This window comes from Tachypleus tridentatus, chromosome 10 (assembly GCF_004210375.1).
Source record: "Tachypleus tridentatus isolate NWPU-2018 chromosome 10, ASM421037v1, whole genome shotgun sequence".
NCBI lineage: Eukaryota > Metazoa > Arthropoda > Merostomata > Xiphosura > Limulidae > Tachypleus > Tachypleus tridentatus.
In genome coordinates this window covers 178,574,747-178,646,835 of record NC_134834.1, presented here as the reverse complement: position 1 = coordinate 178,646,835, position 72,089 = coordinate 178,574,747, and the positions used below count along the sequence as shown (strand labels likewise).

Below are 72,089 nucleotides of genomic sequence, written 5' to 3'. Positions count from 1 at the left end.
AAAAATGGTTACAAAAACACGTTATGTATGCTATGAAATAGTAAGTCTGCTCGAAAACCTGAAAAAAGACAATGAATTGAATAGAAAAAATCAAATTTATCATTAAAAATCGTATAGACAGCCTATTAAATGACACATTGTTCCATATTCACTAGCGTTCTTATCACTTAAAATAACTCGTTGGTTGTATTTTTTTAGAAATTTGGTGCGAAAAAAAATCCACTAATTCTAAAACAGTTATTCAACGTTAATATTTTATTGCAAATTATTTTAAGCAAAACATAAAACGGGGCAAGTAAAATAGCATAACTCTTAATATAGTGGAGTGATAACAGTTGAGTATTACGATTTCAGGTTAATTATTTATTTTCTATAGCTATATCTAATTGTATTTGGTTTCCCTTAAATTATAATAACAACATGTAAGTAAATTCACCCAGTAACCCGTGGTGGACAGAGTACAGATAGCCCATTGTGCAGCTTTAAATTTAAACTACAAACAAATAATTACCGAGTTACACACTAACTTATATCTTGTAATATGATGTAGCATACGACGAAATTCTTATTTATTTCAGGTTTTTACTTACGATCTATCGCATGTTAGCACTAAGAAAAACGCTTTACTGTGCTAGGCATATGTTAGTTATAAATTTAATAATAAATTCCAGCACACTAACCACTAGTCCATGCCCAGCCCTTAGGAATGTAGATAACTTCCCGTTTCTTTGGAACGTTTGGATAATCAGCTACCATCAATTCAAAATGATGTGTGATCAAACAACACCGTAATATTATAGCTACATAAGTAATGTAAAATAATATAATGAAAAATTATTGGAGTGGGTAACATCACACTCTTATAAGACGTGCGAGTTACTAGTAGTTTAGTACATGTAGATGATTGTTTGAAAATATTAAACATGATATTTAATTACCTTGTGGAAAGTAACTTTGTTACGTAAACAAAATATTCGAAAATTTTGTTATATATATATATATGTGTGTATGTGTGTGTGTGTGTATTGTGTTAGAATATATACTTTTCAATATACACCTGTGTGTGTTTAAATTAGTATCAAATATGGTCTTAAAAGGTATGATGTGTTTTATTATTTCCAATAAAATTTACTTCAATGGAAAATTAACGTGTTTTAAATTCCAATATAAGACAACTTTATGTAATTTGTTAATTTTCACGACACTCTAATTATTAATAATAATATCTTTATCGACTATTAAATACAGTTATTAAACTAAAGCCTATTTTATCCTATTTATATATAGGAAGCAAATCTTGAACACAGGTTGAAAAAACTTAACCACACTTTATCAGAACAAAATAAGGAGCTTCGCCACAGCCACGTAACAACAAGCATTCATAAAGAAAAAATAAACGAACAGCACCGCTGCATTACAAACTTGTATAACACTTGCATGCAATTGCAAAATGACATCTCAAATCTCTCAGAATTAAACAAAAGTATGCTTCGTAAGATACTTTTACTCAGAAACCTGTTGAACTTATTAACAAGCTGTATGTCAAAGAAAGTCCAACAACTACGAAGTGTCACAGTCAATAGAAATAACTTAGCCAACGATATTCAAACTTTGAAAGATGAAAATAGTTGCTTATCTCGGGCTCTTGCAAAAGAACGAACTAAGTTACTAAACTATCGACAAAAGTATGGGAAAGGAATTGAAACAAAAGATGTCAATTCCGAGTCACAAGAAGATTTGATATTAAAACGTTTATGTTTTGATGTAGATTTTCAGAAACAAGGCTTCATTACTTCACATGAGAAAAGTTTGTATTCCTATCCTAACTCGCCAACAGCTATTGAAAATAATAACATTCAAAATTTTACTGCAACGATACCCAAACCACTCCCACTTCCAGCAGACTTAAGGTATATTCAAAATGACACGGGCTTTATCAGGAAGAACAGAAAGAAAGATGATATTAATCTGCTACGTAGAAATAGAAATAAAAGCCTTGAGTCCCACAAAATGAACGATTTGTTTGATATTGTGCCCAAGAAGATGCACGTGAATGTTCTTCGAAACAATGCTCAAAATAGTCAGTTTTCAAATAAGAGCTTTTCAGAGCATTCTCAGTTAAACGAATTATTTGGCAAAATTTCTAATTATTCTGCTTCATCAGAAGAAACTGATATTTTGATAAAAGCGACTAAAATTGTAAAAGAGGTTGATGAAGAAAGAATTGATGACACAAGTTGTTTAAAAGAAGAGAAAGAACCGATTTCAGTGGACCAACTTCGACATCTCAATGCATCTACATCTTCAGGAGTTGAAGCAAAAGCTGATATTTACATGAACTGTGGTGACCAAGATAAACAAGGAAACAAAATAGTGTTCTTCTTTGAGAATTATATTGGAAACGGAACTTGTTTAAAATCAAGAAAAGAAAGTATTTCAGATTTCGACAAGAACGAAAATCGCGAGAGTTGTACTTTTAGCGTTCGAGAGGTTACTGATGAAAAAACGCTTGTAAAACATATTCGTAGCATAACTGACAACCTTAATTTGCAGGAAAGTACGACTCTTCCTGGTAATGCCTCTTGTTTACGGTGGAACAACGATAGAACGTCTTTTTTCAGCTTAGTAACTAAGACTACTTTCTGCAACCTATCCATGGATTCATCTCCTGGAGTAATTGGAATACCAGTTCACCGCTATTCAGCTAAATGCTATAAACAATATCGTGATTTCGATGTGGATTATCAGAACAAATTATGTAACGTTTCAAGAATGTCGACGATTCCAGACAAAAATCAAGAAAAAAATTTTCTACCAGTCACCGTTGAACACAATACAACACGTTTCGACATCGAAGAAGGAGTGACAAATGTGTGGGATAGTGACAATATGGCTCAAGATTGGCTAGAAAAGGACATACATAGATGCACCACCGACGACCTGATAACGTACATTCATAAACTAAGAATTGCTTACATAGATGTCCACACCAACAATTTTTATCTCCAGTCTCAACTCGGGCTTCGGAACAAACAACGTAAGTGGGTTCATGGGACCGTTCTGATCCCAGTAGTTATATTTTCAGTCTTAATGGGGATTTTACTTCCTGTTTTGTGGTGGTAGATAATTTTGTCCAGACATTTGAAGGACTTAACTGACAAATTAAAATAGTATGCACCTTCAAATGTATATAAATGTTCTTGTTTTTATTATAAAATTGGTGTTTTAGTTTCAAGAAAGTAAGTGATTCAATGCACAAACATTCCCGTCTAAACATTTCTAGACCATTATTAAAAATATTAACAAACTGCTGGTTATATACTCGTATCTTTGTTTTATGATTTTTGAGATATAATAGGTTCCTGCAACTATATATATATATGTATAAACGTATCATTAAAATTTCCTACTTGGCTACAGGTGCAAATGTTTGTCTATGTATATTATCAAATGATCATAGAGGTCCAGTGGTTTGTTTGTTTTGTTTGTTTTTGAATTTCGCACAAAGCTACTCGAGGGCTATCTGTGCTAGCCGTCCCTAATTTAGCAGTGTAAGACTAGAGGGAAGGCAGCTAGTCATCACCACCCACCGCCAACTCTTGGGCTACTCTTTTACCAACGAATAGTTGGATTCACCGTAACATTATAACGCCCCCACGGCTGAAAGGGGGAGCATGTTTGGCGTGACGGGGATGCGAACCTGCGACCCTCAGATTACGAGTCGCACGCTTTAACACGCTTGGCCATGCCGGGCCAAGGTCCAGTGGTGGCATCAAAATGTTAGCGTATATAAATTCATGCAAGAGAATATTTTTAAATTTTAATCCAAGACTGCATTTAATGTCAGAGATATATTTGCATTATTAGGGAACACAGAAGACTTATATTTGTTCCTACCAGGATATTCCCCCTATCGTCACTTTAACAAACATTTTATTTGATATTCCTTCAGTGAAATACGTTGCCGGTCGAAATTTCATTATGTAACAAAATAAAACAACCAGCTGTCATGAACCATAGTTTCCAAACATATGAAATCAGAAAGTAGGAACTTGCACTTTTTTCTTAATTATCAGTGTTTTTCCTTTACTATTTTATATCAAACAAACTTTATTTTCATTTCTTACTTTACTAAAATTAATAAAACTTTACCACACGTTAAAAATACTGTAAATCGTTGCATGAATAGTTTTATCTTTCAGGATGTAATGATGTGAAAAAATGCGTAAAACTCGATAGAAATCAGAAAATTTGACTTTTTGCTATAAAAGTAAATATAGCTGTACGTGACTGGGCAGGGCTAAACCACAACTAAACAACCCTAGTTCTACTGTTTCAATCTGATATTTGTGATAATATACAGAATAGTATATGAACTAATAAACTATACCTAAACACCACCCAATGGACACGTTATCTTACAAAATTGAAAAATGACTTCTCACGGAATTATTCTGTAATATTTATAATACAAAAGTAATTTAATATTCAAAGCTCAAATTTTTGTTTTCTTCCCAACTGGATCCTTAAGATTACCATTAAAAACAACAGTAAAATTGGTGTTAAAATTTATCTGTTGAATACACTGTTTTCAATTTAACCACTCTTCAAACCTTCCAATGAGAATGAGTCATTCTATTCGATTTTGTACACTATCACAGAAAATCAAACAAAGAACATAGTACATAGTGAAGAAAAGCCATGGACTTGTACTAAATTTAGCTGAAAAAATAATTATGCTGTGCATATATACATATATGTACAGTGGGAAAAATAATTGCAGTACCCAATTTTGTCATTCTTTTTTTAGTTCCTGTACACTTTTACAAGATCATGCATTATGGAAGTGTCAAAAGTAGTCTAGAACTGTTATAGATACTGTGTTGTGTAAGCTGACTCATATTTCAGTCATCGAAATTCATGTACAGCATGTTGATCAACGGATACTTGGCAAATATGAAACTATTCTCTGAGTAAGAAAACCAGATTTAAAGGTAACGCCACTAATGTAATTGACAAAAAAAAGGTTAGTGAACATATCTCTTATTTTAATATTTGGTTATGTATTCTCTTGCCCAGATAACTGCTTGAAATCGCCGTGGCATAAGCTTTAAGGGGATTAACCGTTGGCAAGCGTGAGTTCATGATGCCACACACGGATTAGAGCGTCCTACTATTCCAAGATACTTTTTAGGTTCTTCTCTTTCACTTTGTTACTCTTTATCTTCTGGCAGTTTCCAGTAGATGCACCACCGAAGAATTGATAACATGAAAAAAACAACAACTGAGACTTAGTTATAAAGACGTCGACACTAACAATTTAGTCACATTGATCTAAAATACTGAAAAAAAATTGAAATTATATAAAATAAACATTTTCCTAAAATTTGAAGCTACAGATGCAAACATTTGTGTATGTATTTTATAAAATGATCATAGAACTTAATTGGTGTCATTAAAACGTCGTTAACCTATATGTATTACATATATTACAGAAAATTTCTCTTTGATAAAAGAAACAATAGTACTTTTTCCCATGGAGTTAACTCCCAATCCTTGGACATGGTAATGTCAAAGACACATTGTAGTAATGTTTTATCCTCTTCCTTTGAAGACAGTCCGTCACCTGAAGCAATCAATTAAAACTTAAGAAGTGTAGAGCGCAATGTGTTTTTTTTTATTTTACACCTACTGCATAGAGTATATGAATATTACCAACCTTTTTATCTTTGTGACACAGAGTAGAGTCATCTCGAAATGTTCACTGGTCAGTTCCACCAAAGTAATCCCGAATTGTTGGCTTTAACCAAGACCACATGAAGATATCCTTGTACTTGTCGGCATTGACAGTGCCTTTCACAAAATATAGGCGTTCCACACCTCAGCCAGAGATGCACCCTATATCACCTGACCCTGCAGATGCTTGGCATTAGTATTCAGACACGCTCGATGAAATGCTTTGCCGCATCAGTGTCATACAAAGTGCTCCCTTTCAGACAAGTACAGGTTGATATTTGATTTATTCGAGAGGATCACTTGCTCCACATGACTTCAGTCCAGTCAATATAGTGTTTGGCCTAACTAAGCCCCATCCTCCTTATCTTGTTGGTGAGTACGGAGTTCTTCCTTAACCAACTTGCTAGGAGACTAGCTGAACATAGGTAAGACCAGCCTGTAAACCAGTAATCCCTGAAATTTCCTTCATGTTCACGCGTTTTAGAACACGGTTGTTAGTAACTGTGGAAGCTTGTTTCTTACCCTTTCCCTCCCGTCATACCACACAGCCAACTTCTTTATATAATATAATAGTTAAATTTAATCATTCTAGCAATCTGCCTTGTCCAAAACTTCTCTTTGCATAAAAAGACAATAACTAATTTTCTCCGTGGGGTTAACTCACAACCCTTGGTTATGGTAGTATCACAGGCACATTATAGCAGACGGACTTCTAAACTGACACTCAGTAAGAACCTCTGTTTATATCAAAAAACGAAAAATAAAAGACTGATGCAGTACTCAGATAGTCTATAAAGCTGTAAATGCGGTTATTAGAGAGTATTGTATCATCCTTGAAACATATTTGCACCTACATGCATTAGAGTCTAAAAATTTGACGAAAGAGAAGATAACGGAAGGACCAAAAAAAAAAAAAGAAAGAAGAATGCATATTTCAAAATGTGATCTGAAAATAATTCTGTATAGTTCAGATGATAGTACCCGATAATGCTAGTTGACTCATATGATCACAAGAGGATTAGAATCCTTTCTCTAGACATGCTTCCTATATTTTTGCTAACAACAAACTCTCCCACACAAAGTTGTCCCTGCATTGTTGCGATTTCATCGTGAGACCCAGGAGGGTCAGGTGCATATTGGACCTCTTTCTTTCTTCATGCCGCAGATATTAAAGTTTGAGGCTTGTTTAATGAAGTCGATAGCTTCTTCCATACTCTATAGTCGAGGTTACTGTTTGTTACGGGCCCGGCATGGCCAAGCGTGTTAAGGCGTGCGACTCGTAATCTGAGGGTCGTGGGTTTGCATCCCCGTCGCGCCAAACATACTCGCCCTTTCAGCCGTGGGGGCATTATAATGTGACGGTCAATCCCACTATTCGTTGGTAAAAGAGTAGCCCAAGAGTTGGCGGTGGGTGGTGATGACTAGCTGCCTTCCCTCTAGTCTTACACTGCTAAATTAGGGACGGCTAGCACAGATAGCCCTCGAGTAGCTTTGTTCGAAATTCCAAAACAAACAAACAAACTGTTAGTTATAAAAATTCAGTTCCTAAGCATGCAGCTCCTGCATGCGTGCTACAGATTTGCATAGATTACCACACACGTAAATGGTCCCTCCCCGGCCATGTCCATGAATGTAAAATAAAATTATTCGTTTTCATGATCAGCTATATCACTTTCATTTTTTGTGTTCGAACACAAAGCCTTATTTTCACAAGCAGGTTAATAATTGTACATAAATTTTATTTTGTACAGAAAACCTTTTTTTAAAAAAAATAAAACTAATAGTATACTTAACTGTTCGTTTGTTTAGTGTAAGTGGCCACTCGTATGAAGAACATACAATAACTAATGGTGAGACGTACTTAGTACGTTCATCATGTACAGTAAAGTTTTCCAGCGTGCTTAACAATTTACGTTCGTTTAACATTTTGTTGAAATAATCTATTAATCTGTATGATAGTCTTTCTAAAAACTTCTTTCACACAGAGAACTTCTATTTCCACCAGAAAAATGCTCCAAATGATATCTAATTAGCTGAGAACGATATCATTGAACAGTTGATCTTCTCCTACGTCATCACATCTTTACACCAACAGGATGTCTCCTCTTCCACAGAAAAACATCGAACATATTGGAAGAGACTTATAGAAAGAAGAAGGGAAGCTTGACTATTAGATGTTTCATCTTGGTATATTATCATTGTTAGTGTACGATCAGAGAAAACATGTTCCAATATTACATCCCAAGAACCGTTACATACTTTAATAATAAAGCATCACAACTTTAAACTCTAATGAGTCAATGGCAGAATTGTTACTCTTATTATAGTCCGTTCTATAGGATCGAGTTAATGAAACGTTCCATTCTGTCCGTTGAGATCATTCAAAAAGTTTAAATTTATATGCAAAAACGGCTCGTTTGGGCTGAGAAAACACTTTACATAGAAGAGCGAACAACGTTTCGACCTTCTTCGGTCATCGTCAGGTTCACTGACGTTGTTCGCTCTTCTATGTAAAGTGTTTTCTCAGCCCAAACGAGCCGTTTTTGCATATAAATTTCTCAACAAGTGGGTTTCTCGTCATCACTGAAAAAGTTTAAATTCTTCAGTGAACGATACAAACGAAAGTTCTCAAAGGACAAAACAGATACTGACGTCACAGTATCAGGAAATTGAATATTATGTACCGAACAACCACTATACTATGTCTGACATATCCGTTGCCGACAATATCCTTTGCATAATACCAAAACTTGTGTAAACAGCGTTACGCTCACTGCTGTGTTTGTTGTATCTAAAGTGGCCAAATATTTGCTATTGAACGAAACACACCGTGGACAATGGACGTGGTGGACATAGTATGGGTAAATACCATTACACATACACTCCTTTTCTTGGAAACTCCCAAAGAGACAGAATAAAGAATGTAATTTTTAAAGATGTAATAAACGCGATACAATTGTTTTATGAGGAATATTATTGATTTAAAATCATAATCATTTATACAAAATTTGAAGTATTTAATGTATATTTTTACCCGAAAAAAATATAATCTACATTCAGGTGATACATCTTAATTCAGCTTGTGGTTGAACGTAATCGCACGAATAACGCGTTGATTTATAGTTAAAATTGTCTGCTTACCTGTCTGTATATTAACTCTGAAACAGTTTTTCCGGTTACTAATTTCGCTATTCAGAACTATTTATACCATTTAAATAATCATGAATAACAATGTGTAAAAATAGAGAGGAGGCAGGTAGTTATCATCACCCACCGCTAACTTTTGGGCTACACTTTTACTAACAAATAGTGAGATTGGTCGTGATATTATAACGCCCTCCCGGCTGAAAGGGTAAGCATGTTTGGTGTGAAGAGGATTCAAACCTGCGACCCTCAGATTGCGGGTCGAGCGCCCTGACAACCAGCCCATGCCCAGCATGGCCGGGTGGGTTAAGGCGTTCGACTTGTAATCCGAGGGTTGCGGGTTCGAATCCCGGTCGCACCAAACATGCTCGCTCTTTCAGCCGTGGGAGCATTATAATGCGACTGTTAATCCAACTATTTGTTGGTAAAAAAAGTAGCCAAAGAATTAGCGGTGGGTGGTGATGACTAGCTGCCTTCCCTGCTGCAAAATTAGGGACGGCTAACGCAAATAGCCCTTGAGTAGGTTTGTGCGAAATTCAAAAAAACAAAAACAAACAAACATTGGTTGATAAGAGAACCTAATTTTCTGATGTCCTCCCCCCTGACGAGAATGAAATTAAAAAAATATATTAAAAAACATTCTTAAAAATATATCGACTTCTCAAAACTTTTAGAGTTTGTCGAAAGGGAGAAGCGGAAATCACGCCCAGTGAAGAACCACAATTTTTACCTTTTACTTAAAAACGTTTTTCATATCTTCAAGTTCTTTATGCAAAAAAATATATATACTGATTATTTTGTAATATGGATTAATTCGAATTTTCAACAGGAGCTTAAATATTAGTTAGTACACATATATCAAAAGTAAAATATAAAGACGTACACTAGGGGCAAGTAACGACTCTTGGCTCTTTCAACAACCCTATTCAACCAGACTCTGTAATTTTAGTGAGTACAATACTGTTTCATTCTATGCACATTATGTATATATACGTGTATTTATAAGGTTTCTATCTATCTGTCTATATATTGCGGGTCTTGTTTAACGTGTCCCTTCCCCACATTTGGTAGCAGTCAAATTTAAGTTATATAGCAGGGCATATGCTCAAGGTGTATTCGGGCAGTGGTCTTGTGATTTACAACGCTATCTTCGGGTTTCGATTCCTCGTGGTGAACACAGCAGGTATCTCAATGTGGATTTACTTCTCCAACAAACACATACATGATGTTCAAGTTTCATTTTTTTTAAATGCCTTGCCTTCAACTTTGTTAGTTGTGGTATGGATTCACGTATCAAGAAATGAAAGTTGATGTTCAACTGCAAGTTTGTTGTTAGTCAGTTGATTGTTGAGACAGTTAATAACACTGTTCACGCAATAAGCATTATTAAAACTATTTAAAATATTATCAACATACTGTCTATAATATACCGTTTGAATGAAGAGGATTTAGTATTTATAGTTTAATATAAAAACAGTGAGCATCAATGTATAGTCTCATCTAATGGAATTTTAATATTAAACCAAAGACAACAGACCTTATTATCAATGTTCAAATATTGTATTTCTTAGGAAAAACAAAGTTATCATTTTTAGAATACTCCTTACCAGTAACGGTCCCCAAAACATGTGGCTTTATAGTCACAGCTCTCGTCTCGCAATCATTCGTGGGGGCATAATAATGTGATGGTCAATCCCACTATTCGTTGTTAAGACCAGGGTTTGCGGGGGATTATGATGACTAACTGTCTACTCTCTGGTCTATCACTATTAAATAAGGGACGACTAGCGCAGATAGCCCTCATGTCGCTTTGTACGAAATTCAAAACGAATCAGATCTAGAAGCATAACTATTGTTTCAACAAGTTTGTGTTTATATGCTAATATTAGACACAATTGGTCTGTCCGACTGACCATTATCACGCACCTCAAGAACCTCGTATAAGTTACATTTGTGTATTCATCCTTGCTTCTTATAAAATTTTGTATTAATATCTTTTGTATCAAAGTCGTAATTATTGACTATTGCACTGTTAAAATCGCTTATTAAATGTTTAATGGACAGAACTTCAAGGGCTTATTAGGGTGCTTGCCTTGTCATCTGAGGATTACGGGTTCGAATCCTTGTCACACTAAACATGCTTGCCCTTTCTGGTGTAGGAGCGTTATAATGTGATGGTTAATCCCATTATTTATTGATAAAAGAGTAACCCTAAAGTTGGCGGCAGGTGATAATGACTAACTGCCTTTCCCCTTTACACTGCTAAATCAGGAACGGTTAGTGCAGATAGCTCTCATGTTGCTTTGCACGAAATTCAAAACAATCTTCCAAATTGCCTATACGTTTTGCCACTTGTTTTAAAAACGTCCCCACCACGGGTTTATACTACTGAAAACGGGTTTCGATACCCGTGGTGGGCAGAGTACAGATAGTCCTTTGTGAGTTTTATGGTTAATAACAAATAACAACATCCTTTAAAAACATTTTCCCGATGGCTCAGTCTTGGTTCTTCTGACTCAGTTATGAAAGATTTTTGTCTAAATAAAATTATGTAAGCAGAAAAGCCCAAATTTAAAAATAAGAAAAAAGTTGTTTCCTTGATTTCGCGCGCGCTAGTCGTCCCTAATTTGAAGTGACAGACTAGAGGAAAGACAGCTAGTGAACGCTACCGATTATTAACATTCACGTTACTAGCGTAGATGGTGGGGTTTAACTGTTCCTGTTATAACTTTAAAGTACAAAGTGCCCCACCCCCCATTTGTTGAACGCGAACCGCTGAACCTTTCCTCCATAACTCGACATTTTAACTTTGTTGCCGCATTTGGCCACTACAAATGATGATAAAATAAGAATATACTTTGATTATAATAGTGGTTGTAATTAAAGTGATGGTGGTACAGTAGTGTGGTAGGTTTAGCTAACCTTAACTAAAGTTGAAATCACATGCACTATCCCTTTATTTTTATTCACCTTGATTGTCTACGTTGCTGTGAATTGTATTGCAAGTATACAAAAAAAGCTACACTAATAGTCTTACGCAAACTTGACCATCATGAACCACTTCTAAAATGACTGTCATATATTAATCCCAATACTAAAACGACTAAACACAACGTTCATGATAGTTGTTAATGGCTATAAGTTTGTATCTTTGAAATTGTAGTTACTTTATATATTTTTATTGCTCTATGTAATACAGTTAACAGTTAAGAATAGTTTTTGCGCTTGTATTTTTCTATGGCTATGAAGATTCAGTGTTTTATTTTGGAAGAAACATAAATATTAATAAATTTTTTTATATACGCGCATAATCTTGTTTATCGTGACCTTCAAGCTTTCGCTTTATGCCGCTAAAGGCGCTATGATCGTCAATTGGCTGACTTGTGTACCAGAGTAATAATTATGGGAGTGTGTAGGCTTGGGTCGTATGATATTTGAGTCTGACATAAGATGGCGAAGGATGATTGTTTGTTCACTTACATAACCCAAAGAGAGTATTGTGGCAATGGATCTTCTCCTTCAGCTATTCCTTTTCCGGCTCTTCGGCATCGTTTTAACCAAGCTAAAAATCTCTACAGAAAGGATCTGTTTGCTCACTACGGCTGTGTAAATGCAATTGAATTCTCTCACGATGGTGAATGGCTAGCGTCTGGTGAGTGACATTGACACTAATCACTATTTTAATTTCTACAATTCATTTGTATCCTAATAAAAGTTAATTTAAGTATGACACGACTAAACATATCCCCCATAATAAATTTTAGAGTTCCAGTTCTACTTTTATCATATTCTTGTGATTTAGGTTTACCAAACTAACAAAGCTCTTGCATCACAATTCCAGATTCCTGTGAAGTGTGAATTGTGATTTGCAAAATCAAAAGGCTGTATTACTATTACAACTAATAATAGTATGAACTAGATGTGACCCACAAAACATTTGCTATTGTTTTCCTTCCCCAAGCTTGAATTTCACTTATTCTGTAATATTCACTTTTTTTTTCGCAAATATTGTGTTAGATTGATAAAGCCTAGCCTATTTGAAAAAAAAAATCAGACAAATTCTCCTAGACTTGATTTATTTTAATAAAACTTCACATAAAGTAAATTATAAAGTAATAGCATGTTCATTTATATATAAAGTATGAAAAGGTTATGAACATTCAGTGTATGATACAGTTTTATGAGTTAAAACAAAGAAACTCACAGAAATGAAGAACAAAATCTATAGTGGAGTAAAGAAGTATTGAAAAGGAGCTTATAGCACTTTATAAAATTAACCAAATATAAATTATTGCAAAATAAATGTAAAGTTTTATGAAGCCAAACGTAGCTGAATATGCAGACATGTTTCAATGCTTGTTCATGAAGTGATAAGCAAATGGGGTTTTAAACAAACTGTACATGTGTATTTTATAAGATCATAGCAGTTGTATTTAGTGCAATTTTCCTTTTTCAGGAAATTACATGCATGTTATATGCTGTTTGTGTGAAGTACTTTGCAAATAAAACTTAAAGCTGAAATCAAAGCTCATTGTCATGTGATGACAAAAATAGTACCATTTTGTACCATACCCATTGCATTGAAAAGTTTGACAAAGCAAAAGATGGATAAGGTTATTCTGAATTGAAACACCAGCATGCAGTGCAAACTGTTTGGATTTTGGGATTTTCAGTATTTGAATGAGAAATTTGTGAGATTTCCTTAGGTATACTCTGGATGTATAGTCTAAATATTGGTGTAAATAGGTATTACAAATTTAAATTGTTGAAAGAGTTCCTAACCTCATTCTTGGTCTTTTTCTATACAAGGCTGTGGCTCTGATACCAAGTTTATAAAATTGTAATATTTTATAGTGGTAGAGGTACAGTAATGGGATAGGCAGTGTTCACTTAAATTTTAAGTTAAAAAGTTAAACTTGTGTTAACTTAAGGTAACTGTGCTCATTATTCCCTTATTGCAATTTACTTTTATCTAGGTGGACAAGTATTGTAAGAATAGATAAAAAGGCTGTAGTATTAGTAATGTACTTACACGTAACCATTCTGTACCAATTCTGATGACTGTCATTTTTTTATGCTGGTGCTACAATGACTAAACCTGAGTGGTACAAAAGTTCTTACTGACTGTAGTTTTTATACACTATTACTGGGCCTGCATAGCAGAAGTGCACTGTTTACTATTCATGAGTTTTTTGTTTTTTTTTATAAGAAACTTGTTGCAACAGTTTGATATTTTCATTTCAGCTTAAAAAGCTGGGTCATTACTTTGAATAAAAACTAGGCATTTTTTACATGGCTTACTAAAGAAATATGTAGGAAGTTTGGATGTTACTGGGTATTTTCTGCATTTTATTTTCAGAGGATAAGAAGGAATCTTCTGGCCTATTTAATTTCTCCCATTTTATGCCACCTTCTTTCTATAATATGATAGTACAAAAAACATATAAAAAACTTATCTAACACTTTAACATTTCAGCATCTACCACACTTGAATTTAAGGCAAGCTATTTCTTAAGCAGACCATAAAAGTGCCTTAACTTGACTTTTTGAATCATGCCCGAGTTTATAATTTAAAATTGAGGTGCATAATATTACTGTCTGTTGAGATGTATTGATGAAAACTTCATCTGGATTCCTAAGATTTAATCTTAAATTTTTTTTTTTTTTTCACTGGTGGGAACCTCTGGTATGTTAAAAGTAACAGATGGAAGTGTTTTGAAATTAGATAGGCTTGTAGACTGTAACAGTTTTTTGGAGAAGGTGGGTATTGTTTTAGTATTATTGATATTTAGGGTAGTTATTTTAGTTAGGGTTTGAATCTGATTATTTAGTTGCATGGTTATACAAACATTGACAGCTATTTAGTAGAAAATGCACTTTAGCTGCCTAGCACTTTAAAATGTTATTTGTCATATGAACAGGAAATTGAGAATGGACTTTGCACTTTATGAATTTTTTACATTCAAAGTCCTACAGTCCTGTGTTTTTTGAGTGCTAGTGCCTGTATAGTACTTTCAAATAGTACAGTAAAATGGATTAAAATTATTTAATACACTGCTATTAGTACAGATTAAATTTCCACAGCATTCAAACAAGTATAACTTTTGTTAAAGCACTCTCAGGAATGAAAAGAATATCTGAAGAAACTAAAAAATCACAAATCACTACATGTAGCCCTATATACAAGTTTCGACTTTCATAGTACAAAGTTAATATGCAGTTTATTGTATAATTATCATTCCTATAAGTAGCTAGGAATGAGTCTTTACATAGCCTATCAGCTGGTTAGTTAGGGTCAGCTATCTTTTTACATGCTAAAATGCCATTGGCAGCTACTTTATCATTTTCTATTAGAAATTATTTTGAAATAGAATTAGTTATAGTGGTAGTGAAGTAAAAAACTGAACTTAATACATACAAATTTTTTCATTTCACTGAGTGAAGTCTTGGGACTTTTTAGTAACATTCGAGGGCACTTATATATAGATATGCAAGTATATTTTTCCATTTATTATCCACAGTGCACCAGAGCCCATTATAGAAAAGGAAAATGTATTCTTTAGTATTTATAACAACAAAAGAAATTTCAATAATTTTGAACAATTTAAAACATTTTGGAAAATATCAATGTTATGTTTTATTGTAAGTTTTCTTATAATGGACTTCTTTGTAAGTACTAGCTTTTTGTGGAGCGATCAAAATTAACAGGAATTTGTTTTCCTTATTTCCTGTTTTTTTTCTTATGGAAAAGTAGACTTTCTTGATATTAGTGTTCTTATGATACCAGCCATATTTATCCATATGAACATTATTATTACTCTATGGTACAGTAAAAATACTATAGAGTGGAAATTATAAATGTTGACAGTGTCTAAAGAGTATTTTTATTGTAAAGGTAAAAACAGTTTTATCCCATCATTATGTAGTAGCTTTTGAGAATTCAGTATAATAGTAAATTATCTGAGTTAACAATTAACTGTATGGCTAGAAAAGTGATGTACCCAGTAACTGCTGCACTGGTATTAGTATTTAGTAGTATTAGTTGATAGGGGATCTTTTAGTTAGATTTATCTACAGTTTTATATATATCATTATTTTACTGTGTAATAGCTTAGTTTTAGCAAAACATAAATATACATTTGAGTGGGTTTATTGGTAAATTAATGGTTAGGCTTATTAATTAATTCAAGAATAACAAATTGATTATTCTTGCCTGAAACCAATCTTTCCATTTTCACCTTTTTTTGGCATTCAAACAAATCAAAAGTTGAACTATCATTTATTTAGTGTGATAGGTATCTTCAGGTGCAACAATTAAAAGTTGTATTTTCAGTCCTAAAAGTCATAATAGATAAAAATATTTAATGTAAGTAACATAAAATAAACTTTAATGAGCTGAAAATATGATTTAATATTGTTGCTTGGAGTTTATCCTATGAATTTTCACAGGTCTGTTGAACCTCCTACTTTGTTGTCGATGTAAATTAGCATTACTTGGTGACATTGGTTATAAACCTGAAAAACAATAAATATAACATTCTTAGGATTTTTTTTGATTTTTTTTTTTAGATTTCATGAAGAATATCATTAGTTTAATGACCAGATAATTCAATACTTTGGGCATGGTTATAAATAGTTTAAGTAATAATTATAAAGGTACCATTGGAAAATAAAAAACAGCCTTTTCAATACATGGAAATGTGTGCTTTAAACAGAATTTTATTGAGGTATTTGCATTGATTTAAAACAAACATTCTATCGAAAAGTTTTTTTTTAATACAAATTTATTGCTTATGGGTGTGGAGAAAGCCTGAACAATGTTGACCATCTTGAAAAATACATGTATTTTTCTACACTTGGTCATACATATCAATTTTAAGTCTGAGCAGGTCATTTTTCCAGTTATGCTGTTCTTAGGAATAGCCACTCTTATTAAAACATTGTATCCATAATTTTTATTTTGGCTCATCAATCTAAAAAATTTTAATTGAGTTTATCAGAAATATGTCAAGTGTCAGCTCTGATTTCAGAATCTTTGCAGTGTTTGGAGCAGAAAGATATATTTGTTAAATAACTTGTATTTAATGACATTATATGCTATGGTTAAGTAGCATAGCCTTTATTTATGTTAGAATGTATGTGAATATGCATCTGTTCATATACTTTACCATTTTATGTGGAAATACAATGATTTTTTAGGTGGAGATGATAAGAGAGTTCTACTCTGGAATGTAGAGAAAGTAATGACAGGTAAAAGTAAGCCACACAGTATGAAAACTGAACATAGCAGTAATATATTCTGTTTGGGGTTTGACTCGAAGCACACCAGACTTTTTTCTGCAGGTAAGTTCATAGAAATATACGTAAAATAGTTGTAGATACTGTTGTATTGTTATACGTATATATCTGTATGCAAACATTGTATAGTGTGTTGTTTATGGAGTTTTATGTCAAACAGTACCCATGTAGGTGTAAGCCAGTTATTTTGGCACTGAATCAACTTTAAGATAGATGGCAACATTAACCTTATCAATGTACCTGGAAATCCATTGTTTTGATTATACATAGCTGAATGTCTGAGTGTGATTGAATGGTAAAGTCAAATAATGTAACCATCTTCCAAAAATGTAGACAATGAAATAAACTTTCTGTGAATATAAAAATGTGTTCTATTCATATACATGTATAATTAGTTTACTCAGTGTATAAATGAAGCTTTATTTAACAAAGCACAGAAATAAAAACAAGGGAATCCTCAATAGCCACAGCTGTTGTTAAATCTCATTTCAGTCAAGGGATGAAGCTATGAGCTAAATGTTTGTACTTGAAAAACATTCAGAACCATTTTGTGAGCTGTTATGCTGTAGCTAAAAAGGAAGTAACAGAGGTGAATGAAATGTGTTTAATATAACTTGCATGATCAGGTAGAAATGAGATGACAAAATGTTCTCCTCAAAGCTTAGTTTGAATTTTTTCTCAAAGGGCTAAAACTGCTCTATGATATGCAGCTACATTGTGTTCTTTATAACCATAAGGTTTGGGGATCCCATGAGGCTGTCATGTAGATCAAGCAGTGAAGAGCATTTTGATGCAGAAGTATTGTTCTATATGACAGCATCAAGTGCTTTCCAAACCTTGTGGTTATGAAGGACACAATGCAACTATCCTGCAACACAATAGATAAATTCCTTGACTGACAGGCCAACAATGGTAACACCTTAGGTTTAGGTTATGACCTCTAATGAATTTAGTGTGTTCCAAAATCAGAACTTAAAATGTTTAATACTTCATAAATAATATAGGTATACTTTGGGATATTAAGATATAGTATTTGTGTACTACATTGTCTGAAGAGCCCTGTTATGAAGCAAAATGCCTTGTTGGCCCTTTGTGATAGATGGGCTAGTTGATATGTTATCATACACTTTTAATTTCACTAATAAGCTCTTTATTTTTATGAACTTCTAACAAGTGAGTAAAATAGAAAGTTTTACAGGTTCCTCTGTTAAGTTTTATGTGATTCATTAGAGAGACTGACTGTTAAGCATGAACACACTATAATAAAATGGTACTGTGTGGGATTAAAGGTAATTGAATAAACACATTTGTTCAAAGTATGTTTACTTATACAGCTAAAGTGAAAATTATCATAAGCCACTCTTGAGTGAAGAATTGTAATATTCTGTTGAACCAATTCTCTAAGGACAGCTAGTTGTTCATATTATGAATACTGGTCTTAAGAACATTTTAGAATCATTGTTAATTTTGTTCATGTGTATCATGGTGCTGTTGGACAGTTGAATTCAGACCACTGTTGAAGAAGTTGGTCAGATAGGACATAATCAGATGTGTTTTGCAATATACACACATATCTAGTTGTCTTTTTTCCTCAGATAATTATCACAGCATAGCAGTTGCAGTTTCTCCAAGTTATGAGTATATTCCACTATTTGTAGATTCTGGAGGCAACTGTCTTAAATACTGCAGTTGACCAAAGGTGTGGTATTTGATGAGGCTTTTGCTGCAGACAAATGAATGAAGTTTATTTTTCCCTTCAAATTTCAATTAGATCCTTGTTCTTATTCATTATCTTATTAACTATGACAATCAAATCTTTGTATTAGAGCTGAAAGGAAAAAGGTATCTATAAATACATGTTTGTTGTCTTATAAAGTGGTCAGTTGCCATTTATTGTTTAGATGAGTACCTTCATTGAAGTTAATTTTTCTTAATGGTGTTTTTTAATTTATATTTTCTTCAAAGTGCTGTAATTTCCTTTATTGTTCATAATTTACTGAAATGTATCAAATTATTGTCATTTGTTTCAGGAAACGATGAACAAGTCATTGTGCATGATCCTAACACGTAAGTCAAATCTTTAGGATGTATGTGTCTGATTTGCTCATCCATTTTGTCTTGTATTTTAAGTCCAAAATGTTAACATTGTCATTAGTGTTTTGTACACATATACATGTCAGGTTTAAGTAGTTTGTATGAATTATTATAACTTATACTTACACAAAATTTGTACAATACCAAAATATGAACATTTTTTTGTTAGTTAATATGAAGAGAAATGTTTAGTTATAAGTAATATAAATGGGTGTTTTGTATTGTAAATCAGATTGTTTAACAAAAATTAAGGATACTTTATTAGTTCATGCTTAGTGGACAAAGAAATGGACCATGTAGTTGGAAAATTGAGTGCCATTTAAAAATTTTATAATTATGCTATAGTGTACATTTCTTTCATTTAAATAAATCTTTTTGATACACACAGTTGTTAATGTTGACATGTTTTGAAATCATCCCATATATATTGCAATAAATACATCTGGAGATTTGTCATTGTAGACATGGGGTATATACTACTTTTTCTCAAAATTGAGAGTGGATATTACCAAACATATTGTATGGCATTAGTTTATCTACATACAAAATGTGACACGACCCCAGTAAGTATCAGGTAGTTATAAACAGTAAACATTTTATGTAATCATATCTGAATGAAAATTAAGTACACTTATTGGAAATGGATCTGTATTTTGCAAATGACAATTATCAGAGTAGATGTTATATATCTACTTTACACATTTACGTACAGTGCAGAACATGTGAAAATTCTTGTTCTTATGGTATGTTTATGCTAAACTGTGAAAAGCATATTGTCTTAAATCCCTAACTACAAGTTTTGTCATTTTGACCAATCTTGCATCCACTGTGTAACTAGCAAGTAACCATGGAAATATGTATACTATAATTTTTATGTAATAAGTGTTTATTCACAAAATTTTACCACCCTTTAATAAATGGGTTTTTTAATTAATTATGAATTTGTGGAATCTGAGTGCAAGGTGATTTTTATATTAAGAATAGAGTTTTTTTTTTTGCATCTTAGTTTTCAAACTTCATTTGTAGAATGTAACAAAAGATTACAATTATTTATCTTGTAGAGTCTCAGAATAACAATGATTTGACCACTAGTAGCACATCAATATGTCTGCAGACTTGCAATGCTAGATTACCAGGTTTCGACACCTGTTTTGGCAGAGCACAGATAGCCCATTGTGGATGTGTACCTTTGTGCTTAACCTGAAACAAACGCAATTCATACCTGTGTTTATTTAATTTTATTATATTGTGCAGCAAGATGTAAAAAAAACCTGGTGAACAAGTTGCTCAAGTTAAGGTATTGAATTAAGTAACTTTGTGAGATCCTGCTGAGAATTTGTATTTAACTTTTTTCTCATTTCTTATCCAACCTAAGTTTTTAATTTTTATTTTACATTTATGACAGTGAATGAACATAAAAACAAGAAATATAGTCCTTATGTCTAGCCTTTTTTTGCTCTCATCCTCTGTCAAATCTTAATCCTATTTTATAAAGATTATAGTAGTATGTAAAATTATTTATTTATTTCAAATATGCCATTAAGAACACAATAATATGTACAGAAGCATATAATGTTCTGTAACTAATAATTTCATAGGCTTTCTAACTAAGGTATAAATGTGTTAATTCACTTACATGGTGTACATGAACTTTACAATAGTAACTGTTAACCTGTAGACCAAATAATTCAGTTGCAGTGATCAGAACAGTTAGTCTTATATAATAATTAGTAAAGCAAAATTTTCCTTCTTTTATTGGTTGTGAATAATCCAAGATCAAATGATAGAGGATATTACTGAGTTTCTGTGAAAGACAGGATTTGATTCTTAGGCATAGCAAATGTTTGACTTTCTGATTTATATCTACATAAACCAGGAAAATTGGAGGTTATAAAATTAAACTATTCCTTATTAACTCCATGTTTGCAGCACGTGTAACTCTACCTTCCATCTCATGTAAAAAAATTCTTGAATGTTTGTGGTGGGCCATTCAGAATTTTGCACACAAAATGTTCGTATCATGTGATATCAAATGCAATCACCTGTTCTAACGTCATACGATGTCAACCATAGTTTAAAGTTCAATATCAAACTAAATATGTAACTAAGGTTAAAATTGTGAGACATCATGTAGGGGTGAAGAGAAAATAAAAAATGGATTGGAGCAAATAATTCTCATGTGGTACAGAAAAGTGAACCATTCTTCACCTTTGTTCTTAGCTCTTACACTCTGGTTTTCCTTTGGAGTTTTTTTCTTAACATTCAGGATTCCAACTTGTCTGTTTTTTCAATAAGTTCTGAGAGATTTCCCATGGAGACTGCACTCATTGGGTCTGTATTTTAAAAACTATCTGGTAATTTAGTAACCTTGTCCTGGGAGGATAAATGGGACAGGACCTTTCTTCAGTGAGAATCTTATTTTGGTTAGCTGGTCATCCTTCTGAGTTCTAAACTCCCATTTAGTATCTGATTCATTTGGAAGCTTTGACTATGTTGTTGGGTGGGCTCAACCTTCTCTACATTTCTGGTTTTCAGAATTCTCATGTCTACTTTTCTTCCAATGCAAAAGTTTTGTCTTTTTTTTCCAGTAGATTGCAGCAGGTCATTGGAGTATATATACCCTGTGGTGTAGTCTTCCCTTCTTCCCTTGTTTTCACCATCTCTTTGTCTTGTTTACTTGTTTTTTTTTCAAAGGTTTCTATATGACTCTGAGTATCAGTTTTTATTTCTTCCCACCTAGACTTCTACCTGTTAATGTATTCCACATTGAATGCTAGGTGGGGGAGAAGTTATGGATACCTTCATCCTTTTGGTGTGGTCTTCTGTCATCAATATTTTTGTGAAGTGGGTATTTCAGTGGATCTGTCACCATCATTTGTTATAATTATCTGGACATCCCATTTTGATTTATTTCACTAATTGTATTTTATTTTAACATCAGCTGATAGAGGTACATGCTCTTGGAACCTCTGCTTCTTGTTATAGAGCTCCACTTTTGGGTTCATAACATTTAGTTGTTAACCTTTTTCTTGCAAACTTTGAATTTAATTACAACAAGATTAAATTCTGTAGAAAGTGTGGTCTTTAAATCTCCTGATATTTTTCTAGATGGTTCCCACTTTGGAAGCCCTTTTATCAATGCATTTGTGACTCCTTTACAATATACTTCAACTTTCTTGGTCATTGGTCCCAGGCTCCATGACCATAATGGTTTTACCTCTTTGTCTGGACTGTTATAACCTCTTTCTCTACCAATTTTACTTTATTTAATTTTTTTGGCCAACTTTTTGGTATTTCTTATCCTTCATGAGACTTGTATTTTTATTTCTCAAAGATTCCTTTTTACATATGCTTTGTTTATCCATCTTTTCTGTATTGAAGATTTTTAATCAGTTTTCCTTGTTTGTTCATGTCCTCTTCTGGTATGAACTGTTTTGTCCAAACAGCTCTCATTTGTCCTCTTTTCTAACCTTTATTCATTTCTTTTCTATGCCACCTTTCTCTTGTGATACATTTCTTCCAATTTTCAGTCACAAAGACAATGTTCAGATGTTTATATTGTGTTCCTACATTTCTCTGCATAGAGAAAAGTTGATTTTTTTTCATGACTTCTCTTATCTCACAATGTGCTCATTTGCAAGATTGGATGCTTTCCAATACATTTGCCCCCTACCCCCCACTTGTTTTCTTTGCATATTCATTCCAACCTTAGTTACCTCCTTTGTCCTTTCAGGACAGTTCTGTGTTATCTTGTGCATAGTGCTTCCTTCCAAGCCAGTTAACCTTTTTGTTTGATGTGAGTTTTCTTTGTCATGACTTGCCTCCTTCCATTATGACCTATTGGGTTAATTAACTCATCTTGTTTTGTGTAAATTGATGCTTTTCATTTTTTTGATGCCACCTTCCATTAATTTGAACATCTTATAGATTCTCTTATTTATAGCCACAAATACAACCTGGATCAAATAATGCAGGTGAAGATGTGGATAGTTTTAGACACACCTGTTTCCTATTACTTGTATCGCATTTCAGTTTCATCTGCTTGTGGGTGTTATCTTCTTTTCATCATTCTATAATATTTTCAGAGGTCTTAAGAAGGTAATTTATTGAGTTTGTTTTCAGCAACATCCATGCCACCATTATTATATCTATATATCTACATGCAAAAGGTGGTGGAATTCACCACATGGCCAGTGTTATCTCACAGAGAAATCAGTATCATGTGGGGGATAACACTAAGTGGTAAGCCCATGTGCTTCTGTTTAATGTCTGCCTCTTAAGGTGGGATTTTCCATAAGATTGTTTCAGCAGTAGTTATATATCTTACCTTCCAGGTCATGCTTCAGAAGAAAGAAAGAAAAATTACACTTGAAGGATGTATCATCCTCCTTTTGGTCAAGGACTATAGTTTAATGCTATTTGTATCACAAAATGGTTCAGTACACATTGTGTAGGAGTAGGAGTTTTCTTTAAAGGCTTTATGTATGAAAAAAACATCTTAGTAATATTGCAAAGTGATAACTATCAGCTTTACTTAGAGTTATTAACCCCAGTGGTACAGCAGTATGTCTGTGGACTTGCAATGCTAGAAACTGGGTTTTTATACCTGTAATGAGCAGAGCACAGATAGCCTTATCTGTATAATTGTGCCTAATTACAAATAACTATTGAGAGGTGTCTATCTGAAATACTTTTTCAAGTAAGGAAAATGTTAATGGATACCATCTCCTGATTGATACAAACATTTGACTTTTATGTTTGTGACAAAAACTCAAAAGAAAATTCAAAGTTGATATAATGTTATATTTAAAAAGTGTTAACTGTAATGTACATGATACTGTTATATTTTTGTTTCAATAAAAGTCATTAACTTTTATTGCAACCTGCTATATATAAATGTTCTCAAGTCTCTGTTTCTGTGTTTGAGCTTATCAGATTTAACTTCCTGAATAAATTTAATTTTTTTGTTTACAGTGGTGAAATGGTGAAAATGTTTTTACATGACGATGCTGTTTATGGAATTTCAATAGATCCAACAAATGACTGTGTATTTGCAAGTGCCTGTGATGATGGGCGTGTTCTGATATGGGACATAAGAGAGGGATCTGCTTCAGGTAGTAGTTTTCTGTCAAGTTATGTATTTTGTTTTCTTCAAAGAGGACACGACTTTTTAAACTGTTACATATATTGGTTTGTTATAAGTTAAAAAGAAGCTGAAACAAATATAAATTTAAAAAATAATAAACAAAAAATGCTGCACTAATTAAAATGATTCCAGGCTACGAGCTATAATGTTGGATGTAAAATGTTACCCTAGGTTTTGGAGGCAACTGAAAAAGTAGGGCCCACATTGAGGTGGGGATATATCATCTATCAGTCTTAACCTCCATTCACCAGTCTCACCTAAAGAAATAAAATAAAGGATTAGCAACAGATACAGAAATGAAGAGAGCAAAATGTGGGTGCTCAAGCCCACAATGTCCCACATCTTTTTTCAGTTATGAATAAGGACATTTAAAAACTTGGCACTACTTTTTGCAGATGTACACTTTGCTGCATATGAAGGGTTATAGAGTATGATAGTCACAGTAGACTCAATTAATGGGTAGTGGTTGGATGCTATACTAGTTTATTTAAATAACTGGATGGGTCTATCTAGTATAATTTGTTTACTGGACTACTAGTTAGTGCCTTTCTACTGTATTTAGGGCTGGAATGCTAACTTCAAGAGGTAAGTTTTTAACTTACCCTAAAATGGTAGTACCTTATTTTTCTTATTCGTATTTTTTTTTTTTTTTTTTTTTTACTTTGGAGAGCAGTCACCTTCCCACAACTATCTGCAGGCTATGAAGGGTGATATAGATGTGGGCTTGAGCACTGACATCTTGCTATCCTAATTACTATTTCTACATCTATTGCTACTCCTTTATTTTATTTCTTTAGCTGAGACTGGTGAATGGAGGTTAAGACTGATAGTGTATCCCCACTGCAGTGTGGGTCCTAATTATGCAGTCACCTTCAAAACCTAGGGTACATTTTATATCCCACATTATAGGTTGTACCCAATAATTAATTTTAGGATTAAAAGTACTTTCATGGATCAGAAAATTATCAGATTTTAGGAGCAAAATCTATAACCTAATCACTGAAGATAATTATGAAATGTTATTTTTGAAAAACATTTATATTTTATGTTATTTTCACTATTTTATACCTGTTTGGGTTTGGGCAATTTCACTGACCTCATAACCACCATAAGTAATTAGGAAGTAGACATAAGTTACATTTCTTTTACTGCTTGTGTCAATTCATTCTCATAACTTGTTACTCTAATTGTTTGAACTTTCACACACATGCACTATGTCAGTGTTGTTGTGAAACAATTGCAGTGATAAGTTAGTGTAAATTAAAATATCAGACAATACAAGCAAAGTAAATGTGATGTTGTAAATAGATTTTGAAATTATTTTCAGTCTTTGACTTCTTTTTTTTTACATTGTGCCATCATTAACTTATTTATATGAAACCATGATTAGTTTAATGGTTTAATGCAAAAACTAGCCAGTCATTCACTGACAGAGTTGTGTTAAGTGTATGTTAGTTGATAAATGTACATTGTTATTGTAAATAATTCAATAATTCAAACAATCATCAATATTTTCTAAAATGTAACAGTATTTAAGACTTAAATGACACGACAAATGTAGTATATTAGGGTGTGTCCTCTTTACGTAGCATTTCTTCTGAAAGTATCTTACATTTATTTTTGGCTAGCAATTATATTAATGCAAAAATTATATTTATTTGGTATGCTGGCAGCATACTGTGTGTTGCTACTCTTCTTATTTTAGTGTTCAGAAATTAAAAAAAAAATTCATTTGTTCAGATATATGTGCAGTCTTCACATAACATGCTGGTCAAGAAAGTGCGAGTTTGTTTTTCTCTAACAAGTTTATTGTTCTGTGCCATTCATCTGAGATAGTACCTTTGTTTTCTATGGGAAAGATGATGTCCAGAGGTTACATCCTCCCCTATTTACTACCCAAGTAGCACAAGTTGCCCTTGGAAAGCATGACATTATAGTTTAAGTATGTAAATGAGGTGCTTTGTTATTATGGAACAAGCTCTTGTATATTAGTCAGCTTTTAGCTTTCCAATGAAGTCAAATGTCATACTGAATAAATAAAGATAATTTTCACTGTGTGCTTTATATCTGTTCAATCTTTCTCTTACATACAGGTTCACAGAATTTGTTTACTTTGTAATATATATCTAAATCAAATCTCCTGTTATTTCCCCCTCGGTGTGGATTCCTGTATGTGGCGACCCATGAAGGGGAGGAGAGGATCCTGGTGGTTGAGGGGCCCAACCCTAACACACCACTTTGGCCTTGAATTCCTGTAGACGGGCAGCCTTTGGGTGGCTCCCCATGGGTTAATCGGCTGGTCCACTTGGGCTAGAGTCAACCAAGTACCAGTGTTGGAAGTTCTCAACAGGTGTTGTGGACATTGTGTCTGATGCTGGTGTTTGGGTATAGTGCTCATGAAACCCTGGCGTTGCTGCAATGTCCTTGCATGACATTATAGTGCATCCCTTCATAGGGCTCCAAAGTGGTTGGGGTCAGTGGGTACCGAAATTTTCCTTTTTTACCTATGGATCCTCCAACAAAAAATTTAAATAAAATAGTGAAAAAACAATCAATAGGTAAACAACCACGTCTTGAAGACTGAGCAGCAATCTTCAACATCTGTACCCCATTTTCTTATATTACATTCTCTTTCAGAAAAACCTTTACGGCAAATGTCCCCCTTTTTTATCCAGAAGGAACTTGCTGGCTCTCCAAAGTCAGTAAAGAAGCTTCGATCTGGAGACATATTGGTTGAAACATCCACATCCCAACACAGTGAACTCCTCTTGAATTCAAAGGCAATTGGGGATGTACCTATTGAGGTTACCCCTCATGCTACCTTGAATTCATCATGAGGAGTTATTGTTCAGAGGGATTTGAAGAACGTTCCTGAGTCAGAGATTCTCGCTTGTCTCTACACTCGAGGAGTTTCTGCAGTGAGGCGCATTTCCACTCGCAAAGACGGAGTTACACTGCCAACAGATATTCTCGTTTTGACATTTACATCACCACGTGCACCTGCCACCATCAAGGCAGGTTATCTGATTTGCAGGTACAGCTGTACATTCCAAACCCTCTTCGATGTTTCCAATGTCAGAGGTTTGGCCATTCAAAGCCATCCTGTCCTGGTTTCCCGACGTGCTCGTTGTGGTGACAAGGACCACGTTGTGGTGACAAGGACCACGATGCCTATGAGTGTCACACGGACCCACATTGTGCCAACTGCAATGGTTCCCACCCTTCCTACTTTCGTTCTTGCCCAAAATTGTTGGAGGAAAAAGAGGTGCAGCATTTGAAAACGACTCATAACATTAGTTATCCTGAGGCTCGGAAATTGCTGTCTGCTACTCCATCTCAGACATATGCTGCTGTGGCTCGTTCCATAACTACAGTGTGAGTGCAGACATATTTCTCTGTGCCTCCAAGAGAATCATTTTCAAAACAAATGAAAAGCCTTTTGACCTCCATGGTTAAAAAGGTTGATGAATCGACCTCTACACCTATCTATTGTTCCTCCCACACGTTCCAACAAATCTCAAGATCCACATCCTTCGGTTTCAAATTATGGCATTTCTTTTGATACATCTTTTTCTCCCACCCCCTGATGCAAAACAATCATTCGTTCACGTCCTCAGTCACTGGAATCCCCTTCCAACAACAAAGACCTGCCCAATCAACCCAGGGCAGGATCCATGGAGGTCGGTAGACCTCCTCCGAATAAGGACAGTAAGGAAAAAAGACGTGGTCATAAATAGAAGGGTTCTCCAGCCACTTCACCTACGCATCATTAAAAATGGCCACCTTGATATAATGGAACTGTCGTGGTTTATGTTCTAATCTGGATGATATCAAAACACTGATTGCTTCCTACCATCCTGTATGTCTTTCCTTACAAGAAACATTTCTAAAACCTGCTGATACAGTCACCATTCGGCAGTTTTCTTTGTACAGAAATGACAGGCTGTGTGATGGACGAGTACATGGAGGAGTGGCACTATTGGTTGATCAGCATGTGCCCACCCTGTCTTTGTCACTCAACACACCCTTGGAGGCTGTAGCCATCTGTGTTTCTTTGGGTCATACCATCACTGTTTGTTCTCTCTTTCTGTCCCCTGGAGAGACGTGTGATCAATCAGACCTTGATACTCTCATTGAACAGTTGCCATCTCCATTTCTAATCCTGGGGGACTTTAATAGACATCATCCCCTCTGGGGAAGTGCTGTTATTGATGGGAGGGGTTGCTCTGTAGAGCATATGCTCTCTGGTCACAATCTTTCCCTTTTCAATACTGGTTCTTCCACTTATTTTCACACACCTAGTCAGTCCTTTACCGCTATTGATCTCTCGGTTTGCTCCCCTTCATTATTTTCCCATTTTTCATGGAGGGTTGACAATAATCCACTAGGCAGTGACCATTTTTGTATACTTTTGAGAGAGACTGGCTGTGGTTGATGCCACCCTACCCACGTGCCCCAGTGGAAGCTGGATCAGGCAGACTGGTCCACTTTCACTGCCCTCGCAGAACTTGATCCTGCCATTGTCAGTCAGCCATCAATAGGCAACTGTGTGGCAGCTGTAACTGACTGTATTATACAAGCAGCTGCTCAGTGTATTCCTAAAACCTCGACACATTTTCCACGATATCCTCATCCGTGGTGGAATCCTGCCTGCCACATGGCACGGAAGGCTCAAAAACGGTCCTGGAATACTTTTCGTAGATATCCCACACTTTTGAACCACATTGCTTTCCAACGGGCCCATGCACATGCTTGGTGGGTATGACGTCAAAGCCAGAAGGAATCTTGGATTAAGTTCACAACTAGCATATCTTCTTCCACCAGTTCCAAGGTCATATGGGACAGGATTCGAAAGGTCAGTGGGCACTACAATTCTGTCCCCCTCTCCATCTTACTCTCTGATGGCCAATAGGTAGCTGATGTCCGGAGCATCACCGATACTCTAGGTGAAAGCTTTTGCTGGGTATCTAGCACTTCTGCTTGTTCCTCCATCTTCTTGGCCATCAAGAGCATTCACCTCTTTCCTTTCGAACTGACTGTCTTTTTGACTATAATTGTCCCTTTACACTGGTGAAACTGAAAATGACCCTTCATCGGTCTGGCAATACATCTGTTGGACCTGATGATGCACGCTATGACATGCTGCGCTATCTCTCTCCTGTTTCTCTTGATATTCTTCTAATTGTTTTTAACCGGATCTGGCAGGAGAATGTTTTTCCTGATGCCTGGCACCAGGCTATTATCTTACCTTTCTCTAAACCTTGGAAAGATCCCAAGATTCCTTCACACTACCGTCCAATTGCTTTGACGAGCTGTCTCTGTGAGACCTTAGAGAGGATGGTTAATGCTCGTCTTCTTTGGTTCCTCGAATCAAACAACCTCCTCTCGCCCACCCGGTGTGGGTTCCGACGACAGCATTCCACCACGGACCACCTAATTCGACTTGAAACATCAATCAGAGAAGCCTTTCTCAAATGCCAACACTTTGTTTCAATATTCTTTGACATTGAGAAGGCACAACATGGAGGTATGGCATTTTGTGATACCTCCATATATATGGGTTATGTGGCCATTTACCTATGTTTATTAAAAAATTTTTAATGGACAGGAGATTCCACGTTCATATGGGTTCAACACTTTCCCGTTCTTTTGTACAGGAACTTGGGGTCTCTCAGGGCTGTGTTTTGAGTGTCACACTTTTCAGTGTTCAAATTAATGCCATCACTGAACAACTCCCTCTCACTGTTGCAAACGGGCTCTATGTTGATGACTTTCACATCTCGTGTCAGTTGTTGAACATGAGGTATATTGAGCGGCAACTACAAAGTGCCCTCAATCGTGTACTGAAGTGGACTATGGCGAACAGATTTAATTTTTCTCTCTAAAACCGTTTGCATGCACTTTTGCCACCAACGGGGTATCCACCCTGATCCTGAACTCTGTATTGGTGAAATTTCGCTGCCAGTGGTCACTGAGACTAAGTTCTTGGGGCTTATCTTTGACCGTAAGCTGACCTTTATACCACACTTAAAGCAGCTACGGGTCAAATGCACAAGAGCACTGAACATCCTCCATGTCCTCTCTACCACCAGTTGGGGAGCAGATCAACGTTCTATGTTAGATATATCGTGCTCTTATTCGTTCAAAACTTGACTATGGATCAATGGTCTATGGCTCTGCCAGGCCCTCGGCCTTAAGGATGCTGGACCCCATTTATTATCAAGGACTTTGACTCTGCACTGGGGTTTTCCACACCTCCCTAGTTCAGAGCTTATACGTGGAATCTCACAAACCTTCTCTGCACCTTCGCCGTTTGCAACTGTCTTTAATGTATTCTTCGAAATTTCACTCCTTACCAAAGCACCTCACTTGGGGATGTGTTTTCCTTCCTCAGTGGGCCTTACTTTTTCAAAATAGACAATCTGCCATTGCTTCTTTTGGCCTTTGCATCCAGGCATAATTGGTAAATTGGGTCTGTCCTTGGATAACATTGCAGAATCCACTGGTCAGCCCATCTCCCCATGGCTTATTACAGCCCCCAAATGTGACCTTTCTTTAAGTCATCTGAAAAAGACAGATACTCCCGATTGGAATTACCGTCTTTTAATTATTGCACATCTTTTGAACAATCATTTCATTCCAATTTATACGGATGGTTCCAAATCAGGTAATTCTGTGGGCTCTGCTATGCTTTGTTGCGGTTCGGAGGATGCATGCAGAATCCCCTCTACAGCTTTTGTGTTCACTGCTGAACTGTAAGTAATATCTCTTGCCCTGGATCATATTGGAGCTGAGCAGTACTCCAACTGCACTATTTATACTGACTCTCTCAGTTCTCTGCTGGCCTTGGAATCACTTCATGTTGGCTCGCACCCTGTTCTCGCTGATATTCAAAACCGACTGGCCCATTTCTCATTAACATCTATTTCTGTCCAGTTTTTCTGGATACCAGACCATGTTGGTATTCACGGGAATGTGCTTGCAGACATGGCAGCTAAATCTATCTGCTCTGGCACTATCACCACTGTGCCTATTCCGTACATGGACTATGGTCCTGTATTCAACTGGCAGTCGACTTGGAGTGAGCAATGCGACAACAAGCTTTTTCAAATAAAACCCTATGTTGGGCTTTGGCCATCTAGCTTTCGTAAAGTTCGGAAGGAGGAAGTTGTTCTAACTAGACTACGCATTGGTCACAGTTTTTTAACTCATTGTTTTATCTTATCTGGAACTGATGCACCAATGTGTAGTTTGTGTAACACTCAAATCACTATCAGCCACATTTTACTTTCTTGCCATCATTACAATTCTCAACGACGGCAATATTTTAAACATGTTTTTTCCCAAGGTTTATCTGTAACATTAGACAGTGTTATTGGTGATGGTGACACTGTCCACCTTGATAAAGTTTTTAGTTTTTTAATGGCCATTAAGCTTTTTAATCTCATTCAAGTGTTTGATATTTATTCATTACACCTTTTTAATTGTGGTTCTTTTATCAGAGTTTCAATATCTCTAGTTCAGTTTGACATTAGAAAATGGCCAGAACAATAAATAACTCGACACCAGGACTGGAAAGACCAACTTCAGGTGACTAATGCTGCTGTTTGAACTACCCGTTAGTCGTCCTGGTGAGTTGTTATTACAATTTTGTTGCATGTCTTTTAACACTTTTATGACTTTACCTTTTGGTACTGGCCATAATGACACATAACCCAGAACCAGGACTGGAAAGAGCAACTTCATATGACTGACGGTGGTTCTTGTACTTACCTGTTAGTCTTCCTGGCGGGTTATGATCATTACCATTCTGCTACAGGAAGTCCTTTACAACTTTGTAGACTGAATGTCAATATTGGTTTTATGAAAGTTTCTGTTTTTAATTGTTGTTTTGTTTTTACCTTCATTTCTTTTACGAATTTTACTACATTTACTTTACTTTTACCTTTTTACAGGACATTTGGCTAATTTTTATTACCATTTTGCTACATGTCTTTTAACACTTTTCTTATTTTACCTTTTGATAATGGCTGTTATGACAACATAACCCGGAACCAGGACTGGAAAGGCCAACTTCAGGTGACTGATGGTGGTTCTTGAACTTACCTGTTTGTCTTCCTGGCAGGTTATGATCATTACCATTTTGTTAGAGAAAGTCCTTTACAACTTTTCTTACTCTGCTTTTTCTCTTAACATTGTTGACTAGATGTCAGTATTGGTTTTTTGCTTTTACTGTTTTTCAATGATGTTTTGTTTTATCTTCATTTCCTTTTATGTATTTTACTACATTTAATTTATTTTTACCTTTTTACTGGACATTTGGCACAGATAGCCTAGCTGCTTTGTGCCATAAAACACTAAATCAATCAATCAATCCTGTTATTTTGAATACCTTACTTATCCACTTTTGAGGAAAATCTGTTTTACCCGAGATTACCACACTTCCAAAAAAAGTGTCGTGCTGATACATTTAGCTCACAGTCTATAAGCTTCTGCTTGTGAAAATCAGACTAGAGGTCAAGTGCATGTTGGTTGGTCCTCTTCATAGTGATCTGTATCAATAGAGACTAAACATATGAATAGGCATATTCCACTTCATAGTACATCTGTATTATTGGAGACCAAGCACACGAATAGGCATGTAACACTTTGATTCAACAGCTTTATGTTGAGCCTGAAATGCTGGAAGACAAACACATGAATAGGTATATTTCACTTTGACTAACAACCTGTGTCTCCACAACAGGCAGTTGCTGTCCATTCTACAAAGTTCTATCATAAATACTCTGCCTAAACAATTTATCAAAGAACTTTGTGGGGTGCTTGAATCACAAGAGACCAAGCACATCAAGTGGTATGTTTTACTTTGGATTAATTTCATATTGACTTTAAATCATTGGAAGCCAAGCACATAAACAGGTGTGTTCCACTTTGATTGAAGAATTTTATGGTGAATTTGAATTACTAGAGGCTAAGCACATCAAGTGGTGTGTTTCACTTTGGAGTAACTTCATTTTAACTCTGAATCATTGGAAGCCAAGCACATGAACAGGTGTGTTTAACTTTGATCAAACAATTTAATGGTAAGTTTGAATTGCTGTAGGTCTGAATAGGCTTGTTCACTTTGACTGGTGAAGTTCTTGGTGAGTTGGAATATCCTGAAGATTAAGAATGTGAGATTTCCACATTCACGGAAGAAAAAAATGATGAAGTACTGAAGGCACAATTAAAAAATGATGGAGAATGACAGGTCTATAGAAGAAAATAAAACTATCATCAACTAATAAAAAAAAAAAATTACATTTTCTGTTCTCAAAGATAACTTTTTATGTTGGGCTAATTAATAATTTAATTTTTGTTTAAAACTTGATCCAGACAGTGTTCAACAAGTTTTCAATCGGTTTGCGTGTAATATAAATAAAAAAATCCAAGTTAATATCTTGAACCATGTTTTTATTAGAAAATGAAATGACAAAAAGCTGAAAGTGGTTATTTTAGAAAATGATGTAGTGGTATTACATGTAACTCAACATCTTACAATATTGTTATAAACATGACTTAACAGAACAAATAACTTACTTCATTTACATTTTTTTTTTAATTTATTAAATGCTCCATTGCTGGTTTAAATTAGTAATAAGTGTATACTGCTATTTAAGTATAAAACTAAGCACCTGACTACCAGTAATAATTTACTCGAAATATACTTTCAATTAATAAAGTTTTTCTCTAGTCATTGTAATGTTGAACATACAAGGTACCATTGTGGATAATATTAACATATTTGAATATTAATATCATTTTATATGCTGTTGAATAATCAGAATTGTTTTAGGATATCTTGGGTAATATGAGCAATTATTGATAAGTTCAGTGATATTTTAAAGTGATCTTTCTTTACTTATATACAAGGTGGGCAGAAAGTCTTTGGCATGGGTGCCCCCCTTTAATTAAGTCTCATGTTAACAATTTAGATTTTTTGTTTTAGTTTTGAGTGATTAAGAAACAATATGAAACAACATATACTTTTAAACAAAAATTAAGTTTTGCTAAGGTCACTTCTAATATGCTAAGGAGGTTGTCATATCGCAAATGGAGACGTATCATTATATATCACTTTTATTAATCGAGTCTTTGGTGAGTCTGTGCAAGTATGAGATGTCAATATGTGACAAGTCCTTTATTTCATATGAATTACCTTTGTTTGAAGTTGGGGTGCCTAGACTTCTTGCTCACCCTGTATGTTGTATATCTTTCTAGTGGGTGAATTTTTCATTACCTAGTAAGAGATTTATAGTTCTGAAAGATTATTTGTTGTTTTTCTTTTTTGTAGGAATACAGTAGTAAGTAATACAAGGATTGGTGTAATCATTCTCTATGATTTTATGCTGAGGAAGAAAACTTTTGTCTCTCTTGTAATTTTGTTGTTTATTCTAGAACCTTTCGTGCTTGCTAACTATACATCAGCATTCCATGCTGTTATGTACAACCCAGTGGAGCCGAGGTTACTGGCTACTGCTAATTCTAAAGAAGGAATTGGTTTGTGGGATATCAGAAAACCTCGGACGTAAGCTAGTTTAACCATTATTTCTTTATATTTTTCTTTAGGTTGTTTTTTTGTAATGTAATCATTATAAACAGTCCATATTTACTTACATTCACAAGCAAATTTGAAATTCTTTATAACACACACACACACACATTTTTCAGTATTAACTCAACTTATAATATTTGTAACATCTTGTATATTGCATGTTACTGTAGTGTGTAAAGCCAAAGCCACAGACTCGTGTTGCATTAATGCAGGGCTGTGAATCATCAAGCCAGTAGATAATTGGACTGCTATAAACAATTCACTTGTGGATTTGATTCTGTTTGAATATCTGAACATATAATATACATCTATCATTCCACAGATGTTTCATCTTATGACAGAATAGAAGTATGAGAATAACATGAATAATACGTTGTCTCTTTAAATATGAAATACTTTTTGTTTAATTTGAATAAAGTGGTCTTTCCATTGCTCATGGAGCTGGATGAAATCTGCCAATGGGCAAGGTGTAATCTGCTGGTTGCCAGAGAAACAGTTCTGCTCTGATGTAAATACTTGGTTGTAATGTGTTGCAAATATGTACAAGTTTTTAAACTTTAAAACACTAGGAAAAGCAAGTGATTTCAAGACATGAACAAGTTGAAACATGGAAGACTGAATAAATGAAATATACTGAACACTCAAGTAAAAAAGCAAAATGTGATTTTGAGGCATTACTAAATGTATTTTAATATTTGTTTTTTTTATTAGTCAATCAAAGGTGTTTAATTTGAGTAACTAACAAACTTGATAATTTTTTTAATTTTAAAAGTGGAAAGTGTTTTTGAAGTTGAGGCTTTTAAGTAAGTTTAAATGTATTTCAAGTACTAATACTTTAAAGTTCTGATTACAAAACTGTTTTCTGTTGCTGTAGTTGTACAAGAATTTGTAACTACAGAAATTTAGAAACAGAAGAAGATTAAAATGTTTAAGTCTACTTTAATGTACATTATAGTATTTATTGCAAATATATTTTTGAGAAAAAATGATTTAAATTGACTAAACCATAAATAAATATACTTGTGCTTAGGAAGTGTTATTTTTTCCTGGAAATTTATTTAACAGCTTACATCGTTAAAGTTAATTTTCTGTCAACATCTGTGTGATTGGGTTGGCCTTAAAAATATGTTTTGTTACTTTTCTAGTGTCTTACTGCGATATGGAGGGTCCTTGTCTGCACAGAGTGCTATGAGTGTTCGATTCAATTGTTCAGGGACTCGATTAGTTGCTCTGCGACGACGTCTGCCCCCTGTTATCTGTAATTTGCATTCTTCTTATCCAGTTGCTGAATTTGACCACCCAGGTTACTACAACTCCTGTACAATGAAAAGCTGTTGCTTTGGAGGTGACAATGATCAGGTGCTGTTTTCTTTATGGGTTAAAATTCTTTGTTCAGTGTTTCATTCATATTTCAGCCCTTTTTTATATTATATTTATTCATTCAACATTCTATTATATTATTCTTAATGCTTTGTTTAATGTACCTAATTATTTTTCACTCAACTGTATTAAAATTTTACCAATTCACTGACTTATTACCTTTATTTCAACCTGTTTAATATTTTTTGTTTCATATTATGTAAAACTGGAGGAATACTTGGATAGAGGTAGTGTAATGAAATACAAAAATTGAAGTTTCTTAACATTTATTTTTTGAAAAAGATTCTTTAACTGTAAAAATTGAGGTGTAAATCAACTGTATAAAAAGTTTGATAAGTCAGTTACATAATAACACTACCTGAAATGAGATCATAAATGCATGTTGGATTTTGATGTTTGTTGTAATATTGTAATATTCTGTATGTTTATATTTGATTTTAATGAAAGGTGTAATTTGCCTGTAACTGATAGGAAAAAATATAACTTACTGACATTTTTCAAATGTGATTTGTTATCCAAATTAGCTTAAGGGCCAAAAGCAGAATTAATTGAGTAAAGACAAAACTTTGGCACAGTTTGACAGTTGACTAAATTTCTGATATAGACAAATGGGGAAGTAATTATAATTTCTTTTTGATGAGATTTACAACTTTACTTGAAATTTTAGAAGATGTAGGTGTGATAAAATGAAATTTAGAACTGTTTTTGGAAAGCTAAATTAATAGGATTCAGCTATTAAATTAAAACAAAATAGCTATGTAATGATTATTTAGGTCCAAAGGTTGAACAATGGATTGATTTTTATCAGAATTGTGAGCAAAAAGGTAATAATGTTAACAGTGTCTACTGAGTATGATTTTGTTTTGAAGCTGATAAGTTGGGAACTCTAAAATTTAGTGTTAGTGTCTTAGATTAGTAATATGTATTTTATGTATTATGTATTTTCAGTTAAGAAAATATCACTGTTAGAAAAAGTATTCTACTTGTTTTATTTTGAAGGATCAGAAAGCTTGCTCATGTGATTAAAACAGGCAGGAAAAATGTCATGACTGAAATAAGTATGGGACCAAAAAATTTTATTTTCAGAAGCCTGGTTTATTTATTGGAAATTTGTGATGAATTAATGTTAACCAATGCCATCTAATTAGATTGTACCTTAAACAAAACAAAGTGTAGAATTATCAGTAAAATTAGCTATTATTATTAGATGTAGAAGTAACACACACACACACACACACACACAGATTTTTTGGTGCTTTCTAATACACAGACACAAAGTACAAAAGAAGAAGAAATGGTTTAGGATGAATGGATTAAAATTTTTGTTTTGATTTAAATATTGGAATTCCACCCATACTTAATCCCCTTCATTTATTTATAGATGATAACATTATGTAACTGTTTTGAGATATTTTCACCTGATCTTTGTATTTATTCATTAGGAGGTATTACATTCAATCTTGTACATCTTGTAAAACTTAACTGCTATGTTCTTGTTAATGATTTACATTCCTATTTAAATGCTTCATGGTTGAATTGTTTCTAGATATTTTTTGTTAATTTCATTTCTTCACATGATATAATTAAAACTGGTTGTAGTATTTAAGTGTTTTGTTCTAAGACATTTTTGGCTTTTTTTGTAATTTGTTACTCTGGGATACTTTCATTTGCATATTAAGATGTGAGAAAACTAATGTGATATGAAATTCAACACAATGGTATTTAAATATAGAACAAGAATGATCTGATTTAAAACAAATCAAATGTTAATTGCTTTTAAATATTTAAATATTAAAACTTGTAGCCAAAAAAAAAAAAGTTCAGAGTGGACACATTGCCTTATTCCTCAGAACTCTTGTTAGGATTCTTCTTGGGATATTCAAAAGCAAGTAAATATAAAGTGCACCCCTCTCCCTAATTCATTGTGCATCTTGAAGAGAATAAGATGGCATACATATATATTTCATTCAAATATATATTTGTATAGCAGAGTGTATAAGACATGAACAGACTCTAAGCAATACCCCATGCCAACCAAAATAGCTGACTACGGAAGAGAATCTGCTGACCAAAAGTATTATAACAAGGCTGAATATATCTTCATTATCATATTAAAACATGGCTTTGAAGATGTGTTCACTAGCTTATAAAACCACATCTGAAAATCAATAAATGTTTTATACAAGGAGGATAGTTGAAAAGTGGAATTACAACAATCTTATTCAACCAACTTACCTGTCAAGTTTCCAGATGTTTCAGCAGATTGTTTTTCATTTTGTCCCTGTAGGCGTGTTTTTGAAACGGTTTTCTACTATGTACAGTTAAGAGTGTGTGTGGAAGTTTGTCAGGATGTGTGGTCTAAAATTCATCTTGCTATTCTCCAAGAAGTTTTTATATATATACAAAGGAAGTTTGGGTAGTAATGGTATAGCCATGAAGTTGTATGCAATCAATGAAAGAGGAAGTAGTTTCAAGGGTACTATGGTACCTGGAATATAATTGTAGAACTTAAAATTAGGTGATTGCTTTGTAGATGAACAAAGTTTGTACTGAAGTGAAAGTTGAACAGTAACAATGAGCTGTGTATATGTACAGAGAAATAATTGATGGAATTTATTCTTCTTGCTAGAGGTAGCATTGGACATGAAAATGCAATCAAGTTGGACTTATACAACCTTACTACTTATTTGAAGTACAGCTCTAAATAATAGAATCTTTGTATCTGCTTTCTTTCAATTTACACATGAAAAATAGGAATACTGTTTAATTGTAACCAAGAAACAAGTATATAGAAAGCAGAATTAAGTTATTCTTAAGGGAAGTTACGTGAAATTGATTCAAATACAAGTTTTATAGTATTATTTTGACATGCAAGAAAAACAGATTCAAACTTGTCTTTGTATTTTCTCTAGTCGTAATCATTTGTTTGTTTCTTTGGCTGATGAACACTTTCTCCACATGAGGGTTAGCAATGTATATAGTTTGGATCCTTGCACAAGTTTTCACTGACAAAGGGAACATTTCATTTTACTTGCATATATTAAATATAGTATTCTTATTCAACCTAAAAAATACTGAGAAATTTATATTATGTGTGTATGTTTATATATTTTTCTATCAAAATATACCCTACAGTGTTTTTCAACTCCAAAAACCTGTTATTGTAGTGCTGCACAGACAACTGGTATGTATTATATGTAAGGTAGCTGAATCCAGTTGTCTAACTAAACATGGAATAAAATTAGTCTATAAACCTAGCCATTACAATGACATTGTTTAATATGTAGTTCAAGAAAGGCACAGTTGATATATTCAGTAAAAATTAAAATTCTGTAAACATGTTTACAGGAGCTTGTGTACACAGGTTAATGTAAGTGTTCATGAGATTTTCAGTTCATCAAGTATAAATGGTAATTTTTTAATGTTTTCAATACTTGTTAACCTTTAATATGCTTGTAGACTGTGGCATCATATTTATAATTTTCAATGGAAAACTATTTGAATGTTAATTTATATTATAACACTTTAGAATTCAAGATCAAATGAAGACTTATTTATGTAGTTAGAGTAAAAAACATGGTTTTCTGTGTATTATTCAGTACTGTTTTTAAAAGAGAAGGTAAATAGTAATTTAAAATTTAAATATACCATGTTTTGAAATTCAGTTTTTTAATATTCCATTTTCTTACTACAATTTTATTATGATGTTGTAGCAGGCGAAACCTTAGCTTTGATACCTTTGTTAGAAAGGTTTACTGATACTGTTATTTCTCCATAGTAGTGGTTCTGAAATTTATGGTGAACTACAGCAGTTCTTCATCCAATTTCCTGACTCCAGGCTCATTCTGTTTATTTTCTGTCTTAATGTGCTGAGGATTACACAAATATTGTTTGTTTTTTGATTCAAAAATATATTTAACTATTTGGTTGTTATTTCAATTGAAGATTAAAAGTATAATTCTTGTGTTTTTGTTTTTTTATTTTACAGTATATTCTTTCAGGATCTGATGATTTCAGGCTTTATATTTGGAAGATTCCTGATGATATAGAGCTTAAAAAGAGTAAGGCACTAGTATCATTTTGTTATCAATAGTGATTTTGTTTAAACATCAAACAGCACATAGGAGCAATTCTGATAGGGTACTTCCCTCTTCTCAAAAGATTAGGTATTTTTGTCCAGTACTATCTTATATATGCTTTTTTTTTAATGCACACCACAAGCCTTTTACTCTTTTTGAAGTGAGTGATTCCAACATATGTCTCGAGAAAATAATCATGGGTTACTTAACCATGAAGAGTGTGACATACTCTTGTGACAAGTGACTCTATATATGTACTTCTTTCAAACTATCATTTCTTGTTTGGCAGTGCTTGTGCTTGGATATGTTTCTTTTTGTTTGTTTAATATTTCATGTTTGTCTTTAGTGGTCTTCATTTATTTCACTTCTAGTTATTCTCTCACACCAATTTTGCCACCTAATCATTGTGGGATTCTAGCTAATCTTGTGAGAGGAGGGAAATACCTTATTGGAAGTAGTAATTTTCCTGTACTAAAAATGTAATTTTGATTGGTACTGCACTTGCAATTCCCACCCTTCCTCCCTACTTTTGCCAAAACTTGAATTGAAAGTTTGGTAGAGGCTTGTAGTTTGAGTCTCCTGTGTTGTCTCACATTTCTATTGGTGGAGAAGTGATGCAAGATTTAAATGAGAGTTATGTTGGAATCATTCCAATACAGGGAGCTGAGGGCTTGTGGCAAGCATTATAAAGACAAAAACATATAGAGGGCAGGACTAGATGAGAATAGCTAATTTTGATTGGAGGGAAGTACCTATTAGAAACACATTTTCAATATAGGAAAATTATAAGTTTATCTAGTGTAGTGGATCTAAATCTGTGGTCCTTGAAGGTAATACCATCTCATTAAACAAATACATTTAATTGCATGCTGAGTTATATAAGTATTTTATTTGATAGTGGAAAATGGGAAAAGAAGTTAACTATTAGTTAACAAAAACAGTTTGTTGGGTAGATGGAATCTTTCAAAAATTTGGCTTTCACAAGGAAAATATAATAAAACCATTCCTTGGTGGTGGTAAAGGTTGGGAACCATTAATCTAGTGTATTGGTGTAAAAAAATTGCAGTAATCAGAAAAATATCTTTCTCTGTGTGAATAAATGAGTTCTATAGTAGTCTAAAGCTTATATAACAATAAAAATCATTGTACAAGTAAAATTAATATTATGTAAAAACTTAGTTGTGTAGCTTAATTTTTAAAATTTTCAACAAATAATTTTCCTGGACAAGCATTAAAATTTCTTTAATGTGTCATTGAATTTAAGTAAGTGCAGTAGCAGTAATTATATTATAGATATCTTACTGTTTACTCATTTTAAAAAATAGAAGGTGTTGGCCTTAATGTAAAAAGTAAAATAACTGGGACCAGAAAGTGAGGTTCAATAGAGATGTCAAAAATAAGATTTTCTGACCATATTTTGCTAAACCTAAAATTCAAATTAAAGCTAAAATATGTTATTGGCAAGTCCTTCCTACATGTTTGTTTAATGGGGAAAAAAAATTAAAACAGCTTGCTATGCAATTTAATTTGACCATGAAGGGTTTAGCAGGATTCAACTGTTCATATCAGTTTTGTAACTTTATATAGTTGATAAACCAGATGATTAAAACAACTTTTTGCATTTTAGGATTTTTTAAAATTATAGATAGTGTTTTATTAGTAATCAATATTTTCAGCTGTAAGCTTTAAATAGTTAGAAACATATTAATTGCTGTCTGACCAAATCAACATGAAAATGCTGATATATATTTGTTCCAAGTACTAGCCTGTTGTGCTTAAATGCTTTCTTTCAGAGAAATCTTATGCAATTTTTTTTTCAACTCAGGTTTTCTACTTTTATGTAGCTAATATTATATACAAGCTAACATTTAAACAAAATGGGCTTGTTAAACTTGTTAGCCTGTAGAACTAAGATTAAAGGCAACAAGTCTATTCACATTGTTTCAACACTTGGTCGTGTAGCACGTGTAATTTTTTTTCTTATCAAATTACTAAAACACGGCTTTTACGTCATGGTTTTACTGACATCATGACAGTACAAATTGCAATGTCATTTTAGTGTTGCTGACAGATAACACACTACTATAAAGTGATGTGAGTGGTTAAAGCAGGTAACCTCTCCAGGAAGCATGATTTCAACTTATTTAGGTTTTGATTTTAGGTGTTTGGGTTAACAAAGCTCATCTGGTACTTCGTGGTCATCGTTCTATAGTAAATCAGGTACGATACAACATGCTGAGGTCTCTGATAGTTTCATCTGGAGTGGAGAAGATAATTAAGGTAAGTTCATGGATGAAACATTTAAAATTGAGATTTGCTTACAGTAATGCTGTAGAATTTTGCAGCTGATATTGGCAGACATGGTTATTATAATTTTTTGGACTTTAAGCAGTAACAAGAAATTTATTCTGTCATATTGTTTGTCTTCAATGTAAGTTCAAGAGAAATACAGTTGAAATTATAGATTTCAATAAAAATGAAGAAAGCTAAAGGTTTTCATATTTCTTTGTTCAATGGAACCAATGTAAAACTATTTCAATACTGAATGTGAATTTCATGCTGTTTTAGTATCATATGCAATTTTCAACCAAACATAGTTTAAGATGAAATCCACTTGATTTTATAATTTCATAAAGTTAACAACTAATTTATTTGCATACTAGTTTTCATTTATCATGAAGAAATTTGTTGAAAATATAGTTTCTTTACCTGAAAATTAGTATTATTATTGAAAGAAGCAAAAAATTTAGTCATAAGTTTGATAGAAATTTTAATTTAAGACAAATACCTTATATAACAGTACTTTGAACAAAGACAAATTATTACAGAATTCAGTTGTTGCTCTTCCTTTAACTGTCCATCTTACAATTTGTAGGTATAAGTATTTAGTAGAGACTGTCTAGTCATACAGAAGTTTATCTATTAACAGAGTTGCTTGTTATATGAAAAGTGGAGATTAAAGGTTTCAGCTTCTTTGTAAACCATGAATTTATCTCAAAGAAATAGTGGTGAGCTGTCAAACAAATGGAAAACAATTAATTGTGGCATGCTTTTGGAACATGGACTGCAAGTGTCTGAATGTATGGATAACAGATCATTAATATCCATAACAGGAGCAGGTGACTTGTATGACTTGGCTAGCAGCTGTTGTGCAGTACCTGCTCTGAAACTGGGTGAAGTGTTCACAGTTGCATGCAGTGTCAAATAGTTTAAAACAGACTTTCCATATTTGGTCTGTATGGTTGATTTCCAGTGTAGTGCATTTTACTCTCAATAAAGTACAAAACAGCTTGTCTGCAATATTGTCAAGACCATGTATAGTAGATAAATGACATGTGAACAGTATGTTTGTAAAGATTAGTTGAGCTGCTCCATGAAATTAAGTAACAAGTGTATACTTGTGTGGAAATGAAATTCAGAGTCAGTTTAATTTTCCCATTATACACAACACACACAAGGATGTTGGAAATATGGTACAACAAGAGTAAGCACATAAGTGGATGTTTTAAATTTTTACATCATCTTATAAAATTTTACCATTTAATTCTATACATTATAGGAACTTTATCTTACAACCCTATGCACTACCACATGCTGGTGAAATTTTCCCTGACTCAAGTCTTGTAGATGAGAATACAACTTCCATCATTGTACAAGAGAGTTTTATCAAAATGGAATGGCATATATGTTTGTCATATTTCATTCCCATCATTCCCCTAGTGGCTCAGTGGTGAGTCTGAAGGCCCATAATGTTAAAAAACAGGTTTTGTTACCCATAGATGCCACAACACGAAGGGCTCATTGTGTAGTTTTGTGCTTAACTACAGACACATTCTTTCCTATTAAGTGTGTGGGACATGTTATGGTAGAGAATCTTAAACCATGATGTATGCTATACAATAAAAATGTTTTGGAAACAGATTTTTCAGATGTGAGGATGATAGATTTTTGGTTTTTATCAACACTGATTTTAAGTATGCAACATTGGTGCCTGATCATAGGTGAATATTACCAAACATGTACAAATTGTAAATGTCTGTGTGCTAATTGGTAAACATAAAAGGTGTGTTTGAAATACTCTATTTGCTATTTATTGGAAGTATGTGGTAGTATGGCAGTAGGTTGTCTAGTTTAATTTACCTTTTTGTTTGTTTGTTTGTGTAGTAAGTGGTTCAAAACTATATTTCAGTAATAAAACTTTTACTCCTAGTTATGGAGTATGTTTTCGCTTCCGGACTGGTTAGGAAGTTTGGAAAACTATGGAGAAATATCACCTCGCAGAGTCTATTCACATGAGGAATATATTGACCTAATTCTGGAGAGTGGACAGTTCATGACACATGACTACAGTCATCAATCCGTGAAGGAGGATCCACGCATGATGGCTTTCTTTGATTCATTGGTGGGTTGTCAGTTATTTTGTTACTAAAACACTTGTATGGTTAACAAATTCATAATGGTACTCTCATTTATTTTCACTCATGTTGGTTTATAAACATTTATGAGTTAAAGTTTTATTGTAGGTTCTTTTGTTGTTCAGGAAACTGCATCATTTTGTGTAAAAGGTCTATTTTTGTATTAATTGTAGAAAAAATATTTTAGTTTAAAGACTTGTACACTGTAATTTAAATCCTTGTCTCTTAAAAAAACAAACAGTATTTATTGCAATAACTGTTTTTTTCCATTGTCTTTAGTTGTTAAAATACTAATACAATGAAAAAAGAACTAAAGAAAAGTGATATGTTAATTCTGTCAGTAATTTCAGTACTGGCTACATGACTTCCATGGGACTTTATTCTCAATAAAAATAAATGTAGTATTTGTTTTTAATTGTAAGAAGCAATTGTGGTTTTCTAATACTAATTAACAAAATAGTTGTTACAACGTCAATCAATTCTTAAGCTTACACGTAACCATAACACTGCTAGTTGCCAGACAGCATAAATTCTAAAGTGAGAACTTTGCACTAAATGTACATTTATAATTAAAGTCATATTAATTAAAAAAAAGTGTCATGGTACGTCTTGAATATATTTAAATTGTGCATTTTCAATAATTGAAAGTGTACATGTGTGTGTCTACATATATAATCATAAAAAATATAAACAGTTTTCATTATAAATAAAAATAAAAGTTGTAAAACGTTTTCCTTATAGCTAAAATTTATTTTGTCAAACTGGAAAAGTTGGGCAACTTTTTTCAGTTTTTTTTTTATGGTCAAACTCTTGAATATTTTTTACATTCAATACGTCATTTCATCACAGAATTTGAGAGGTTTTCCTTACTATCCTCAGATTTGCATCTTATGTATGAGTGACTACTGATAATTTTAAGTACAAGCATATGACAGAAATGTTAACACAGATGTATGAACTACAAATATTCAGTAACTTAACTGTTGTTACTAGTTAAAGTTTCAGAAATTTGGACTACATTTAACATTTGGAGGCTTACTTGAAATGATATTTTAATTTAGTTTGTTAATTCAAACCATTATGATGTATGCAACACGTATCAGTGTCACAGTAATTCTTAAATTACAAACTATTATATATGTTGCATGAAGATGAAAGTGTTCAGTATTTTGAATTTTTCTGTAATGCATTGATTATTTTACTATATGGAAGTTGGTCAATCACCACAGACAGTTGTATATTGGTTACAAGTGTCTGTCATTAGAATGTGGAACAATTTCCAAACTAATAATACACATGGTTGAACACCTAGACACAACAAATGATCATTTGCAATGAAAGCAGGCAACCTTTGTGGTAACTGGCTTGTAACAATTGGAGGTTACTTCCTGTAGTACAGTATATATTTGCAATGAAACTTGCACTAATTGATTACTAATACTTTGTTGTTTTTTTATAGAGTTTAACAAGAAAACACTAACTTCTGAAAGCTATCTCATCATATTTTGCTCGATTAAGAATGAAAAATAAGAACTGAACACAATATTAAACATTTTCTTTTAAACCTTCTTAGGTTCAGCGAGATATTAAAGGATACACCTCTGATTCTAGTGACCAGACCACAAATACTGAGCTCTTGGCTGCCTGTTTTGAACTTCAGTCAGATTCATCAAACTCTAAAAGTTCTATTTTGTTGTCGTCTTCCTTGTCCTCATCTTCAGATGAAGAAAAAGATGAAGGTAGTTACCACACAGATGGAAGTCTCAGTCCTCAAACCAAATTCTACCTCAGTACATTGGCTAGTAGAGCAGAAAGTACTTTAACAAACTTGAATGATGAAAATGAAGTGTGGAATGATGTTAACTCTGATAATTTCGAGAATCCAATTTCTCAACTGATAGCTCATAAAAGACATGATCATTTTCTACGGACTGCCAGAGCATCTTTAAGAAAAACAAAAAAACGCCTTAGGAACATTAGTAAAAGTACAAAGTGTTCAGGCACTCTTCCTAAAGACTCCATTACAGGTAAAACATCGAAGACTGAACAAGGCCATGCTAGAGCCCGTAAAGTTCTTGATTCAGTGCTGCAGGATGTTCAGAAAGTATTAGATAAAAAAGATAAGAGAAAGAAGCTTAGGAAGAGAAGAGCAAGAATTCTTCAAGATTTGTCAGATAGTGATTCCAGTTCAGATTCTAATAAAGAGAGTCACTCAAACATTGCTAACTTACCTGGTAGAGAATCCTGTTGCATCAACCCTACTGACAATGGCTCTTTTAGCAATGCTTTAGCAGATGTATCGAGTAACCATTTGTCAAATCTGTTGTATTCTAGTGAAGGAAATAGTGTTTTGAGTAATGTTAATTCTGCCTTAAAACTGCCTGCACCACTGTTAGACCCTTCACCACTCCATTGTTATGATAATGATTTAACATTATCACATGTTGAGACTCAACAGAGCACATCTAAGCATTGTACAGGACTCTCTTTACAAAACACTAACTCATTACTTAACTTATCTGAAGATATGCAATCATCTGAAGAACATTCTGTTTGTTTAAATGATCATACAAATACCAAGCTACAAAATGAGGAGCTTCATCAGAATTTCTCTGGTAGTATAAATGGTATAAACAAAGCTGAACATAATAGAATATCTACTGAAGAACCAAGTCATAAGTATCCCTGTTGTGTAAATGGTGTAAATATGCAGGAAGCTTCTAATTCCAGTCAACAACATTTGGTAAGTTTTAAAAGGTATGAACAGAGTATTCATTCATCCAGAAAATATCGTAAAAGATGCAGTCAGGAAGATGATAATGCAGAAGAGAATGATTTGTAGAAAATAATTAACTTTAATACAGAAATAAATGTACAATAGTTATTTTACTTTTAACAGTGTGTTTCCTTAAAATCTATTTTAATTGGTTTTCATGTACTGTATGTAGCTTTCAAGGTATATTGCTTTGTGTTTTAGGCTATTTGATGTTACACTGCATTTTGAAATCTGAGTATTGTAATTACTTCATCACATAAAATATTCAGGGTTTTATTCTGTTGTATTTTTAAAAAAAAATGATTAAACATTTTCCCCATGTTTTCTTTTTCATACGATGATAGATGTTGATTTTACGAAGTTTGTACAATTTATTTCTAAATAAGGGAGGAAATTTCCCACAATTTTGAAGGTGAAATGGAAACACTGTAATATTAAAAGTATTACTTCTTGAAACTGAAAGGATCGAAAATCATGATATCATATTTAGATAACTTTTAAGTATAATAGGTCCAAAAATGGATAAAACACTAATAAAATTTTCAACAAAGGAAATTGAAATGTGTATTTGATAAGATTGATATTTTCCTTAGAGTGGAACATGAATGTTGGATTGCTAATCATCAAAATATTACTTACTTTGTGGTGTTCTTTAACATGTGGATATAGAGTACATAGGAGTGTTCACAAAATGGTAATGATACAAGGATTAGAGACCCAGGCCCTACAACCTGTCATTCTACTATCAGTGATGCTTCCTGTGAAGAACCTGATTAGGGAATCTTGCTGTGCATTGTAACTTCCACTGAAGGATTCCTTTTATTGATATGCTGAAGTCAGTTTTTTTTTTTTTGAATATCCAACTGTGCACTGATGACAACTTATGAAGGGTTATCTGAACAACCCAAAAACATAATATGTATGGCAGTTGTCTGCAAATAATTTAATATGAATTTTGTTTTTTGTGTTGGAACTGGAATATCGTCTTGGGCATATGAGTGAATACTTTGTTTTATAGACATCCAGTTTGCACACAAATGGTATTTTCTTGTGATGTATGTAGTTTCAGCACAATATCTTGATTGTGGCGAAGCTTTTACCAAGCTCAACAGGGTTTTCTTTCCTAGCTGATTTCTCCAAGCCCATTCATTCTCTTGGCTGTGGTTTCACTAGATAATAGGTAGGAACAGTGGGAATCTTATTAATTCATTCATGAACATTACTAATTAAATGATGAGGCATTTGACTATCATTATTTTCAATTACCCAATTTTACATTAGGGTCAATTGTTACTGACAGGTGCCTGGTGCTTTATGCATGAAGTGGGGATATCTTGTTTACCATCATGTTGGCAAAGAGAAATCATACTGATAATTAGTGGGAGTGCCCAAAAATTGTGGACAAATTCTACCATTACTTAATATATCTGGACGTTGTTTTCGTTATTTGACTTTTACAGTAGGTCCAAGATGTAGAAAATGGCATGTCAGCTGAGAAGTTCATCAAAGTACTTGGACGTGATATCTAAGTCTGCCAGCACATTCATATTTTTAGGCACCCACACACCATGGGTACCTATTGGAAGACTGTGAAATACAATAGAAGATGCTCCTGTTAACTGTTGTATCTGTGAAGCTGAACTTTCATATTGAGGCACTTTAGATGCATAAGTGTCTTTCAGTGATCTATTGTGAGCTCTTAATGAACCATCATGTTAACAGCCAATGTTTTAGCATCACAATGGAAGATAAGATCAGGATGCGATGCTCACTAGTGTCAGTCTCAAGGGTTGGTTCTTGAAGAACCTTCCATCTTTTGTGACTTGCCTTCGTGATCAAATGTTCACAGATCTTGTCGTGATCCTCTATTCTCATAGGCTTCAGATTAGGGTATCGACCACATAGATGGCTTATGGTTTCCCTCATTGATGTGCAGTCCTGACATTTAGCAGAGACCTTGTTGTTTAAGAGGTTTCCTTTGCTGAAGGCATCCATGGTCATGTATACATTAGTTCTTAGTGTTAGAAACTTCACCCAGTGGTGGGCTTTCGTGCCAGTTGGTTTAGGTAAACAGTGATTGGTAGATGTTAAGCCTTTCTCATTTTTCCTTTCCATATCTCCCCATTTGGAATAATACATACCAGATTGCTGGTCAGTTATAGGGATCAGAAGTCCAGCCTTTTGAGCAATACCCTCAATGGTTCACAACAAACCATCTTCTGCCAAGTAAGATGTTACTGGGTTGGTTGAGTGTATGAGCCTTAAATAAGTTATGATCTTTAAATAATGAAGAGGCAAGAGAATTTAGTTTTTTGATTGTCAATCCTCCATCACAATGATGGGAATATAGTAGAATGTTGGTTGAGCAGGCTGGTAAGGGATGCCAACATGTGGCATCCTTTTTAATTCTCTCAATTCATTTAAATTCAGTTTGCTCTGCTTGAGTTAGTATACTAGCTTGGGCATGGCATGTTTACAAAGTATCTCAACCCTCTAATGTGGTTTGAGGGGAATGTCCGTTATTCGAGTGATTCATCTCTCCAGGATGAGTTTGGCAGGTTCACTGCTTACCCTAGTCTGCAGACAAAAGTTACCTCCTGGGTTCCTGAATGTTTGCTTAGGGCCAACCATTGGGAGTATCTCAACTTTGACTATCTGTGCCAGGCAGTTAACAGTGAAGGATATGTTAACACCAAGGTTGTTACCTGAGCAGAATTTGTCAACTATGTCCAACATTGACTGGAGGCTGGCATGGTCTTTAGCCAGGAGCACCATATCATCAGCACAAATGCTGGGGTGGAGACACAGACCTGCCTTTTACCAGACATGATTTTTTTTTCCTTACTCTTCTAGTTGACACAGAAGAGTATCCAAATCAATGCTAGAGTATAGGGTCACCTTGCTTGATGCTTTTCATTAGATTGATGGGTAAGTAAACTGTGAACCTACATGAAAGGACATCAAGCTTCCTCTATACATATCTTCCAAGATTCAAATGAACTGTGGACTGATGTGCAACCCTGACATTTGACAGAGACATTGTTGTTTGAGAGGTTTCCTATGCTGAGGACCTCCACAGTCGTATATATATATTAGTTAAGAAATCCTGACTCTCTTAAGGCAGCCAAAATGTCTCCTAATTAGTAGTGCACATCAATGGATTAACGAGATTCCCACTGGCCCTATCTAGCAAAATCCTACAGCAGAGGGATGAAGCATTCTGTTGGGGATTGATTCTCATCATCTGCTAGAGCTGTTGTGCCAATATTCTGGAATACAGCCATAACACATTAGATAAAATTGTGTTTGGTCTCCAGTTTTTGATGTTTTGAAGATCACTCTTTCCTTTTGGAATCAGCACTGAGCTATTAGTCTTCATGCATTTAGGAATGCAACCTGAAAATTATCATAGGGTGAACATGCTTGTCAAGGAAACATCAATACCACATTTTAGACATTTGAATAGGAATGGAAAAGAGATCTTATTAGGACTAGCTCCACCTTTCTACATGCCCAGAAGTGCCTGCCTCATGGCATTTTGGCTGTCAAGTATTTCCTCAGCCAGGCACTTTTGCTGGAGGTCATATATTTTCTGAAACTGTTTATAATGTTTGAGAACCCTTTTGTACAGTCTTTGTACAGGTGGTGTGCTTTCTGTCACTGGTTTTGTTGTTCTCTCACAATTCCAAAACTTTTGTGTATGAACTAGATTGATTATCCATTCTGTTGTCACTATTTCAATCTCCTACCTTTCTGGTTCTGTGAGTCTCTCTTAGTCCCTTGGCTGATTTAGGTACAAACAAATTTTATAACCAGGGTCAGGGAGATAGGGTATCCTTTCCTAGTTTAGCTCCTCAAACTGAATGATCTTTTCAACGCCACCTCTATGACTTAAGATGGTAGGTGAATCATATTTGCCAGAAGTCTGTACCTTGCAGAGATCATGGTGCTTGTCAGGGACTTCTTTGGGAGTTTTTCCTAGCAGGAGCACTCTAACAGCATCCTGACTTCTTGAGATAGGATGCATTTGGCACTTCTTGTATTAGGATGCTGATGTTGGTTATGTTGTGAAAGCCTTGATTTAATTTTAAATCTTTCATCACATAATTCACATTAGAATTCACAAAAGGCATTTAAGTAAGTGACAGGCTACTGCATGGTGGTATCATTCTTACCCCACAGTATGAGCTGCATGCCTGTGCTATTGAGTTATGAGTGTTTGCTTGATGGACTGCAAACTCAAAGCCACAAGCTCAGGTGAACACAGGTCATGTGTCGCCTTTTTGAAGGGTATAGGCATAAACACAGTTATGCCAACCTGTTCAACTCTGACCTCATTTATGCCTGATAATTGGTTAAATGCTGCCATATTTAAATTGTCTGCAATTGTAGACAAGGTTTTAGTTTGGTTACTATATGTTGTAGTCAAATACAATATTGTTTCTACTGACAAAGTGACATTGTTGGCAGATATAGTCGAGTCTAAGTTATTCTAGTTCAAACTATGGGTGTAGTTGTATCACCCACTGTTATGGTTGAATATAACTGATTTTTTGCAGACAAATGGATGCTGTCATAATGTCAGCAGATATAGTTGGACATAGTTTGAGATTAGGTTTTGACATTTTCTGAAATTACCATTCATATTTGTAGTTTGGTTTAGATGGGCCTTGCAGAGGGAGGCATTATAATGTAAGCTGTCCAATTCTATGATTCAGCTCCTACTTGCTTTAGTAGGTTATTTGTCAGTGTGCATATGTGAACTGTTGTTGGAATAGGTTTCATCATTTATCTCTATTCCAGATGTTTAGATTCTCGCATCATTTGGTCCCACATTATTGGAGAATGGCTCAAAAACTACCATCCCTGGGTGGTGCCAAGTATTTTGAGTTTGCCTGGCACCCCATGAATACCAAACCATAGCTTTTATCATTTTTTAAACTATCCATATTGAAAATGGCTTATTCTTATATAGGGTCAGCAGGCCCTCTATAAAATACAAATGCAGGATAGGGTTCCAAACTCCTACTGGGTACTTAGATAGCTGGTGAGATCAGTGAGACCTAATCATGGTTTGTAGAGCTCTTTCCCTGTTCTGGGGATAAATTCCCCTGCCTTTGAACATATAGTGGCTGGTGAGGTCATAACATGGGTTTTTAATGTTCTCCTTCATGTTATGGAGGTTTAGTTACAGGTTTTACTTGTGTACAGCCATAATGCAAGAAGGTACCTCTATAGGACAATGTGTGCAGTGTTTAATATAGTAACTCCATACTATGCTCCCAATATTATAAAATTACCCAATTTTATGTCAGGGTCGACGATACCGACAGATGCCGGAATGAGCTCATGAATGTCGTAAAATGAACGAAACGATTGTGGGTGGTAATCAATCTTATCAGGCGAGATATGCTTCGTTATTCGCCTTCCACAATACATCAAGGGTGTAGAGCACAGTGCGCTGGTATAAGAACTCTTCGAAGTACTTAGACTTAATATCCAGGTCTGCTAAGACTTCCGTGTTGATGGGAAACCATGCTCCATGGGCACCGATTGGCAGGCCGTGAAAGACAACGGAAGTGGCACCAGTTAGGTCTTTGATTTGTGGTGTGAGATCTTGATATCTGGTGACCTTGGAATTGTATGCTTCCTCTAAGGAGCTTTACATGAGTTCATATCGGACCGTCACGTCAACCACCACTGCTTTATCATCACGGTGGAAGATCAGATCCGGTCTCTGACGTTCACCATTGCATGTCTCAATGGTTGGTTATTTAATTACTTTCCACCCTTTGAATGAGGCTTTGGCTACCAAATAGTCACAGATCTTGTTGTGATGTCTTGTCCTCATAGATTTTAATTTGGGACACTGACCACTAAGGTGGCAAAGGGTCTCTCTCGGGGCCAAGCATCCCCAGCATTTGGCAGCTTCTTTGCTCTTACTCAGGTTCCCTCTACTGAGGGCTTCCCTTGTTGGGTATACATTAGCCCTTAGAGCAAGACACTTCACCCAGTGGTGGGCCTTCATTCCCACTGGTTTAGGCAAGACCTTCCCAGTGCTTCCTTTCCATATCTCTCCAATTAGAATGATATGTTCCAGAAGTCTGTTCAGGCTTAGGGGTCAGAAGTCCTGCTTTTGAGGCAATGCCCCTGATGGTTCCCAGCAAACCATCTACTTTCGCAATGTCTAATATTATGATGTCCGAAGAATGGACATGTCTTAACCCTGTCTTGATCTTAAGTGTTGGAATCAGAGATTCCAGTTTTACCAGAGCTAGACCACTTTCTCTATAACAGGAATACAATAACCCGTCGGCCGTGCAAGGTGGAAGATGACACCAGTTCTTCATGATCTTTTTGATTAGATTGTCAAGTTCATGCAGTAGTTTACCGCTCAGTTCACCCACTTCGAGCTGGTACAGGAGCCGAGGTACCGCAAATCTGTTGAAAATCTCAACACATTGGTAATATTTTAGCAGTATCTTAGAGATGTTATCTATCCAGTTCTCGAGGAGAGGAGTTACAGGCTTGCTGCACACCCAGGTCCATGGACAGACATTGGCCCCTAGATAACGGTAGGATTGTTCGGGTCCAATCTTCGGGAGCCCGTCACCGTTAATTGACCATGAAGGGCAATTATTAACAGTAAAGGTCTTATTGGACCCCCTAATCAGCATACCGGCACTCTTTGAAATGTTAAGAGAGAGGCCATTACCCGAATAGTATTCATTCACAATGTCTAACATTTCCTGGAAACTGGCATGATCTTTAGCCAGCACTGCCATATCATCGACATATGCTAGAGTAGAAACTAGATCCAGCTTCTTGTCTAGCGATACGCCTCAGCCAACCTCTTCAAGCTTAAGGATGAGAGGGTCCAGGGCAATGTTAAACAAAATAGGAGACATAGGGTCTCCTTGTTTTACACCTCGAAGGAGGCGAATAGGGTTGGTATGTTGAGTACCTACCTGGAAAGATGTACAACCATCAAGATACGACAATTTGGATGAAATGTGGATGGACATTGAATCTAGCAAGGCTGGCAAGATGTGTGCAGTGTTTGAAAAAGGGAACATAATATGGAGTTACTATATCAGAGAGTCATAGTTACTCCTGTTATTTACCTACACTTGGTTGAATTTCTTTTACATCCAGTTCACATATAAATGGTACTTCCTTGCAACTTGCATAGTTTCAGCACATTAGCTTAATTGTATGCATCTTGCTAGACTCTGTATTTCCATTTTTGAAATCTGGGATAAATAGCAGAATAATAAATTGCCTGAGAGTTTACATTATGCTTAAGTAGACTTGCACTTTGTCCAGCAAGACATTCCTTTACATTTGGAGAATACTGCTCTTTGTGTTGCTTTTGTAGGCCTAAGTTCCTGCAAATAATCTTTACAGTTCCAATGAATTCCTTACTTCACCTGCAAAGGATTCCTGTTATATGGTTACTTTTTATGACTGGCTATTTTCTTTTCTTGTAGTCACCTGATAGCCAGTCATGGAGTAGTCTGTTTTTTCTTTCTAGAATTCTGTTCTTATTTTCTGATGTAGTTTATTGTTAGAAATATCACTTTCTTTGGGACACAAATATCATATTTTATGTGATAATAGAGGAATAGGCATTGAAAAGTTTTGTAACTCAATCCTCTCAGAAGAGGTCACCTTTAGGTGTCATCCATGTTTGAAATCACAGTACTTCAACTGAATTATAGCAAGAGGTTCAGGGGTTTTAATCTATGTAGTCAAAAACCATAGCTATGCCAAGGGTAAAGGTGTTTGATATGCACATTTGTATCATTGATTATGAACTATCCTCTATACATGCATTTCTCCACATTTGCCTAAGTATGGTAAGGTACTAGTATAGTTACTTATGCATGACCACATTATGTAACACCTGAGGATCTTGTAGTCTTAACAGGAATTTTACAAACTTGTATGGACATGAAAAAGGTTTGTAATAAAGTACATACAAAAGGTTGAATTTGTAATTATTAAAGTTTGGTAATACAAACCATGAAATACTACTAATGTTTTTAGCATGTAGAGTACATGGCTAATTCTTATTGAGATTATGGTTAATAATGCATTGCTTTATCAAACTTAAAAGAAATAATAATTTAAGTAATTATATAAACTGCATGTAACAAGAAATTGAAGATCTTTAAAGGAGAAATAGACTGGAATTTGCTTCCCATTGGCTCAGCCACAAGTCTTATGGCTTATAATCCTGTAAACTGGGTTACTATATATTCATAAATGACACAGCACAGATAGCCCATAATGTAGCTTTGCACTTAACAACAAACAAATGACTGACATTTGTAAATGATATCTGAAAGTATTAATTAATCTCTGCTTAACAGAAGCTGAATAGTTACAAACTCTTATAACATATTTAATATTACAACGAGTGACAAATTCATGCAAATTTAATCAACCATTTGCTCATTTTTAATAGTACTTCTCATTTCTGAAAACTTAAAACTGGATGTATTGAACAAATTGGATTTTGATTTATATAAATCGATATAATCCTTTTTTTTTCACTGATTACAGGATTTATTAATTATTTTTATGTTGTTATGCCATATAATATAAATTAAGAGCATTTAAACCACCTCTCCCACCATGTTAAGAGTTCTTATTAGATTTTAGTATGAAAATGTACATGTAACCAAACATGCTACAACTGTTCTTGCTGTGGGAAGTAATATGTTTGTGTTGATAAACAGTTATAAATAAAAGGTTTGTCCAAAAAGTGTTTTGGCAAGCTAAACGCAAGTTCAAGTACATAGGCTAGAACAAAAAATATGAATTTGTTCAACAGTTTTTAAACTACATGTGCGGATGAATTTCAAAATTTTCTACATGTAGCTGTGGTATCATGTTTTATGTCATTTTGTGTTTAGATAACATAATAAATTTTGTTATTATATTAAAATATATCAAGTTTTAAATATTTTGTGACTTTTAGCTGCTTTTCAGACAATGTCTTGTAAACATCATATTTATATTTGTGCATGAGTATTATATGTGACAGAATAATATTAAAAGGTTGTCAAAAATGCATTGGAAAGAAAATAAACTTTTATATTAAAAATCTGATTGTAGATTTTGATAGCCGATCTCGATATTTGGTTCAAAGTTTCTTGGTAGCTGATGAAGTTAGATTGCAATCCTTCGAATCAGCAGTTATAAATTTGAAATGTCTATGACTGGACCTATGCGTTGTAAAGGTCACGATAAGGTTGAAATGCCAGAAAAGTATTCTTGGAATATTTTAACTTGAACCAAACTGTTGTTTTATTTATTATTCACAAGGGTTGAATATTCCAGAATATTTAATTTACATTGCTTGTAGAGAATAATTATCGTATTAATATAGTGTTTAACTTTATATGTACAGTTTCCCTAAGTTTAACTTGAACCAGAGTAATTCTTTCAGTTAGATGTGATTCAACAATCTGCTTAAGCTGGTAGTTTTTTCCTTTCCTAGATGACAGTAGTAGTAGTTTCTGTTGTTGGTATATTCTTAGTGAAAAAATTCGCAATAAGGCTATATGCAGTCTCTCCAACTCTTGGGACTGTTATCCCGGATTTACATGTTTTAATTTCGTAGGCTTGCCCACTAAGGGACGGATAGTAATGAAAGTGTTTAACCATGAGAATGCAGCACGGCATGGCTGGGTTGGTTAAGGCAATCGACTCCTTATGCGAGGTTCGCGGGCTCGAATCCCCGTCACACCAAACATGCTCGATTTTTCAGCCTTGGAGGCGTTATAATGCGATGGTCACCCTATTCGTTGGTAAAAGAATAGCTCATGAGTTGGCGGTGGGTGGTGATAACCAGCTGCCTACCCTCTAACCTTACACTGCTAAATTAGGGACGGTTACCGCAGATAGCCCTCGTGTAGGTTTGCGCGAAATTAACAAACAAGCAATGAGAATACTACAACATATATCGATAGTGTTTCCAACAACAACAAACAATCAATAGATGCATTGCTCTGTTTTTCATACCGTTTAGGTGGTGTCAAAGCTTAAGTCGAGTGCGATAGATAACATCTTTGAAACTCCTGTTTAAGATTAATTTATAATACTTCATAATCACTCTACTGACTAGTTAGTTCTTTGTGCCACCTGAAAAAATGTTCTTTTGTAAATAGAAGTCTTAATATTCTTAAGTGAAGTTCTGAAAATGTATTTCCTGTAAAGGATGGTGAAATTTTGGAGTTTCCTATAGGTAACTACATGAATAAAGGATTGTGCTTCTAGTAGTATCGACTGATGTGATTCAGAAGTGACAAGTGTATGATTTATGCCTAATGTTTACATAGTTTAAATATATTCTTGTATAGGAATCGAACGTGGTCCACGAGATAAGGGAAATAATGCTTAAAGCGCTTGTATATCATTGAATGTGTCAAGTTAGGGATAGCCCATTTGTGTAGCTTCGTTCTTAACTAGAGCAATCTTTCCTGGTGAGTTAACTAATTCGTGAATATGAAGTTTCTTGTCTAACTTTATGTCGTAAAAATAGTTCATTGAAAATATTGCATTGTAAATAATTGCAGAATCGTAAATATAATTGATGCCATAAGACAATGCTATAAGCAACTTGTTACTAAACAGGAAACTCGTTTATCAACTTTCTGTTGCTCCTATACTCTCGCCACCAATACAGCTATAAAATAATACTTAAGCTATCACAGTACGTTTTTTTTTTTTTTTTATCAGCGTAGCAAAAACGTGCTTTCAAGTCTTATAAAACAGAAGATATAATATTAGGGACACTTTCAACAGAAAACATCTTGAAAGTATGAGTCCGAAAAATGTTCACCACTGTTAATAACATTTACTTAGAACGTGGTCATATACGTCTAATTTAGTTTATATATACAGTTATCAATGACTTAATAATGATAACATTAATAAATCAAAATTACCTGTGGTTTTCTCTTTTTACACCTTCAATTAAGCAATCTAAAAGGTTAAAAATTACTTTGAATTATTCTTGGGCGCTTGTGTAAAATCATCAATAAGGTTAAAAACAACTTGCCTTAGTTTACACAATAAACATGTCTATTTGAGTTTGATTATTCTTAAGCACAAATCTACACAGTTGACTGTGCTTTACCCCCACGGGTATCAAAATCGTATTTTTAGCATCGTAAGCCTAAAGATTTGCCACTGGAGCGATTTTGTCAAGAACATTTTTTTTTCCACGAAGATGTCACATTTGCTTTCCAAATGCTTTAACGATAGAGAGTTTACTTAAATTTTGCGGTTATTTAGTTTTCATGTTGTAATGTTGGCAACACACGGCTCAGAAAGTCGTTAATATTACATTATTCTAGTTGTCTGGTTTCCTTGTTCTCTCTAATAGGAGAGCTCTCTTCTGCCTGAGAGGGTATTAAAGTAATATAGCGTCAGAGTTAAACCATCTGTACTTTATTATCCTTTCCTGCTCGATTATGACGTTTACTGAATAAAATAGCTGACTAATGCAGTGACGGAACACAGGTCATGAGGTAATGCTGTCGACTGGACAAAGAAAGCGAATTCACCGGCGCGTTCTCTTTAGCTGCTTATACGAGGCGTGTTGCAGAGGAAAAACTTGTTTTTAAGATAATCGTGTTTAGTTTGACAGAAATCTGTCCTGAGGAAAAGAAAGCAAGCACAGCAAAAGCAAGAGTATTTTCGCGTACGTCGTATTTTTTATTTAGTTTGTTTTATAATAGTTTTTTTTTTTCAATGTAGTTCACTTTCATTATTCTATACACACTAGAGAACTCAGTAAGTTGTCTGATCGGTATTGCTGAACTGTAGGTATTATCGGATCCGCCCCTCTTGTCTTCTCAAGAGATCACTAGTGCTTGTATGAAAATACTACAAACCACAGAAACGTAAATAAATACATCAGTAGGAGATGCAGACAAACAACTTTTGAAGATATGTATATCCTGTATTAATTTCTGTTAGTATTTTGCCCCTGTTGTATCCGTAATAAATTAATATTTTTATTTATTTCGCACATTATTTTCACATTTATTTAATTACATGTTTATCTGTCAATATCTAAAAGAATAATTTTATTAACACATTTTTTTTCGAATAAATGAATTAAAACAACTTCTCAAAGCATGTTTTCGTGACATTGTGGTAAGCTATATATATTTAATGTGATTTGTTTGTTAGCTCGAGGAAGCTGCAGGGTTTGATGATGTAATGTGGTATTAAGTTCGTATTAACCCTAAAAATGTCTAGAACAAGGGTAGATTATACAGACTACATTCCATGAAGCAAGTTAGTTAAGATTTTAAATACATAGGAAATTGGTTGGCAAAAAAAAACAAAAAAACAATTATTGAGCGATTTGTTCAAGTAAGTGGATTCGTAGCATGTTAAGCCTAGTGGCATTGTTAGAAAGACATACAAGGTCATTTGTAAACAGAAGCCTCTCAAATTTCAACAGCTTAAAATTGGTCCGAGTTTAACGGAAAGAATAAAATATTTACGTTCGATTAAGTGGATTGTACGTTTAATTATTTTAATTTGATAAGTTAAAAGAACCCGCAAAGAAAAAAGCAATTTATAAAAGCACAGTTTAGGTAAGGCGATCATTCCATAAAGTCTGTAAGGGAGTTTCAAAACTGACTAACAGGAATTGTTTTTTGCGTGCTTCAATGTAGATGATAAACGCATAAACTTAAACTTCTTTATATAAATCTAGGTTAACATATTAATATTAATGTATTACAACCTACGAGTCTAGTGTTTTAGGTAAAAATAAAACGGAAACAATGCTATCATTTTATGAATTTATAAAAATCTTTTACAGGAGTATTAGTAAAAGTCATATTTTTAAATTTTGAAATACGTCTTCTGAAAACGCTTATGTAAAGGAGCCACACGGCTGAACGATTATCTGGCACAGTTTATAGGGACTTTGTGGTAACAACTTAGGTGTTGTCTAATTACATAAAGAACAGAACATGGACATCGCTGTAAATCTGTTTATTTTTATAGTCGTTAAGCGTAAAGCCGCATAACCGACTCTTCCACAAAAACAGATTTTTAGCGTTATAAGCCCTCAGAATTACCACTAAGGTAAAGGGGTGCTTGAACTTTCTAAAGCTTTACATTTTACGTCATCACTGCCTTTCTTCTTCTTCCTGAACATCAGATTCTCTTTAAATTAAAAATAAAAAAGGATAAGATAATAATAATAATAATAATGATAAATTTATTAATTTAGAATTTTATGTTTCAGTAGACTTGCTTTGAATGAGCATATTTCATAGTTTTACTAAAACCTGAAAAATAATTTTATACTAGGCAAAACAACAGCGACCACGCACACGTAACTTTTGAGCCAAGTAAATATTAAATACAAATTATACGTTTCTTCTTTTAAAAACGGAGTGCCCTACACTGACAAAGAATAACGTAGGCAGTTTATTATGTGTACTGATGTCGAAACCCTGTGCTCTTCAAAATAACTAGACATTAATTAAGCTATCTAATCTTACACGCGTATGTGCATTGCTCTACTTTGTTTTTACAAAGGACTTTATATAGACCTTAGCGGACATTTCACATCATCATATGAAAACATTTCATTAATAACGATATTTTACGCGTATCTCTTCTCGCGCACGAATGGTTCAGATACGATTCCACGCCTCAGTGAATTACAGTTGTTAGCCACTGATAAAATAATTTGATTTATGCTACATCATTATTTCGCTTCGTGTCTATTAACTTTAAGACAAAGTACTAAAGGTTTTCCCTTGGTTATGTTTAAATATTACCTGAAATTAATTACACGTGTAGTTTCCAAAGATTGTAAAGAATGTTTACGCTTTTCCCCACCTTTACTTTGAGGTTTCATTTCTCTCGTTATTCAGGTATTATTTATTTCTACAAACCAGTGTAGGAAATTTTTGTTTGTTTGTTTAAGTAGAAATAATCGAATGAAGGAAGATTGCGCTTATTTGTTAGATTTATTACCTCGCTTTAAAGTTTTCAGATTACTTCGAAAAGACGTGGAATATTAGAGAAGAAATTGCTATGTGTCTGTTTCTTTATCTGACAGCGTACGCGCATCTGTATCTATCTACTTATCTTTTTACTTACTCGGGTAGATTCTTTTCTATACGTTCTTTATCTATACTATTTATTATTTGTTAGATACATGGCATGTTTGTTTGCTTTTATAAACCCCGTGCCAAGATCTTTTTAAACAGAAAAAGACAATACAAGTACAATTGGTCGAATTTCGCTAAAACATATGTACGTGACCAAAAGAGGATAGATATCTGCTTGGGCCCAGCATGGCCAAGCGTGTTAAGGCGTGCGACTCGTAATCTGAGGGTCGCGGGTTCGCATCCCCGTCGCGCCAAACATGCTCGCCCTTTCAGCCATGGGGGCGTTATAATGTGACGGTGAATCCCACTATTCGTTGGTAAAAGAGTAGCCCAAGAGTTGGCGGTGGGCGGTGATGACTAGCTGTCTTCCCTCTAGTCTTACATTGCTAAATTAGGGACGGCTAGCACAGATAACCCTCGAGTAGCTATGTGCGAAATTCAAAACAAACAAACAAGATATCTGCTTATATATTGTTTTCGAGATTCCTCCCATAGATGCCTTCCATGCAAGACATGGAACTGCCAGTGTGTGTGTGTGTTTCCTTATAGCAGAACCACATCGGGCAATCTGCTGTGTCCACTGAGGGAATTGAACCCCTGATTTTAGCTTTAAATCCGAAGACTTACCGCTGTCCTAGTGGGGGACGGAACTGCCTTAGAACTTTTAAGAATTGAAATTAATTAATTCTGTTATATTAGATCCTATTTAGATATTTTAAAGAAATGAAAGGGTCGTTGAAATGCCGTAACTAGAAGACCAGAAAGCAGTGTGGTGTGACACTGTATTGTAAATTTTGAATGATGTTCAGATCTTTCTTTGACAAGCATTTTGGAAGGAAACAATTTAAAAATCGACGTGTTATGATTTTATTTCTGTTATTACTAGGCGCAAAATCTGATCGACAGAGGCTCCTGTTTTAGGGGTCCACAAACTCTAAATTAAACATGTAAATATTTCATATCAAGACATAAGATAGTGTGTCCTGAAGTCTAAACAAACCGCAGGACACTGTGTTATTATCGTAAGTGATAGTTTAACATTCTTCCACTTTCTGTAACTCGGACTGTGATAATTAAAATTGTTACATATATTCAAATAGTGTGCGCTACTGGGCCCTTACTTCATTCGGTAAAAAACAATACTTTAAGAAATATACGAGATATAAAATTTCCAATTTTTATTTAATTCCTCGAAATATTTTTTCTTCGCACCGAAACTCACTTTTTTGATGAGCCCGGAATGGCCCGGTGGTTAAGGCACTCTACTCGTAATCCGAGGGTCGCGGGTTCGAATCCCCGTCACACCAAGTATGCTCGCCCTTTCAGCTATGGGGGCATTATAATATGTCGGTAAATCCCACTATTCGTTGGTAAAAGAGAAGCCCAAGAGTTGGCGGTGGGTGGTGATGACTAGCTGTCTTTCCTCTAGTCTCACACTGCTAACTTAGGGACGGCTAGCGCAGATAGCCCTTGTGTAGCTTTGCGCGAAATTCAAAAACAAACAAACTTTATTTGATAGAAAAACGTACCTTGATAGATGTGTTTTTTGTCGAATTTGTTACTTGTGTGACCTAAAGTTAATGTGCCCAGAATAGAAGTTCCAGGGTTCATGGTTCTCGATCCTTTGACACAAAAACGTGCTTTGCTCTTTGAAACCTTAGCAGTATTATAAATGTTGCAATCAACTTCCATTAATTAACAGAACAAGAGCAGCCAAAGAGTTGGCAGTGTGTACTATTCGGTAGCTACATTTCGTCCAGTTTACCATTTCAAAATTAGGGATGGCTCTGCTTAAGAAAGCCCATGTGTGGCTTTCGAGTATATTTTAAAAGAAACAAACAAACTTGTTAATTAACTTGTGCAATTAACTATATGTACTTCAACACATGATTAATTATACTTTTCTAACGAGATAAAATTAATAAGTTAATAAGATCTATTCATTATTTTTCTTGAAAGACTGGTTGAATGAAAGTGGGATTTTACCGACACTCTTATAATGCAAACAAGGCCTGCAAGTGTAAAGTATGACTTGGTTATAACAGGATAAAAACTATTGAACCTCAAATCCATAGTTTAGCATGTTAACCACTGGTTTGCAACTGTACAACATAACCCGTTTATAAATTTAATTCTACTACTTAAAAGTGGGCAATTGAAGTAAACCAAAACGTTGTCATGTGGTGCCTGTCTTATGCACAGTTCGACCAAATGTAGATGCTGAACTGAACCGCTTGGTGGAAAATAGAGTGCTGTCAACAATTGATTGTTTCTGAATTTCGCGCAAAGCTACTCGAGGGCTATCTGCGCTAGCCGTCCCTAATTTAGCAGTGTAAGACTAGAGAGAAGGCAGCTAGTCATCACCACCCACCGCCAACTCTTGGGCTACTCTTTTACCAACGAAAAGTGGGATTGACCGTCACATTATAACGCCCCCACGGCTTGGAGGGCGAACATGTTTGGCGCGACTCGGGCGCGAACCCGCGACCCTCAGATTACGAAGCGCACGCCTTAACGCGCTAGGCCATGCCAGGCCCCTTTACGTCAGGCTAGATGCTGAGCCCACCGAGGGGAATCGAACCCCTGCTTTTGCGTTGTAAATCCGAAGACATAACGCTGTACTAGCGGGGGGCGAAATAATAAATGTGATATCTCAATTAGTTGCTAAAAACACTCCCTAAACATGGGGCAGAATGATCCGTTGTTTGATCAAATCATGAGGCTATTTCCTTTTCACTTTTAGTTTAATAATTTGTCGATAACCACATTTAACAAGGTTTGTTTTGTTTTGAATTTCGCACAAAGGTACACGAGGGCTATATGCGCTAGTCGTCCTTAATTTAGAACTGACAGATTAGAGGGAATCTCATCCCACACTAACTTTTGGGGCACTTTTTTACCAATAAATAGTGGGATTGACCATCAGATTTTAACACCCTAACAGCTGAAAGGGCGAACATTTTTTATGATGGAGATTAGAACCCGCAAGCTTTAGATTGCGAGTTCAGTGTTGTTACTTCAGACCTATGTCTGTCTTTGTTACCAGTTGTATCCCATTGTTAGTTATAACCGTTATCAAGCAAAATATAATACAGTTTAATACACAAAAAGTTTATTTAGGGACGTAGGGGTTACATAAAAGATATCAGTTCATAACAGGCTGTTCCATCAAATATCATATAAATACGTTGTCGATATTTGGTTTGACAATTTCAAGTATTATTGATTATTGCACGTACTGTTGTTTGTCTCAGGGAAACCACAGCCCTAGATTAAATATGATATGTATTTATGAGGTTCTAAGTCCATTTTACTTCACCATATAGTAATAAAGATTTATTTAAGTGTGTGAATAACACTATGACATTTCGTCGAATTCATTATTCAAAATTCAGAGGGTACGGCATCTACGTCACAGATTCTCTTTTCAGTTTCACGTAGGTGAAGAAGAATATAAATCCTTACCGTAAATATACAAAATACGATTTGATAAAAAAATAAGTGAAAGATATCCATACCTTTCTATAGTTTCATGATGCCATATTGCTAAGTATACTCACCATTTCACTTGAAGTTGTCCAGTGGGGGACAAAAATGATAAAACAAACAGCATTGTTTTTTTTATAACACAGATGGACACAAACTTTTTGGAATTCAACAGATTCAACCTTCTGTATCTAAAGCAAAATAAATAATTACATCATTTCGAAACAAGTAACTGAAATAGATTGCTATAAAAACAGCAAATTAATAAAAAATCTACAAAAACATTAAAATTAAACAAGTATTGAACAAAGTACTTAACAATATATTCTCAAAGCGGTTGGTGTGGGTATTAGCACTTTAAAATAAAGTACAGAACAACGTTTCGACCTTCTTAGGTCATCTTCAGGTTAACTAAAGTACTGAATATTATTAGACACTACATGTTGTTATTGTTAGTGAAAGTTGTTTGACATGAAAGGTTTGTTTTTTTTTAATGAATAACTCCAGGTCAGTGTTGACTGTGCAAAAGATATTGAAATTTGACGAGTTATGTCCTGTTTCTTCTTTGTGTTGGCGTATAGAGGAAACAGATGGATTATTAACTTTTTGGTGCTTTCGTGGAAATTATTCCCTTATGTTCATTGGCTCTATTTAGTGGGCATTTTTATCAATGTAAGAGGTCTTATAGTTTTTACATGTGTAAACATAGATACATGTACAAGCAAAGAAGGAAGAGAAACTGGGAAAAAGTATTTCGTACGGAAAAATTCCTGTAGGTCTGATGTGGGTTTAAAAATAATCTGAAATCAACTTGGGTGTAGTAACGAGTAATTACACGTTTAATTTGACTTTTTTAAAAGTTAAGCCTTGTTTTCCAACGTGTAGAAGACAAGTATATATAATAAGTTTGGTTACAGTTGGTAGTCTGGAAAGATTAGTGAATTTCTTAGTCAGATAAGTATTATTATTTTTTGTGGTAGATGCTGTGGGTAGTCGTTATGTTTTAAAGTATCCTAATTGAAAGAAATTTCAGCGTAAATTAAAATACGTAGGTTATATACTTTATTTAATAAGCATGTTACAATATTTCGTTTGTACGTAGACTGTATAACGGTTTCAAATTGTGTACGGAGTCCAGTGAACTTCATTTTTCTGTATACTGATGTGCCAAGTCCACTAGTGTTATGGTTCATGAGGATGTCTGAAAAAACGTTTTGTTATTTTAAACCTTGCAAGTGAACTTAATAGCAGGATGTCATGAGTTTAGAGACTTGTGAAAAATAATAACAAGTGTAGTCTACATACCTTCTGTAAAGGACAGGTTTGAAGTCAAAAGGGCAAGTGTCGAGCTATTTCTGTACATGATACGAAATAAATATACTGGCTAACATTGTACCCGGTGGAGAGTCCATCGCTACGCCATCTGCTTGTTTGAATATGGTGTTCTTGAATAGGAATTGTGAGTTTTTCGTTGTGGGGTCCAACATAGTCTTATTTTCAGTTACTGACTAGCCATTCAGTGAGATATTATTGTGTAAAAGTTTCAATGTACAAATATTATTTTGAAGTATATTATTAAAGAGGGAGATGACGTCAAAACTGGCCATAAATTGGTTTTTAAAGGGAATTTCGTTGACTTACTTCAAATGCAAACTGGAAAGAATCACGAACGGTGAATTCATTGGTAGTGAGTGGTATCTCTTTGTCTTTTTTACTGTACATTGTGTTTAAAATATTTGATTTTTCACATAAAAATGGTGTAAAAAATGGAACAAAATGATATTATAGTTACATATAACATTATGAATCAATTATAAATTGTTAGGATCGTCTCTAAACAATAATTGTAACTAAAGTATTTTAGGATAATCGGTTAGTTTATAGTTTAGTACGAAGCTGCAAAATTGACTCTCTTATAACGTGCCAATCATTCGTGTCTAAACCCGGTTTCTAGCGTTATAATCCTTCAGACTTACCGCTAGGTCACTTGGGGGATGGGAAAAATACCAAAAACTATCTGCAGCAAGTTTGTGATAGAATGCTGAAAGACGGTTTTAATGGATACACAAATACTCCAAAAGAATGAATCTTTTCGGTTTCTTATGCCACAGAGTAAATCACTCGTCCAAACAAAGTTTCCTCTTAGTTAATCTTTCTACTGGATGCGAGGTATGTTTTTAGTTTTGCCAAGTTATTATAGAAGACGAGATCGATACCGAACGTGCTACAACTTTTGTTTTTCCGGGAAAAGGTTCTTTCCTAAAATCGTATGGGCATAATCCTCATTGAGCTGTCAGTCGGACGTCGGATTGTATTATCTTGATAAGAAATACTATACACAACATGTCTGCGATGTTCTATTCACCCTCAACTTGCCATGTTCGACGTATTGAAGGTTAGTGGTGCAAGAAGAGATAACTTGCTCAAAACTCAAGTCTGTCATTAGATAAGCCTTTTTTGTCACTCTTCTTATATTTTACTTTCCAACTTTCTATGGTATATAAGGTCATACAGACCGGTAAGCCTTTTCTTCAGAAATCATGATGTTTTGAAAACATATATTTTCCAGAGAGTTCTGATACTTAAGAATTGTTACAAAGACAATTTCTAAATAGAGATTTTATAGCTTATTATGATATAAGTTTGGTTAGCATTTGGTCCAAAGATACACGAGGGTTATTTGCGCTTGCTGTCCTTGATTTAGCAGTGATAGACTTGAGGAAAAGCAGATAGTCAACAGCACCTAGCGTCAACACTTAGAATATTTTTTTACCAGAGAAATAGTAGGAAGGAAGGCTGTTACGTTATAACACTGTCACGATGAATGGGCGAATATGGTCGGTAAATGGGATTTGAACCCGCGACTCTCAGGGTGGAAGTCGAGCGCTCTAACTACCAGGCCAAAATATAATATAAATAAACATCATTTTTGTTTAATACACAATGATGGTAAGCTTGGTGCTATTGATTATTGTTAAGAAAAGTTAAAGAAGAAAACAAGAACAAAGAAGTTTTTATTTAAATCTCGGCGAATACTGTTTGATATTTTAGTCTTCTAAGATGGTGTGTTATATATGTATAATTGTTATGACATTGTGCTGTTTATGGAATCCAACACAAAAGTACATTTTGTTTATAAGCAGTGAACATATTTTATGGCAATAACAAAATTAGTCTCTCAGTAATTCAGCGCTAGTGTTATAACCCGGAGTTCAATACCACACAATAGATATATAGCGTATATAACCCATTATGCAGGTTTACGATAAAGCAACTAAATAACAAAGAGAATAAAAACAATAGAAAACGACAGTAACAAAACTAGTCGAATAAATGTTCGAGAAAAAATTACCGAGGTTTAGCCATGGATAAATATAATCCTAATATATGTATTGTTCATCTACAAAACTGCTTGAAGTTTATTCCAAAGTTAAATCTAAAACAGAACTAGAACGAATCAATTTACTCATGAATGTATTAGTAAATTTCAAAGGGATATATTTAAATGTTTAACAAACGTGCTACATCTAGTTCTTGCATCAACACAGATGGATGATAAGTTAAATTTATATGTGCTAATTTTGACATTTAAAAGGAAAAAGCAACTTCGATTTTCTTTATTTTAAATAACTAGGCTAAATGGAATTGTTGTACACACAGGAGAAACATATTGAACAACAAAAGTACATAGATCAGAGGATAATTGTTAAATATATCATTTTTTAGTAGATATATCTGAAGATGTCGGTGAGATACGGTAACTATCGTTTTCAATTTATCACGTGAACCAGAAGTACAATTTCAAAATCAAACTTCATTTGGAAATCAGCCATTCATTTTCTGTAGTTAATGTCGAGAATATTGGAATAGAAAACATGAAAACAAAGGTAATCAAAAACATCTGTTGGAATTAACACCTTCATTATGGCACTAATGTTTAAATTACTGAATACATCCATTGGAATTAAACATTTCACTATGACACCAGTGTTTATGTCACGTGTGGAATATTTAATTTTGATAATTTTATTATACCATTATGGTTTTTTGCAACATACTTTTGAAGCCACTAAAACAGATTGCTTATAATATCGTGGCAGAATCCTTTTTATTTTTGACGACGTATTAATTAGTTTTAAGAAGCACCTAAAAACCAACTGAGCAACATTTTGAGGCCCACTGTTCTCTGTCACGTAATTTATTCATCTTGATATACATACGTGCAGCAACACATTTTACAGACATCCAGTACTGAAAACATATTTGAAATGCATTTTGAAGCTTTTCCAATATTCACTAGTTTGAGTTTTCTGGGATTATAGAAAGGAAAGCCTCTTGCACATGGGAATACTTAGCTGATAGTAATTGTTCTTTTACCATGGCCAAACAGCAATATCTAGAAGCTCTGCATACCCTTTGTAGTGGTTAATTTACACAACATAACCATTGAAAAGACGGATGTTCCTTTGGGATACATTATATATGTAACCAGGGCAAATATATTTGTGCTTAGATATGGAGAAAAAATATTTAGTATATACTAGGAGCTATTACTGAGACAGGTTTTGACTGATGCGATAACATTGCTAGTAGATAATATAATATAACAATCTTGTAATAGTATTGGATAGCTAGTACTAGACAAATTCATCTGTATAATTGAGTGTGTACACATAACATACAAATCTACTTGTGTTTCTTGACAGGTAATTTCAAAAATATCAAAATCTACTATCTTACTTTTGTTACTTTGAATTATAATAACAATTGTGTTTTAATTATATACTACATGTTTTACTTTATCCTAAACATATATATGAAATTATATAAATAATAAGTCCTTATTCATAAAAATTATGATACGTGTAAGTGAATATGTAAGTTGAACATAAACTCAACCACGTGTTACCAAACATAATTCGTTTATTTTTTTTTTACTTCCCAGCCACAGAAAAAGGATGCGATACAGTTTATTTATATGAATAACAAGAAGTTGCCAGTGGTCAAAATTTTAAATATGTTCCGAATGTATTTGTAACTAGTAATATAGGTTTGGTTTGAATTTCGTGCAAAACTACATTTAGTAGTGTAAGACCAGAGGGAAGGTAGCTAGTCATCACCACCCACCGCCAACTCTTGGGCTACTATTTTGCCAACGATTAGTTTTTGCCAATATTATAACACCCCCGTATGAGGGAGATTCGAACCCGCGCCCCTTGGATTACGAGTCGAGTGCCTTAACCACCTGGCCATGCCTGGCTGCTAGTAATATAGAAAAATACGCTATAATTTACTGGCACTGATCAGAGTAAGTTCAGCTTGATGTGTCAAGTTTTAATCGTCAACAAAAACTGCATTTATATCCTAAATATTGTAACATCATTATTCACATTGACACTACTTGACTTTATATATGTGTGTGTGTGTGTGTATTTATTTACTTTTCCAAATTACAATTTCATTCCAATACGGCCGTCAATTTTAGCATTTACCACATATATATGTATCAAGCCATTCCTTAAGTAATGTCCGATTTTAGGTTCAGAAGAAGAGAAAGGATTTCAAACGCTTTTGATGTTATTTAATCAATAATGTATGTTACATTATTATTAATTACTTTCTGCCAACGATTCACAAGCTTCTGAATGCCATTTCTACAAAATTATTGGGGTTTGGAGGAAAAGAATGTGGAGAGGGTAATTTTGACACCTTCACGTCTTCCAAGCTCTTTTCCATCAAGATAGTTCTGTAAACTTCGGAACAGATGATAATCAGATGGGGCAAGATCTGGAGAATAAAGGGGATGTAGAAGTTTTCCCAGTCTAGCTCTTCAATCTTTGCAGATGTGATCCTTGCTGTATGGGGCCGCACATTATACTGGTGTAACCTAAAACCTTTATGATTGATCAAAGCAGGCCTCTTTTCTTTCAGTGAAACATTCAAGCACTCTAACTGTTGACAATATAAGTCTGATGTAATCGTTACATTGAGTGGCAGCAACTCAAAGTGGACCACACCAACAATATTCCACCAAACGCTTAACAAGGTTTTCCAAGGATGGAGGTCCATTTTGGATTGTGTTTTAGCCAGTTTACCTGCACTGAGCCATTGTCTGCGGTGCTTACAAATTTTGTAATATATCCATTTTTCATCTCCAGTCACGTATCTGTCCAAAAAAGGTGAGTTGCGTTCACAAGAGTGCAGAGAAGTGCAAATGTCCACTCTTGTTCTAAGGTTGGATTTTGTCAAATCGGGGAAGGGGGAACATTTTCCAAGTTTTGACACCTTTCCAAGCTGTTGCAGATGACGGTGAATTGTTGAATGATTGAATTAAGCTTCTGCACTAGTTCTCCAATTGTTACAGCACAATCTTCATCAAGTGCAGCCAGCAACAAATCATCATTAAACTCAACAGGATGACCTGAACGTGGCACATCATTTAAGCTGTAGTGACCTGATTTGTACTTCTAAAACCACCTTTAACATTTTCTTTCATTGAGAGACTCCGCACCGTAAACACCTAGAATGTTTCGTGTGGTTTCTGCTGCACTGTTGCCTTTTTTATACTCGTAAAGCATTATATGCCTAATGTGCTCTTCAGATACATCCATCTTCATAAGGCTTTATTTGATTAATGATCTGAAAAAGTGTAGTTGGGTTAGTTTCTTTTATATGTCTGAACATTTCTGTACACGTTCTACTACATATTTTAGTCATTAAAGCCTTTTACAAAGACAGAAATGATTATGCACTTTCTGTATTCAATTTTCGTACATTAT

The 72,089-nt window shown here is 34.3% G+C and overlaps 1 protein-coding gene across 1 annotated transcript; it reads left to right on the top strand.

Annotated features, from left to right (window-relative positions):
* Positions 1 to 12,240: 12,240 nt before the first annotated feature.
* On the top strand, positions 12,241 to 47,993 carry LOC143231025 (uncharacterized). The gene is made up of 10 exons (XM_076465495.1): positions 12,241 to 12,532; positions 17,080 to 17,223; positions 19,209 to 19,245; positions 24,247 to 24,386; positions 34,856 to 34,985; positions 36,158 to 36,371; positions 40,381 to 40,453; positions 42,633 to 42,751; positions 44,682 to 44,873; positions 46,460 to 47,993. Exons 1-10 carry the CDS (start codon positions 12,331 to 12,333, stop codon positions 47,726 to 47,728), a joined length of 2,520 nt encoding a protein of 839 aa, XP_076321610.1. The 5' UTR covers positions 12,241 to 12,330; the 3' UTR covers positions 47,729 to 47,993.
* Positions 47,994 to 72,089: the final 24,096 nt, after the last annotated feature.

What these genes read in the sequence shown, in the direction of transcription:
- LOC143231025 (XM_076465495.1), top strand. Translation starts at nt 12,331, where the DNA reads ATGGCGAAGGATGATTGTTTGTTCACTTACATAACCCAAAGAGAGTAT. An exon ending in ATTGTGCATGATCCTAACAC is followed by an intron (nt 19,246 to 24,246) that starts GTAAGTCAAATC and finishes TTTTGTTTACAG; the next exon opens with TGGTGAAATGGTGAAAATGT. An exon ending in TTGGAGGTGACAATGATCAG is followed by an intron (nt 36,372 to 40,380) that starts GTGCTGTTTTCT and finishes TTTATTTTACAG; the next exon opens with TATATTCTTTCAGGATCTGA.